This window comes from Antechinus flavipes, chromosome 3, assembly GCF_016432865.1.
Source record: "Antechinus flavipes isolate AdamAnt ecotype Samford, QLD, Australia chromosome 3, AdamAnt_v2, whole genome shotgun sequence".
Lineage (NCBI taxonomy): Eukaryota > Metazoa > Chordata > Mammalia > Dasyuromorphia > Dasyuridae > Antechinus > Antechinus flavipes.
In genome coordinates, this window is record NC_067400.1 from 209,740,432 (window position 1) to 209,812,520 (window position 72,089).

General features: G+C 34.4%; 1 protein-coding gene across 1 annotated transcript; it reads right to left on the reverse strand.

Moving 5' to 3' along the window:
* Nucleotides 1-10,250: 10,250 nt before the first annotated feature.
* Nucleotides 10,251-31,140, reverse strand: MSL3 (MSL complex subunit 3). Its single transcript, XM_051984532.1, is given in 14 exon segments — nucleotides 10,251-10,947; nucleotides 13,785-13,869; nucleotides 14,178-14,277; nucleotides 18,754-18,863; nucleotides 19,944-20,206; nucleotides 22,226-22,384; nucleotides 24,744-24,904; nucleotides 25,599-25,721; nucleotides 26,765-26,853; nucleotides 29,412-29,512; nucleotides 29,803-29,898; nucleotides 30,273-30,355; nucleotides 30,783-30,854; nucleotides 30,856-31,140. Coding segments are annotated over 14 exon segments (1,812 nt in total). The 5' UTR covers nucleotides 31,126-31,140; the 3' UTR covers nucleotides 10,251-10,847.
* Nucleotides 31,141-72,089: the final 40,949 nt, after the last annotated feature.

Genomic DNA, 72,089 nt, shown 5'->3' on the forward strand with positions numbered 1-72,089 from the left:
AGGCTGAATAAAGAGGAGATGATTCTATTCTGGCTGAAATGTAACTATCTACCACATTAGTTAATGGTTTAAGGTGATGGGTTTGGGAGCTATCCTGGTACAAATTTAATTCCACCAATTTTCTCATTTCTAAAATCTTTAAAAAATGAATGATGAGTCAATCATGGTGCCATACACCTATAATTCTAGTCATCTCTTGGATTCAAGAATTTTGAGTTGCAATGAACGAAGCAGATTGATTATCTGCCCAAAGTTCAGGATTAATATGGTTAGCCACAAAGAACCAGGTATCCACTGGTCAATCAGTAAACATTTATTAATCACCTACTATGCCCCAGATAGTAGGCCAAGCACAGGGGATACAAAAAGAGGTATAAGATATTCAAGGAGTTTATAATCTAATGGAGAGACAACATGCAAACAAATAAAAACAAAGCAAGCTATATGCAGAATAAGTAGGAAATAATTAAAAGAGGAAAGGCACTGGGATTTTAAGTAAGTCAGGAAAGTTGGTATTTAAGAATTAGATTTCATAAAGAGAGGCAAACTCTTTAGTTGGAAACAGGGCATAGTCAAAAACTTCTGTGCCGATCAGTCAGTAGTGATTTAGAGCCTATGAATAGCCATGGTGTTTCATCTAGCCATTCAAGGAGAATATAAATTTAAAGAAAACTTTGAGAGAGAGCCAACAAAACAAAATCATCCTGAAGACAGCTAAGAATGAAATTTGAAGGAAAGAAAACAGACAAAAATGGTTATATATAAAGATCATTTTAATAAATTTTTCACCAGAAGGAAATAGAGGACATCCCATTTGAATTTAATGTCATAAACCTGAAGAAGCTAAAAGAGAAAATGATACTGAAGATAAAAAAAAAAAGCAACTGGACAAGACAACATCTACACAGAAGAGTTGTGAATTAGTGTTGACATAATTCTTATGTGTTAGGGAAATCTTAAAAAGGCTAAGATAGCAAAGAAATGAGGGAGAGTACAGAAATTCTACATTATGAAATAAAGGTCTCTGAAAATATCAGTAACAACCAAGCCATAAGCCTACGATCATGTTTCTGCAAATGTTTTATAACAATAATTTACATACATATCAAGGGTATTTTTGATGGAAGTATAAGAAGGAAACAGGAAAATAATAACACAAATGTTATTGCATGTTTTTGCAGTCACATAACTGACTAAATATATAGAGTATGTAAGGCCTCCTTTTGCTCATCATTTGTTGATGACTTTTAAAAGACATATCATTTGGTAGAGTAAAATATCACCTAAAAGGCACTCTTCAAAATTATTTAAGATTCCTTGAAAAATGTAACAATGGAAATAACTTTGTTGAAGGGTCTTCTATTATGAGGGGTATGCTCATAAAAGATGCTTGCCAACTATATTCAACTAAATATAATTAATTATTCATATAAATAATTTAACCAGAATTATCTTTTCACAGTTACCAACAATCATCTCTTAATTGCAAGACTTATGGTCGTTTCCCACTATTTTCTTTCTTGACCCAGTGACTGCATTTGACACTGTTGATTAACCTCTCATTCTAGACATTTTTTCTTTTCTGGGTTTTTGTGACAGCATTTTCACTTGGTTCTCCTACCTGACTTTCCATTCTTCAGTTCCCTTTGCAGATGCAATATCTGTATCCCCTCCTTAATTGTGACTATTTTCAAAAGAATACTGTCTTACTGAGCCATCTACACCCAAAGAGAGGACTGTAGGAACTGAATATGGATCACAACATAACATTCTCACTCTTTTTGTTGCTGTTCATTTGCATTTTGTTTTCCTACTCGTTTACTTTGGGTTTTTTTATCTGATTTCTCTTGTGCAGCAAGAGAATTGTATAAATGTTTATACATATTGGATTTAACATGTTTAACATATATTGATTTGCTTGCCATCAAGGAGAGGGGGTGGAGGGAAGGAGGAGAAAATCTGAAACACAAGGCTATGCAAAGGTCAATGTTGTCAAACTATCCATGCATGTGTTTTGAAAATAAAAAGTTTTAAAAAAAAAAAAGAATACTCTTATTTCTCTCTCCCCTCCCCCAACTCTTCTTCTCTCACTTTCTGTCATGGTGACTTAATCAGTTCCCATGGGTTTAATTATCATCTCTCTGCATGACTCACAGATTTATATACCCAGTTGCATATTTTTACCTTAAGTTTTAATCCTGCAGCAATTGATTATTTGACATTTCAAACAACTTGAAGAAAATAAATTCATGATCTTTACCTTCAAACTTCTCCTTCTTCTTAAGTTACCTATTTTTGTAGAAGGCATCACCATTCTTTCAGTTTGCCAGGCTGCTATCTTCAATCCTCATTCTTCTTTACCCAACATATTCAGTTGCCAAATATTGTTATTTTTACCTTTACAACATTTCAAATTATTTCAAATTTCAAATCTCAGAGATAGCTTATTAAAATGTCCAAAACTGCATTATCTTTTCCTCAAAAACCCTCCCCTCTTTCATACTTTTTTATTTCTGTAAAAGGGATTCTACTATCCCTCCGATCTCAAGTTTGCAACCTTATCATTTTCCTTGACTGCTCACTCTCCACCTCAAATATCTCTCAGCATTTCCACCTTCCCATATCCCTTTTCACTCACATAACTACCACATTAGTTTAAGACTTCATCACTTATCATAACTACCTCCTAAATGATTTCCCCTCCACTTTCTCAACAATCCAGGTCAGATTTAAATACAGATCTGACCTTAAACATTCAACATAAATCTGACCAGATCATTCCCCTACTCATTCTATTTGTAGCTTCCTATTGTCTTTAGAATAAAATAAAAACTTTTTTCTAGTTTGTAAAAGTTGAGTGATTTTTATTAAGCAGATATAAACATAATCAGGTGGAGTCAGCCTTAAGCTGAAACTGCTCAATTTATGAAAAGCAAGGAGAGGTTTATATTATTTTTAGACAAAGGGAAGTAGAAGATGGACTGATCCAGGAAGAGAAGGGGGAGTATTTTGGGTATAAACTAAGAGAGGAAGGGTTAGAAAGTTCCAGGAACAGGGCCACTGAGTTCTTGGTGCATGGAAATAAGCACGATAATGGAGAGAGTTCAAGGTGTGAGTACAGATAACTGGATGAGCAGGATATCTTGAATGTGCAGCTTCAGGTCCAAGTTGCCCCTGAGCTGATCAAGGCTGGCTCTCCGGTTTTATAGGCATCTCCAAATTCAATCAGAGTTCATTTGAAAAGGATCATGGGTATGCCAAGCACTTCGGAGACTCAGAAATCCTTCAAAATGGCTGATTGTTGTGTTACTCCACTGTCTTGCTCCCCTGTGAAGAAGGGAAGTAATGCTATTACTATGTGTTAGAACTTCCCTCCCCTATCAATTCCGATTTTGAAATAGGAAGCACAAGGCACATATAAAGAATTCATAATAGTGTTCTCTTTGCCAAAAGGTACCTTGCAAGAAGAGGTTACAAGCAAAATGAAGAGATTAAATAGACACCAGGTGTGGTAAAAATGAAATAGATATGAGAGAGCATATAATTAACAAGGAAAGGGATTTTAACAATTAACAAGGGAAAAGATAAATTTTCTAGTAGAACTCACAGGAGAAAGAGAAACCGTGAAATGGGAGTATAAAATTGATTAGTAGGCTAAGTCCATAGAGGAGTTTACCTCCTAAAAGAGTTAGTTAGTTATAACAAGGAGAAAAACACCATGGGTCATAGGGGAGAGGGTGAGGAGAAAGATACCATGAGGCTTGGGGAGAGGGGAGGAGAAGAAAGACACCATGAGGAAGCTAATCTCAATAGAAATTCAGCAAAGATGGTGTCAGCTATGGACAGATTTATAAGGGAAGCTTAAATGAGAAGGAGAGGGAAGAGGCAGCATTGACATTATAATTTGGCTTTCTGATTGGGTACAGTAAGGTGGGGGTTTCCCAAACACTTCCACAGAGGTGGGATTGTAAGGCTGATCCCATCAGTGCCCTTCCTTTGCTTGCTTCTGGGAGTATTATAATCTTCTCAATATTTCTTTATCAACCCGTACCTCATCATTCTCACATCCTTGGAATGAATTTCCTACTAAACATCTCATAATTTTATGTTATCTCGTAATTTTACGTTACCTTCATGAAAACTTTTCTGATTACTTCAAAGACACCTAAGCTACCTTCAGTTTGTATGTGTTATATATTCATTCATCACTTTAGATTTATGCTGCATACTTATAATCAATAAACATTTATTAAACAGCAGGCACTGAGCTAAGCACTGGGGTAACAAAAGGAGACCAAAGACAGTCAGCCAGAGAAAATATTCAGAGCTAAGGTGGATGTCTTGTTTGTGGAATAGCCAAAAGGCCAGTGGTATTGGAATGAAATGATGGGGAGTAAAGAATAAAAAGACTAGAAAAGTAGGATAGGATTTTGTATTTGATCCTGGAGGCAGTAGAGAGTCACTTGTGTTTATTGGGCATGTGTGGGGAAGTGACATGTTTAGACTTAAGAGAAATTATTATTTCTTTCATATATTGATAACCAATTATGGAATTAAAATTAAAGAGTTTTCCACTTCCTCATCCAAAAATCAACCACTGTGGGTTGCCCATCTTGGGCAAGACTTACCCAGCTAGGAAGCCTAAGATCTCATCAGACAGTAAAGAAATTCTAAGTTGAGGTGAATTAGTCGATTCCTGCTTATTTTATTTACTCAGACAGGCCTGGGAAAATGTGGAGACTCCCTTTCATCAAATAGGCAATATGAATTTTTATAGTTCTTTGACCAAAACTGGGTGCTTAGTATCACATACCCAAGACTCATTGGAATAAGTCCACCTCTCATAATACTCATTCTCTCATTATTTTTTAACCAATCAGAATTGATTACCACCCTTAGATGCATCCTTTTTTCAAAAGGACTTTATAAATATTGAAAGTTCAATAGGCTCTGCCTCTTTGCTCACTAAGGGGAGCAAGAAGCCTACTTTGTTTTGCTTTCTAGATGCAGTTTTAATAAAACATTATAATTTACTCAAAGTCTGCCTCTCAGAAAATTTTAATCATTGAAAACTTATGGCGTAAGGAAAATCACTTTGGTACATTTGTGCTTTTCCTCATTAGAATGTAAACTGTACAATTGGGGATTTTTTCATTTTTCTATTTGTATCCGTAGGACCTAGCACAATGCCTGTCATATAGTAAAAAGCTTATCAATTTTCTCTCATAAAATATATCCTTTATGTAAAAAATCCAAGTTATTGAAGTAGGATTCCTTAGATTGTGAGATCCTTCATATACTCATGTTTTCAGAAGGTAATTTATGGATTGCCTCAATTTCAAGAATCCTACAACTTCCTAAATGAACCCACTCATAACCACTTGAATGAATTTGGCCAAATCCACATAGGAAAAATCAAATAGATAAAAATGGTCCCTTGTTTGGAGTAGACTATGATATAACATTCTATCAATACACATACCTAAGATAAATACTGAATTATGATTATGCAGAGGAGAATAGAGAAATACATGGTTGATATGAGCAGACTGCAATACATCACAAAGAATTATGGATATCTGTTATCAAACAAACATGCTATCAGCAAAAGAAAAACAAACAATTATGAACTAATCACATAAAAAAAAGATAAATGATGGACAATCCATTTGTTTAATTAACATCCACACAATATCAATATTCAGTGAACCCCTTGAGGTAGATTTATGAGAAGACAGAAAAGTTGCCCAGGAAGGGCAGGAACATATAAGTGACAACCTGTATCACTGAAGGAATTAAAATCACAGATCTATCAGAGTATTAGAATATTAGAGACAAATTATTGATTTACAGTTTGAAGTCTACAAGGGAATTGTAGACTTCAAACTCCCTTTTCCCCCAATCATTTTTACATGTACTTTTATCTATCTATGGCTCCTATCCTTTTCTTATATAGTTAACATTTTAATTTAAGAGTGAATTCTATCTTGTTGGATTCAGTTTATCATCATTGACTGTTTAAATACTTCTTGACACTGGCTCTGTCATTCAATATATTAGGCATCTCTTCCAGCATTGTGCCATCTGCAGATTTTATAAATATTTTCTCTAAGGGAATTCAAATAGAAAAAAAAATTGGACTAGATGTTAATCTAAACAAGGTTCAGGGAGAAAACATTCCCCCCTCACTGGGCCTCAGTTTCTTCATTTATAAAAAAGATTGGGCTAGATAAATTTTAAGATCCTTTGCAATTTTAAACTTCTATGTGTATAAGTGCAATTTAATTTCATACATAGTATTATCTACATATCTCATTGATCCATTGACAGAGCAGTGTATTCACATGTCAAATGCTAGTAAAAGTTAATAAAAAGGTTGTCAAATATTTTATTATGAATTAATCAAATTAATATGAATCAATATGCCCAATACTTTTAGTTTAGTTAATAAACTGCAACTGACCACTACAAGTTTATCAGTACCTTAGAATTCCATTATGAAATTCTCCATTGAGTTAATGTTAAAGAGATCTTGTTCATTCTAGATTCCATTACTAATGAAACAATGGGTCTATTTAAAAAAGTCAATGTAGCGGCAACTAGGTGGTTCAGTAGATATAGCACCAGCCCTGAAGTCAGTAGGACCTGAGTTCAAATTTCACTTCAGACACTTAACACTTCTTAGCTGTGTGACCTTGGACAAATCGTTTAACTTCAATTGCCTCAACAACAACAAAAAAGTCAAATCTGATTTTATAAGTGTTTTCTTGCATCTAGTATATCAAGAGATTTTGACTCTACAATCTTGTATGTTCTTAAATTTCTAGATAGTAATATACTTAACCACAAGTTATCAGTGACTAGCTTTTACTGGAAACTTCATTTTCTGAAGAGTATTTTTTTGCTTCAAAATTTGTAGCATTACAAAATTACTAGCAAATCAAAAATGCAAGTGTTTTGTCAAAAGCTTACAAGCTAAAAACTAGCTCACTTTGTAACTTCAAGTTTTAAGCAAGTGGGTTAAGGAGATCTAAGATTCAAATGATAGTTTTCCTTTTTAAAACATTCAGATAATCTGGAGGTTTGGTGATGAGCTGGGTAATGATCATTAAAGGAAACATCCATATATGATCATGGAACCACTGGACTATTGAACAATATTTCATTATATGTTTCTGCAAATCATTCTAGATTCTTGAAGGTGTTCATTTATTTCAGAATTTTGTGATATCTGTAATAGTAAATTTCACAATTTTTAGTTGATTTCTATAACTCCATAGTGTTTATTCAATTTGTCTAAATTCCTCATTTTTTGATCATTTTTGTTATTTGTCCTGAATTTTCTGGTGAATTTTTTTTAGGGGGAGGGAGCAATGGGGGACAAGGGAAATTGTTTCTTTTTTTCCATTCCATATTTTTCATTCAATCTTTTCAATTTCTTCCTAATTTGGGATTAGGATTAGATTTCTATCTCTATCATGCCTTTGCAGATAATTTCAAGTTCATGAACTATTTTCTAGTTTTACAGAAAAGGAATAAAAGCTCATGGTACAACAGTGTCATAGCCAAGACAATATACCCATTTCCTGAGTTCCAGTACAAAGCTTTATTACTCTGCCATACCACCTGCTTAGTGACACTTCCACTAAAATATCTGTTAAGCAGATTGGATGTTGTTGTATGGTTAATACTGGGTTGTTGTTTTTTCAGGCAGAGACAAGATGACAGAATAAAGATAGGAATTCACCAAGCTTCCTTCTAACCTCTCCAAATTCCTTTAAACAATGATTTTTTTTCATTTATGATTATTTAAATTAGCAATTGTCATCTACTTTCTAAGGGAGCTGAATTCACTGGAAAAGATATACTATATAGAAAAAACAAAAGCAAAACGAAGTTTTGAAAGAGATAATGAAGCAAAGAACTAGAAATAACTTGGCATCTGAATTACCATAGAACTTTCCATTCCATTCCTGTGGATGTTCAATTAGGACCATGTTAACAATTATTTCAGACCCTCATTCAAAATATTAAAAGACAAAAAATGGACATGTTTCAGTTTGTTGAGTGTGGATGCTGAAAGGAAGATAAGAAGACAGTTGCCTGCTGCTCTCTTTCTTGAATTGAGAATTTATTTCAACTAGGTATAAGCAGTAAAACCTGAATATAGCTCCAGGTCAAGGCTGGGATGTTTAGCAGGCAAGAAGCAAAAGATGTAGAAAGCTAAGTAGGTGGGTATTTTAGATGGGAGTTGAATTCATTAATTCAAACAATCTTCAAAACCCCGGGAAGTTAAGAAACAAAGTCACCCAGATAGTAGCAAATTCAGGTCTTTTGACATACAGTTCAGGGCTCCATATACTACATAATAAAATAATGTATTTGTTTAGTCATTATCACAGAAGTAACATCAGGGTTAGTCTAGAAAGAATACAGAAATACTTCTGTTGTTTAAACAGATTGCTTAATTTTGAAGTCGTTCATAAATGGAACCAACTTAAAAACTGGTTATTGTTGGATTTTTTTTTAAATAAAAAACTTGATTAGACAATCCATTTCTGTATGCCTTGGAACTTTCTGGCAATAGCAATTGAGCAACGGTATTACAAGTATTAAAATTAAATTAATCCAATAGTCCAAGATTGCCATCTAGTGATGCCCCAAGGTAGTTACATTTGCTCAGAATATTCAAGTATTTCTAGTTCGCATAAGGTTTAGAACTGAGACCATAAACATCTAGTCTAATCTTTTAATTTTATAAATTAGGAAACTGAAGGTCAAAGATATCAAATGACATATTCAATGTAATATTTCACAAACTATAATAACTGACAGAGGCATGATTTAGACAAATGCTCAACTTAAAAATCCAGGATTTTTTCACTATACCATGTATGTACAGTGATCACACTCTAAACTCTCCAATTTTATATGCAATTTCCTCAAATCATCTGCAAATGTTAGTTTGCAGTTAGGAATTACGTGTTTTTATTCTTTTATATTTTCTCACAATACCAGATGGAAGGTACTCAATTGTTAGTAGTCTATTAATGAAAACAATTAAGCAGAAAATCATTTCAACAAGAACAGGATGAAATTTAACAAATGAACAAAATTAGGCTCCATTAGTTCAATATATAAATGAAGCAATCTGGTACATCGGAAAGAATGTGTACATTTGGACAGAAGACCTAGATTTGAATTGATTCTTGCCAGCTGTCTAACCTTGGACAAATCATTTCACCTAAAGAGCTCTCATGTCATCTGTAACATGGAGTTTCAGACAGCCTGCAAATGCATGTACTGACAAATTTTATCTGTGAAAGCAACATTATTTACTTTATGAGATGGAATAGCATTTTACTTAATGTATCATTAGTCTCAAACATCATTCTGCTTTCTAAGATCTACTTTTAAGAACATTTATGAATTAACTGGGAGTAAATGATTAATTTTATTGTCAGAAAGAGTAAATGTCAGTTAATATCAAACTGGTCATTGGAGAACAAAAAGTCACAATCAGACTGAATTAATTTTATTTGGAAATATTTAACAATTATACCTTATAAGTCAAAAACTGTTTTTTCATTCACAATTTTGTTTACTTATTAAATTTCTTGAATAATTTCAAGTATATCATTGGCTCAAAAATTTAAACAACTCTTCCCTAAAGCAAGTTGGGAAAACCTTGACATAAAGATTTTAAAATGGAAAGGGTCTCCAGAGTTAAACAATTCTGAAATTAGACAACCAACATACTTTTTAATTAGCAAATACTATCCCCCTAAGAAAAAAGGCATCTAAAATGATTCTATATTACCACACGTTCACCAACCATTTTATAAAGACCTGGAATCCTTTAAAGAATAAAGTAAAATTCTCTAGTTCTTAGAATAAAATGAATTTTGTCTAAAAGATACGTATTTAATACTTACATAATATAGAAATCTATCAATTTAAACAGATTTATTATATCAATTTAACAAAAAGTGAAAGTATCTAGGGTTAGAGCCAATGTAGCTGCTAGAGGAATGAGTTGGTAGAGTGTGTCCAGTAGCTTCTCGAGCAGATATATAGTCAGAAGAACAGGATCCAAGAGAAGCAATAAGCCACGTAAATTTCCAGTAAAGTCAACACAAGGAATATAGTACTTTCAACAAGAATGGCACAAAAAAGCAGCAAGAAGTTATAAGAGGATTCTTCTTTAATACCACCCCCTCCCCTCAAGAAGCAAAATTGCAACAAAAGTCTTTTATTGGTCTGAAAACAAAGGCAATATTTTATTCAAGTAACTGAAAATGTTTTTCCAGAAATATAAACCAAAAGCTTTGATTTATGTGTTTTTCCATCCATTTGTTTTCCCTCTAAGAGCAATTATGAAATAAAATCCACAGGACATTCATTTTTCCTCATAAGAATAAACTTAGTTCCATGGCAAAAAAAATAAACCTCAACTTCACATTTTTTTTTTTTTGCTGAATCAGATTAAATTATTTACATTTTCATGAAATGTTCTACAACTAATACAGCTGCTCTTATCCCATTTTAAAAGAGAAAATATGCAATTCTAAGCATTAGATGTTGTTGTAGTTCCTTAAGTCATCTAAAAGCGATATTTATAAGAAATATTAGAGAAATTCATACTGCAGTAATTGGGCAACTCAGACAAAAAAAGAGATCCATTTCTGCCAAAGAATCCAGCTGTCTCAGTCTCTTTTTGATCTATCTAAAAAGAGAAACCATGCTGTTTCCATTGATTTTTCATCTGTTATCAATATGGCAAAGTGACAGTATAAACATCTCTATAGAGAGAATGTTTTTTATATTCTCATCAAAAAATTTAACTTTCAGTAAATTGCCCGGGGATTCTTGGTGCTGTAGTAGGCCTCACACGCAGCTACATAAGCAGATTCAGGGAAGAAATCATCATGATATTCAGCTAAAAATCTAAAATAAAAAGGAGGAAAGTGTTAAGAAATTTTTAGTTTTTGTATTTTTACTTCAACATCATAAATGATATTTTATATTCAATCTTAATATTATGTAATATGATAAATGTGACACTATATAAACTAGTTCTATATCATATATACATAATATTAGTCTTATAATTCCAATTTATATTCAATCTTACACAACTTAAGAACTCATGAGAAAAACAAACGACCCAAAATTTTATCAATATTAGAAATCAAATCCACTCCCCCAGATTCCTTAAAAAAAAAAAAAAAAAGCCTATACCACACCACTCAACATAATGATATTATTCATTCCTAGAGAATAAATAGGCTAAATATAGTTGAACAAAACATTTAAGTTCTAACCTGTTCTACAATCTACTTTTTTGGTGTAAGGGGGTAATTTTTATTTCAATACTCTTATCCTAAAGGGCAGTAAGATGGCATAAAGTCTAGGATAATAGAATGGGAATCAGGCAGACATGAATTTGAAAATTGCCTCAATTAATAATTCATCATGTGATCATGGGCAAATCACTTAAACCCTCTCAATCTTAATTTCCTTGTCTGTAAAATAGTGATAATAGGAGTATCTATTTGGCCAGGTCTTAGTGAAGATCAAGTAAGTTATCATTTGTAAAGTGCTTGCTGTTATTATTATTTCATTGTGAGAGCTGTCATGTGAATTTGTTTCATTTAAACTTTTCTAAGGTAGTCAAGTATACAAAATAAAAATTCAGAATATAAACAAAAGCACTCTTGGAAGTTCAGGGGGAGAGGGTTGAACCTCAGTTACTATTTCTTCATTCTCTTGGTTTTAATATGTTTGTGTTTTTTCAGGATAGGTCTTGTGTGACACTCTTCTACACACAAATTTTCCCTGGGCAGCACAGGGGGTTAGAGTGCTGTCCCTGGACTTAGGAAGACATAAATGTCAATTTAGCTTTAGATATTTTCTAGCTATATAACTTTGAGTGAATCACTTAAGCTCTGCTTCAGTTTGCTCATCTGTAAAGTGGGAAAGATTGTCCTAGGATTGAAGTGAAGATAAAATCAGATATCAAAAAAGCACTTTGTAATCCTCAAAGTGCTATATAAATAAATCTTAGTTATTATTATATTATGATTACAACAAATTGAGGAACAAATTTCTAAACCTGGAAAGTCCTCCACAATCTTGTTCCAATCTACCTTGCCAACTATATTTCATATCACTCCATTTTCTTCCATTATTTCTTCCATTAACAGAACCATTCTCTGTTCCCCTTTTCTCATTCACTCTTTATCTTCATGTCTTTGCTCGGGCTTTTCCCTATGCTTGCCTTATTATCTCTATCTGTCAATTCCTTCAATCCCTCAAAATCCAGCTTAAGTACTACAGTCTCCTCTAACTCTCCCCAACCCAAGATGAAAGTGATCCTTTTATCCTCTCAATTTTCTCATAGTAGTTGGCCTGGAATTTTTCTTTGCACATAAGTTTCATTTATACTTAATTCAACAAATATTAAACCATTTTGTGGAGTAAACTAGATGAGGGGAAGGGAATAAAATAGACCCTGACTTGATGAAACTTATATTTATTAGGAATATACAACAAAGTATAAACAAAATAATACAAAATAATTTTAAGAGGGAGAATGTATTAAACAAGTGAGAAGGATCAGAAAAGGCCTCTTAGGAAATGGAACCTAAGGTATGTCTTGAAAGAAGCTAAAGGTCCCAAGAGGTGGAAGAAAGAAACAAGTGAGAGACTAATTGAACAAAAAGAAAATGTTAGGGGAGATAGGATGTCAAGTATGAGCAACAAGTAGCTTGCCAGGTTGACTCAAATGGAGAGTACATGAAAGTGAATAATATGAAATAAAATTGGACATGTAAATGAGAGTCAGATTGAAGGATCTATACACTAGAGCTTGAGGATTTTGTATTCTGTCCCTGAAGCAAAACTAGCAACTAAATATTATTGTTCAAGAAAGTGACGTGGTCAGATTTGTGTTATCTTAGTTTGTGTTATTGATATTAGTAATATCACTGTGACAGAAAGATGGAAGATATGTTGAAAAGGGAAGAGAACTGAGGCAAAAACAAACAAAAAACACAATTAGGAAAAAGTCCAAATAAAAAGGTCCTAAACTAGAGTAGAGGATTATGGAAATGTAGAGAAAGGAAGTGTAAAGAAAGAAAAATGTTGTAAAGAAAAAATAAAGACGTGACACCTAAATGGATTAAGGAAGAGGCAAAAATCAAGGATGATTCCAAGTTTTTGAACCTGGATTTCTTGAAGGATGACAAACATGAGAAATGTGAAGGACAATGAAGAGAAAAATAATTTTCATTTCAAAATTGGGATTATATTTTCAATGTTGTATTTTCATAGTTACTTATATCAAATTCCTGTACAGTCTACCTAGGGTCTATCCCTATGCAAAAAGTAAAATTTATCCCTCAAGTCCCAGTCTAAAAGCCATATAATGTTGACAAAGTCCTTTATTATAGAAGATTTCCAAGTATACTAAATATACCATTAGAAATGGGATGAATTATGTAAAGAAACACAAGTCAACCACAAGATAACTAGTTACAATTGAAAGACTAAGATGATTGTGCTGATTAAATATTTTACCTGAAGAGATGTATCAATCAACTAAAATATATTAAGTACTTACTGTTAAACACCAGGCATAATAGTAATTGAGTATATAAATTTTTAAAAATGAGACACTTCTAATTCCCAATACATATTTGCTTTAAAAAATTATTAAAAGTAATATGTTCATGATATTCTAAAACAACAGCATACATTTTATACAAAAAAGAGCAAGTTACCTCAGGAAAAGCTCAAAGTGCTTAACCAGAGCCTTAAGGTTCTTATCAGAAAAGCACATCTTCCCAAGGATCTCTGGAAGTTTTACTGTGAATAAAAAAACAATCCACAATCAATAAACGAAGCCAAAGAAGTTTGATAAATACCTATTCTTACCCCACTTTTAATTTTCTCATTTTGAAGTTTGGTTTTCTTTTACTCCTATTTCTAATGAAACTGGCGTTTTTTTAAAAATGAAATCTTGGCTAGCAATAGTTTCTTAAAAAATGGTGTTGAATATTTAAAAAACAGCTTTCACTAAAGATTTACATAATACCTAATAGAAATTTCAAAATAAACCTAAAACTCTCCAAACTAGGGCAAACTTTACAAGATAAAAAACAAGAACTTCTTACCAAACATTCGCAACAAATGCTGTGACCCATAAATATATGAAGGAGGAGGAGGCTGATCACTTTGGGGATAATTTTCTGGCATAAGTTTCCAAGAGAGTACCTGAAAGTAATAATTTAATAGTTTCGTGGTTAGTTTATAAAAACAATATTTCTGTCAGTGACATTTAGGCTATGTCCAACCTACCTCTCATCTACTTTTATGCTTTTATTTCATATTACTCCCCTTAATTTATTCAATTAGCTAATCTGGTTTATTATTGTAAAATTGCCCACATTGACACATCTTCTGTCTCTTTACAAAATTGATCCCTGGTATCTAGAATGTGTTCTTTTCTTACCTCCACTCCTCCTGAAATTCTTAATATTTTTAAAGATAAAATTATTGAGTTTTACTTCCTACACTTGGCCTTTCTTGATCATTGTCCCTTCTTTAGTCATAAATGTTCTTTTTTTCTTTAAATTGCCTAATACTTTGTGTATCCTTTATATTGCTTACTTGTAAATATACAATATCCCTGTTCCCAGTAGAATAGAAGCTAATATGTTTTATAATATACTTTTATCAACTTAGGAGAATCCTGAATTTGGGAGTCAAAACTCATATAGTCAAGTTCTGATTTTTAAAATTACTAGTAATCTGACTTTCAGCAAGTCACTTAATCCTCTGAGGCTATTTCCCAATATATATTTTACAATATGTAAAAAAAGATCTACTATCAATACAAACCTTTAAGAATTAAGGAAATTAAATGATGTAACACGTGAAACCACTTTTCAACTAAAGTACTATACCCACATGAAATATTACTTGTCCTAGTTTCATGCGCAATATTCCCCCCAAAAAATAGACAAAAATCTTTCTTTTTAATATCAATATTCTTTCAACATATCTTTGAGAAATTAAAATTATAAATGACTCAAGAATGATAATGGAAAATTATAGGTCAACAAAGACAGATTATAATATGCTGCCAAAAACAACTTGGACCTGGATATAAATATTTTGACGATCAAGAATGAAATTCAGGGACAAAAAGGGGGGAAAGGGGGCTGTAGGGTAATTCCAATAAGTAAAACATTTGAACAACTAACAAATACATAATGCTTTATGATTTGAAAAGCATTTTACAAATATCTCATTTTATACTCCCCAAAATATGGCAGATGGGTATTATAATTATCTTCCTTTTACACATGAGGAAACTGAGACAGCAGTTAGGTGATGTGAAAATAAATTTCACCTGTCTTAAGGCCAGATCTGCTTTCAAGTTTTCCTGACCCCACATCTAGTGATCTATCCACTAAAGCACCAAGCTATGTCAGAAGTTAGAAGAAACCTGCTTCATTTTCATCTTTGTAGCCCCAGCACTTAGCATATTTGCTGGTCAAAGAAGACATTTAATAAATTGACACAAAAGCAGGCAAGAGAAAATGAATACAAAAATGTGGTGCTGTACGATAAAAATAGTGTCAGAGGTATTAAACCTTACAGTGATCTGGTGAGAAAAAAAGGGATTTTGTTTGTTTTGATTTCCTGTTTAAGCTATAATTTCCTTACGCTAAGAAGGGAATCAAAGAAGGAAGAGGATAGCATGGGGGGAAAAAAAAGGGTGAAAAGAACAATGAAAATGACAAAAAAAAGAAGACAAAGCTCTTCTATTTTATTTTGTTTCTGTTTTGTTTCTCTCTGCAAAAGAAAATGACCTTTGGACTGAAAAGACAGAACTAAAATAGCAAATTAGAAGTTAAGAGAAAAGATTAGTTAAGAAATAGTTTTGGTTTTTTTGTTTTTTAAAGGCCCCTAGTTTTCCTTGATAAAATTATGTCACATAATACAAATGAACTACACATCCTCAATTATTTCAAAGAAGTGGTAGGTATGAACTAGTTGGAGGGAAGGGTTTTCTCTACCCTTTTCCTACATGGAATCCCTACTTTCTGCTAAAATGGATTCCTGAACATAATTGTTTCTTTAAAGTCAGTAAACAGTTATCCCTTTTGCCACTAGATGGCAATCTCCCATTGGCAAGGTGAAAAGCCCTGTGTTAACAGTCAGCTGATCAGAACATTTTACTCCTTTAAGTGAGAAAAACAAATGAAGCAATCATGTAGAATTAAATATGGGTATTTTAGGCCCTTCAGATAAACTCTGTAGAAATTGTGGGTGAAAAAAATGTATATTTTTCCCTAATCAAATAATCTATTTCAATATTTTTCAAACCATACTACAAAGACAGTTTAAATGAACTTTACATTATGTGCTTACAGACATTAAAATAATAATTTAAGAATTTTTTACTGGAAACATTTTGCCAGTTTTTATTTAGTTTGAGGGGTCTACCACTATAGGAAAATATGAGAACCACTTTAATTCTGTAAGCCAAATTATTCTATTCACTCTATCTGAATTTGTCTCCTTGCTAAAATTAATTCTTGATGCTCTTCCACCCCATAAGAAAGCCAATTTTTAGTTCTATTTTCATATATTCTAAAGTTTTATTCCAAAGCCTTAGTGGCAAAGAAATTTACTTTAAATTATTCAAAGCTATCCTAACAAGGTACAAAATATGATAGGTGCTTCCAAGATGCAGAGATTCAAGTATGATGTGATATGTCATTCCATTTTGGTTTAGTGAGTAGAACACTGGATTTGGAATTAGGAAACCTAGGATCAAATACCAGTTCTATTACCTATGGGAGCCTCTGTTGTTCTCAGTCCTTTAGCCTATAGACTAAGGAAGTTTGATTAATGCATGGAATCATTAATTTAGAGACTGAAGGAATGTTAGAGGTCATCTTAATGCAAACCCTCCTTTTATAGTTGAGGATACTCAAGCCTGGAGAAGTGAAGTGATTTGCCCAAAGTTACAAAGACAAGATCTTTTTTAACAAGGTCATTCCCATCTCTGAATCTGTGAGAAGTTCAGAAAGTTTCATCACCAGGGGACTAACCACAATGCAATGAAGTTTTGGCCAAAGCAATCATAAAATTGTCTCTAAAAGCAAAAGAACTGCATCTGTGGTTGAAATTCTGACTCATCACAGTGCTTTATATGTACCTCCATTAAATTTTTATTCTGCTGTATTATCATGGCAGGGAATGACCAGGGATTGTTATCAAAAGCTACACTAGCAGAGAATATCCTATAGAAAGTCCTTATCAAGCTCAAAAGCATTATCTGAAGATGACCTTAACTATGCTCAAAAAAGGCTCACTCCCAGAAAGTCAGCTCCTGGGCAAAATGTAGGAGGGAAGAAAGACAATAATTGTAAAAGGGAACATACTAAGACAAGAAGCAGTTGTAATCTTTCTCTGGGAAAGCATTCACATCAATAAATCAGGGATTTCATAAAAGAACTGAAAAAAAAATTCACCAATATAGATCTTATCTACACCAATTAAATAAGCACAATGGCATTTCAGTTCTAGAACAGACTTTAGAAATTTGGTGCAGGGCACTCATTTTTAAAATGAGGGAACCACAGCACTGAGATTAAATAACTTGATCAAGCTTAAACAACTAACTGTGGCAAAGGCAGAGCCTAGGGACCTCTAACCTTCAAGGCAGTACTTTTTATATTGTATTCTGTGGTTTCTCATATGGCTTTCTTTTTTTTGCAGTATTCTTTCTCTTTAACTCCCAAACTTATTTTCCATATTCTTTTTTTCCCCTATCAGTTTTTCTCATTTTATTATCCCAGAGTGAAAGGCTTAAAGAAAGAAGAAAAGCTCTAAGATATACCGTAACCTATTCAACATGTAAAGGACTGCTTGCCATCTGGGGGAGAGGGTAGAGGGAGGGAGGGGAAAAATGGGAACAGAAGTGAATGCAAGGGATAATATTGTAAAAAATTACCCTGGCATGGGTTCTATCAATAAAAAGTTATTAAAAAAAAAAGAAGAAGAAGAAGAAGAAGAAGAAAAGCCTCTAAGAATGTGATGCTTTCTAAAGTCTGTAAGTGGGTAAAGGAGAATAACAAGGCATGAAAGATAAGTTGGAGCCAGGGGCTTTAAATGATGAACTGAGGAGTTTCTATTTGATTTTAAAGGCAAAAAGGCAGTGTTTGGAGTTTATTGAATAGCTTGGTCAGACTTGAACTTTAGGAAAATAATTTCAGCAGTCATGTGGGGAAAGGATTTGAAAGAGTTAGAAAGCCACTGCAATAATCCAGGAGAGAAAGAAGTGAAGGCCTGAACTAAGATGGTGGCAATGTAAATAGAGAATGGAAAATAATATTAACCTTACACTCCTTGATATTACTGAAGGTATAAGGAACTAGAAAAGGATGTGGCCAATTGCATATCAAAAATGAAAAAGCACCCATGTGCTATACACTCTGAACCCAACATGCTGGGTCAGCCTTCCATGGAGGACTTATAAAAAGCAAAACAGAATAAACAACAAAAAGGTGACCTTGAAGCTAGAGCTCAAGATCTGTCTCATATGTATGCTGTTTGTCTGAGCCAGAGTAAGTTAGTTAATCACTCAATAACACAGATTTGTTTTTATCTAAGACTAATATTTTTATCCTTCAACTATTATTGATGATGAATTCTAAAACATTAGTTCTTTACCTCATTTAATTCATTATTTCTTCTACCTTCAAAGCCAGCAAACACTGCATTCCCTTCTTTGCTAGGAGTCAAAGTAATAGGTGAAGATGATCCACTATGTACTGGAGTTTCTTCCAAAAGATGGGAGGGAAAAAAGATAAATTAATTCAGCTGCAAACTATACATTCTATTCAATTAAAAAGTATACATTATAAGTATCTCAATTATGTATCATGTAGTATCATGGCTAAATCTTCATAAACTATAAAAACCATAAGGAATAAATCTAAAATAGATAATTCAGTTGTTACTCAATAATCACAGTAATACATAACACAATATATTATAATCACTTTGTAGGTTTTTTAATCCACTTGTAATTTCCACCTCTATTGAGCTTTGTCCTCTGATTCTCTCCATTCCTCTTCTCCATTTTTTTGATAGCAGTGTGTCCTCTTCTAGATAGTGCTTGCTATTTTAAGCCTCTATGTCTAGAAACTCCAGATAAAAAGAACTGAATTTGGCTGAGGTGGAGTAAAAGGCTCAAGAATGCCTTTATTTAACTTTTATACAAAAATATTCATTTTCAATCTGTACATTTGCCTTAAATTCAGGATTAATACAAAAACAGCCACTGAATTCACAAATCTGGCAGGAAAAAGCAGAACTATACAGCAAAAATTAACATTTACAAAGAATTTTTAACGTTTCAAAGCATTTTCCACATTTGATCATCATAATAACGCAATAATAAATATTACTACCCTCCCATTTTACAAAGAGGGAAATAGAGGCTGAGACTTCTCCAGATCACACAAATAGCAAGTGGCAGAAATGGAGCTTTAACTCAAGAATTCCATAAAACCAAGTCAATATTCTGCCTAAATTACTCAACTGAAAAATGATTTAATTTCATTTTTCTATGTCATAATTTAGAATGGCTATGACTTATGAAATCAAATGCTTAATAGACCGGCTTTCTAACACCAAAATGAAATCAACTTTAGGAAAAGGTAAATAATCCTTAAACTAAATCTTAAACTGTTTTTATTTGTTGAAGTTTAAATCTAATGGAGTTTTAAAATATAAATTTTGTAAAAGTAGAAGAGTCTCAACAAGAAGAGCTCATGTACTGGATTAGCAAAAAAATAAAAGATTTTAAATGTTAAATTTTATGAAGAGAATAACTTAATAAAAAAGTTTTAACCTACTCTTTTCCAAATGCAGAAACAATTTTGGCATTGTGGCAGATGTGTCAAGATGCCTTCGCTTAGGCTGTGGAGAAGCACTGCTTTCAGACAGCCTATCACAGCTGGATGTGTGACGTGTAGAACGCCTTAGAGATTGTAACATCTCTGGTTCTGCTTTTCTTCGTTTGGGTGTTGCAGGCTCTCCAGTAGCAGGCTGACTGTCTGTAGACTGAGGTGTTGGTGGATTTAACAAGGGTGGACTTGGTGACAGTTCCTCCTGATTCCTAAAGAATAAAAGTAAAATCTTTAACTACATTAGCCACCAATAATAATAACAAAGGATTTTTTGCAATGGGAATATTTATTCTTTTATATCATATGCTATGAGGTACACTGACAAAAATGAAAATAATAAATGTTTTTTAGAATAGTTTAATTTGTTTTTCAGTTGTGTTCAATTCTGTAACCCCATTTGGAGTTTTCTTGGCAAAAACACAGAAGTAGTTTGCCATTTCCGTCACCAGCTCACTTCACAGATAAGGAAACAGAAGATAAACAGGATTAAATGACTTGCTCAGAGTCACACAGCTATTCAGTATCTGAAGGTAGACTTGAAACTCATCAAGATGAGTCTTCCAACTCCAGGCCCTGTGCTCTAACCACTGTTCCACTTAACTGCCTTTTTTACATTTATCTAGTATTTTATAGTTACAAAACACATATCTTACATACCTTATTTCATTTGATCTTTGCAAAAAAACCCATGAGATAGTCCAACGAGTATTATCTGTATTTTACAGGCAAGAAATCAAAAGTTACAGTAATGGAACACTAATGGAGGAATTAACTCCAAAAAGTATCCTGAGAAATATATAATCTTTGTATGACTTCCCTTATATGTATGTGTGTGTGTGTGTGTGTATATATATATATATATATATATATATATATATATATATATATATATATATACATATGTCAATTGATCAAAAAATGTGCATTTCTTACATGCACACATTTTGCTTAACAAAGAGCAAATTGCTGAAAAAAATTTCAAGCAAAAATTAATTTATTAATTCCCAATACTCCTATTAGACAAGGACTAGGATGGTCAAAATTAATGAATTTTAGAGTCACTCTCCTCTAAACTTTTAAGTATAAGAAGCTAAAAACAATAGATTGATGAGAATGCTCATTTTTAATGGTCATTTTAAAAAATCAAATTAGATCCTTAGGTGGCCTATGGGATAAACACAACATTGTTTGGTATAAGTTTTGTCTACTTGAACACATAATAATTCTTTGGTAAATCTCCAAGATGGAGATAAGCAACTTATGATATATTAAAGGAGATACATGAGGTAATTCCTATTTCCATTACCAATACGGAACATTAAGCAAAATAGTGAAATAGGTGAAATTTTTTGTTGATTATCTCCAACTACTTTTACAGGTTTCTTTTATTCTCTCCTGACAGTCCCATCCTATTACACAATAATAGAGAGACAGATGCTATAAAGACTGTCCCTATTTTACAGACAAAGAGAAACTGAGGTGGACAGAAATTAAATAACTTTCCCAGGGTCACACAACTAGTAAGTGTCTGAGGCTGATTTTGAATTCAGGTCTTCCCAATTCCAGGTCCAAGATTCTATATACTGAGAAATAAACAAACTAAGGCCCACAGAGATTAAAGGAATTGAACAAAATCACTCAGATTATAAGTAACTAAATCAGGATCTGTGATCTAATTCAGTGCTTTTATACTGAATCAAGAGGATAGGAAACAAGATAAGCTTCTGGAAGGCAAAGATTTTTTTTTTAATTTTTATTTATTTAAAGTCCTACCAGAATGCATCCACACGTAATAGTTGCTTTAATGATATCTGTTCAATTGAATTACATATCAGAAATCTCTAAAGGTTTCCAAGGTAGCATGTTTACTAGGGGAAACTAAAAAATTGCCAGAGGAATGAAAGTGATGAACACAGCAAGTACATGGTACTTTTTAGCACACCACTTTATAAAATCTATATTGTTTCAGGGAAGATTTAACCTAAATTCTCTAACTGAAAATTCACTGAAGTGACTTAGAAATATAAAAAAAGATTAATGATAATTAAGATTGCATGGCAAAATGTTCATCTTGATATCAGTCTAAAAGAATCACAACAGTGTCCATAAAAGAGCAAATACACAAGTAGCAATTTTGCTGAAGAATAAATTTTTTGAGAACATGATTTCAATTATTAAATTTCAATCATTTGGAAAAAAAAAAAAAAAAACTAATGTACATAACTTACCTGTTTGTATTTGTTGCACTTTCCTTGATTGGAAGAAAAAATTTTGATGAAGTCACCTTTTTATATTGAGCTTGTTCATATGGATAAAGCAAAATCAATGGCAGAGTGAAATCAAAGGTTATCCTTAATCCATCAACCATTTCCTTACAAAGCTCAACACTGAGATGTTAAAAGAGAGAGAAATAGTTTAAATATACTTTGTAAAATAAATGCTAAAGCTGACAGTTAAAAATTTCAAGTATATGAATAAATATCATACAAATGAAAACAGGAAAATTAAGTTTTAAATTCCCTTACTTTTATGAAGCCACAAAAAGATCCTAAAATTTTAAAATAAAATATTTTAAATTTATTAAGCTCTAGTAAATTCTAAACAATGACAATTTTATCACCAGCCTTTAGATAGTCAACCAATTCAACAAGAAGAACATAATAAATTAACTCAATTCCTTAAAGAATATGTGACTTCATACACATAGGCATTCATTAGACAACCCTTCTTAAACTTTAATTAATAATCATCATCTGTTAGTGTGGCTAAAAGAATTCATCATCTACTGGCCAATCTTCTACAGATGTAGATTGCTTTTCTAAATTTAATTATACTCAATCATTGGATCAGTCCTTTTCTGGGCTGATATTCCAAGCCTTTCTAAATAGAAACTAATACTTATACACAATTTTAAATTTGCAAAGTTATTTAACCTTTTCATCTTACTTGATTTCATAACAACCCCATAAGGTAAGTACAATGGATGTCATTATGCTCTTTTGACAAAAAGCTTATTAGAGGTTAAAAAAGGCTAATGTACAATTTTTTGAGGGGGTCGGGGCTATGGTTTCATTAATGTAAGAAACTCTCTCTACCAATACAATAGTCACTGTTCTACAACTTACATTCTCAGAGAGCCTGAACCTCTGAGAGGTCTGGGTCATAGAGGCAAGTTTTCTAGATTGCAGCAGGCAACATAGAGCCACTCTTAATAGCTCAGGAGAACCTGCAGGGCTTTCACTCCATATCATGGATTTATCCCAGAAACACTATAAGCTAAGTATTATCAAACTAAAAAAGTTCTAAATCTTGTTTTTAGAAACAAGAGCGAAACAATTCAGTTAGGTGGAAAAATGGAGAGAGCACCGGACCTGAAGTCAGGAAGATAAAGATTTGAGAGAGGAAATCTGGCTTCAGTCACTTATTAGCTGTATAACTCTAGTTAAGACACTTCACCTTTGTCTGCTTCATCATAATAGCAACTTATCTCTAAAGAACGTTGTAAAGGTAAAATGAAATTATATTTGTAAAGTGCTCTACAAATCTAAAAGGCATTATATAAATGTTATGACAAATTTGGCAAATTTTTACATCAAATTTTTGGTAGGGAAAATATGCATATTATACAATCCACAAAGTACCAAATGATAAATTACCATATTTAACACAATATATAGTAACCATCATATCTAAAACTGGCAATTAGTGTGCCGGATCCCCACATTGCTTAGAAGGATAATGGTTATTTTTGACACCACTTTTGGCTTCAATAAATGGAGTAGCAGTGGCTCTAATTGCATGGCTAAAGAGTGATGGCTGCCCACTGAAGCCAGGCATGCTAGAGAATCATCAAAGAACTTCTATCCCTCTTACTGGTTTTCACATTTCTTCATATGAAGTCACCTCAGGTTACTGAGGGCACATTCATTATAGTAATATGCTTTGCAGCAGAACCACAGAAATTATATTGAGGAACACTACACTCCCCTACCCACTCCTTTTCTGTGGTACCTTCATGGGTCAGCTGTAAATATGTATATTTTTCATCCCTGACTTGGAAAAGGATACTTCCAGCAGGTCCCTGGAGAATCAGATTCTATTTGACTTTGCTATTTTATATATGCTATCAGAAACTAGTCTGAGGTTAATCTAACCTTTTAACACAGGGCAATTCACAAACTGCTTGAAATGGGATTGAGATTCTACTTTTTATTTCTAATACATGGATTAACAATAAGGAACTTTGATGAGACTGACAAAACCAGGATATGAACAAGGAACAGTCTCCAAGAAACTTAAGAGGTAGCTAGGCAGGCAGACGTTAAAAGCAGCAGTGGAGCTCAAATATCATTAAACATCCAACAAGCCAATAATTATACCATTTAAGGCAACAACAACAACAACAACAAAAACCTATTCAGACAACTTTTAAGATTTATAAATCGTTTTCTTCACAGCTACTGTATGATAGACAAAAATACATTCTATGGATAACAAAACGGAGACTCAAAGAGGTTCCACTGTCAGGCCTGTGCCTCTCGCCTACATTCTGAGCTACTTCTCTTAGAAAACAAGCACCCCCAAGATACCTGTGATTTAAAAAAAAGCAAGAAGACAAACATCCAAGAAGGGGCAAATACAAAACAGAACTGAAAACCTGTGTTTTAACACAAGTGTCGCCCATTTGAATTCCCTTTCTGCCTTCTCTACAGAACAACTGTGTCCTTCGGATGCAGTATGACTCACTTCTTTTCTGGTGGGATGTAATGCACATTCATGTTCACATGTGGAGTGGTTTGGTGGTGACGAGATCTTTCGTTGGCCGAGAAAGCTGCATTGATGGCAAAGTGTTTCACATATGACTCCAGAATGGTTATTATGTTAGTTTGGCATGGAAGTTTCACAAGCTATAAGAAACAAGCATTTATACTGTTAATCATTCAAATAAAAACAATGGTTTCAATGACAGCAAACCACTATTACTTTCTAGCTAACAATTTTTAAAAACCTCTGACTTCAGCTATTCCAACTCAATTTCTCTACTTAAAGAAAAATAACCAATTCTAGTCCAGTACACCTTCAAAGAGAAATGCTCTTAGAAAAATATAATGAGGTAACAAAAAACAAAAAATATTTTTCCTGACATATATAGCAACTAATTAACATCTCTATGATGATTATAATATAAATGCCATAAAGTAGCTATAATGATAATTTAAATATCATTGTGATGTATGGTTATGAATCATGAAACAATATAATCTCAAAAGAATAAAAGTTAAAGGTAAAGATACAGGACTATTTGTCAGGGATGCTGTAGAAATGAGTCTTGCTTCAGATATGAGCTGGAATAAATGACCTCTAAGGTATCTTTCAAATCTGAAATATCCTAAGTCCACACAGATAATAAGAGGGGGAAAGTAAGAGTTAGTACTTTAAAATATTTTTAAATATCATTTTATTACAATAATTATTTTTAAAATTAAACTTTAAAAAATATAAATTTTATTCTCTAAAGTTTTCCTCAGGTACTGTTAAGATGAATGTAATTCAAGCAAATTTAAAATATAAGTTTCCCAATTTACATTCTCCTTTACATACACGTTTTCGCCTATTAATATAGTAGCAATCTTCTTCAAGTTTCTTCTTCAAAACTTCAGGTATTTCTATACTTATAGTTCTTTCTTCCATGTCCCTTTTTGTATGAAACTCCTGTTCTTCTTTCTGTGGTAACACAAATCCATTTTTAACAGTTTTACACAGTAACACTTAAACTGAAAAGAGGTAATAACTTCCATGGGAGATACCTGAATTTATAAATTCTTAAAACATTTCAAACCCTAATCATACAGGTAGCTCTATAATTTGTCTACTACTTGTTTAGCATTGTGGACTTAAGTTCTCAAGTAACCTGAAAAAAAAAATTTAAAGGGCCAGAAAATAGAGTATTAATGCCTCCAGAAACAATAAACAATTCTACAATCTAAACAAATGGCTGCAGGCCATATCATCATTTGTCTGATACCACTGGCTTGATCTATCTTACCTAAACCATCATCTACCACAATGAACCTGAAAAATGGATCTCTATACCTAGGCAGTCCAGAATCCATGTGCACTGTCCTTGAGAAAATTTATCTATTATCTTTGGAGCTCCCACCCCAAGACCCAATACAGTTAATCAGTAAATGAGTGTGAATAAAGCAGATTATATTGAAGGATCTTCCTACACATCAAATCATGCTTCAGCTTAACATCCCATTCAAATTATCTCCCCTCGACCCCAATTTCCACCTCTTTAGAATAAAACTTTTCTAAGCCACTCTTCCCCTCTAGGTCTAGTCTTCTCCTACACAAAAATGTGAGCTCCTAGAGGGCAAGGACTGGCTTTTCAAAAAATATTTACATCCTCAATGCTTAGCACAGTGCCTTGCAGATTGTAAACTCACTTTCTTTTATTCATTCAACCATGCAGTCAAATGTCAAAGGTGGCTTTTTTCCCCACATAATAGGGGAAAACCACTTGTATTTTAAAATTACTTAGGAAGATTTAATACTTGTACAAGTACCTTTGGAGATACAAATAAATGCAAAGAGCCAATAATATACTCAGTACAATATTGTAAATAAGGTAAATCTTTTCTATTAAGTCAAGTAAAGTTTTAAGAGAATTTTTAAAACTTATAATTAAGCCATGATTCAAATTTGAAAAATTCTGTTATGATAAAAAATATATTTTTAAAATGTCTTAAGTCTTAAATTTTTACCATTTCTGTTTTCTCTTCAATGTCACTTTCTTCACTTCTTATTTCCTCATCTGTTTCTTCACTACTATCTTCAGAAGAGCTACTTATGGCTATATAAAACAAACATAAATCACATTTTATCATTATCATCTGATATTCCACTAGCCTACTTAAAATAATGAAAATCATCTTATTCAAAAATTTTCATAAGAAACCTTTCAGTATATAATTTATCAAAAAACAAAATGATTTTAAAAATGGACCAAGTTTGAGAACATCATAGGGTCTCCTCAATGAGATTCCCACTTACTCTAAAAAGAGTAGCCAAACAATCCCCATAAGAAAACCCAAACAGATAAAATATGCTTTTTCCATCCTGTAACATATGATGGTCAATCCACTGAAGTAGCACCTCCAATAAACCTAGATGTGATAAATGCTGCAGACATAATGACCTCAGCCCAAAAGAAAAAAGATTGTGAATTTTAACATATTTGCACTGTCAAAAATCTCAAATCTCAACATGTATCCTGGTAAAAAAAAAAAAAAAAAGGCATCATTTCAATATTAATATTCTTCCAGTAATGATATAGTTGTGAACTTGTTAATAATATTACAATTACTGAAGACCTAGAAATTGTGGGAGATCTATAAGGTAATGGAAAGATTATTGGTGGGAAAAAAGTGGATTGCAATTATTTGCAATGATATCAATGTGTAAGAATCTGTATAAAGAATATGAATGAGGAGGAAATGTGTAATCATAAAAAGAAGACTGGTCATATAGCAAGAGAGTGGGATAAAAAGTGACATTTTTCTAAGAACTCTTAAATATAACAAAAAAATCTAAAAAAAAAAAAATGTTTCCAATTAAGTAAGAACTGTATAGGATTAGAAAGCTAGATAATTGAATTATGATCTGTATCAAGAGAATCTCCTATCAGTGAGATCACAGATGCATTCAAATATTTAAGAAGTAGTAAAATTGTTTTCCTTTAATTTTTCAAGTAAAACACAAAAGTGCCAAATGCTAGTCTAAAAATGTTAGATTAAAAAAAGATCCTATGGCTGAATACTTAATCAAATTTCATGAAAATACAAGCATAGAATATGCTTAAAGGAAATATATCAGAACCTCAGAAAGAAGAAAGTAAAGGAGGGAAAAGCAATGTAGAGAAGCAGGGAACTGAATAAACTGTAATAGAAAAGCACTGATTCTTAGGTAGCAGATATGTAAAATTTTAATTTTTATCCAATTAACTTAAAATGATTTCATATTCATTATCTCTTACTAATTCACAATTATTTAAGGTTTTACATAAACCATCTTATTTGAATCTCAGCAGTCCTATAGGTGGGTTTTGCAAAGGTTTTTACTCCCACTTAATGGATGAGAAAACTGTTATCTAGAGAATTTAAGTTATCTGAATTTACTTCTCTTATGTCCAATGTTCCTTACACCATGCCACAGCTCTGTGGTTAGATAAATCTTTAAAAAGTAAACTTATCTGGGAAAACATTTTTACAGTTAAAGGTTCTGATAAAGGCCTCATTTCCAAAATTATGAACTGACTCTAATTTATAAGAAATCAAGCCATTCTCCAATTGATAAGTGGTCAAAGGATATGAACAGACAATTTTCAGATATGAAATTGAAACTATTTCTATTCATATGAAAGAGTGTTCCAAATCACTATTGATCAGAAACATGCAAATTAAGACAACTCTGAGATACCACTATATACCTGTCAAGATTGGTTAAAATGATAGGCAAAGACAATGACGATTGTTGGAGAGGATGTGGGAAAACTGGGACACTGATGCATTGTTGGTGGAGTTGTGAACAGATCCAACCATTCTAGAGAGCAATTTGGAACTATGCTCAAAAAGTTATCAAACCTGGCATACCCTTTCATCCAGCAGTTTTATGTTTATATTCTGGGTTTATATTCCAAAGAGATATTAAAGAAAGGAAAGGGACCTGTATGTGCCAAAATGTTTGTAGCAGCCCTATTTGTAGTGGTTAGAAACTGAAAATTGAATGGATGCCCATCAATTGGAGAATGGCTGAGTAAATTGTGGTATATGAATGTTATGGAATATTATTGTTCTGTAAGAAATGACCAGCAGGATGAATACAGAGAGGCTTGGAAAGACTTACAGGAACTGATACTAAGTGAAATGAGCAGAACCAGGAGATCATTATACACTTCAACAACAGTACTATATGAGGATCAACTTTGATGGAAATGGTTATCTTTGGCAATGAGAAGATCCAATTCAGATCCAATTGAGCAGTGATGAACAGAACCAGCTACACCCAAGCAAAAAAAAAAAAAACACTGGAAAATGAGTGTGGACTGCTTGCATTTTTGTTTTTCTTCCCAGGTTATTTTTACCTTTCTAAACTACGATTTTCTTGTGCAACAAAATAACTACATAAATATGTATTCATATATTGGATCTAACATGTATTTCAACATATTAAACATGTATTGGACTACCTGCCAGCTAAAGGAGGGGATGGGGGAAGGGAAAATTTGGAACAAAAGGTTATGTAAGAGTCAATGTTGGAAAAATTACTTATGCATATGCTTTGTAAATAAAAAGCTTTAATTTAAAAAAAAGAAAAAAGTAAACTTATTATCTAGTAAATTAGCTAACTCACAGTTTTCATCATTTTCATCTTTTTCTTCGGCAGGAAGACTTTTTAACACAGAGTCAACACCAGGCAACCTGCAGCGTCTCTTCTTCCTTCCTTTTCTTCTCCTAAAAAAGATAAATTCAATTGAACTTCATCTATGTAAATTTACCAACTTAAATAGAAGAAATGAAAAAAAAAACAGTTAAAATTAAATAAGGTAAAATGGTTAGTATCAGTTTTTAATATCCTAATACAATCATTACAAACACTCCAACAACTGATTCAAAGTTAAATGGTTCCTTGTTCATTTAAAAATTAAGCAAATGTTCATTATTTATATTTGATTCACATGTTAAGTTTACAACACATTACTTCAAAATGTAAAAATTTACACTGACATAAATTTAACACTTACATGCGAGCTACAGCTTTTCTTGCCAATTTACGTTGTAATCTACGATTTTCATCTGTGTCCCGAAGAACATGATCTTCAGCTGCCCATCTATCCCAGCTGAGGAAACAAAAGAAGAAAAAAGTAACTTGAAATATCCAAAATTCTAAAATTACAATAAAGATACTATAAGAAAGCAGCAGGGGCAGATGGAAAAAAGGATGTCATAGAACTTCCCCCCCCCCTCAATTTTAGAAGCACATTCAAATAGCTTAAAATCAAAAAGTAGTCAAATAATTAAGAAATAAAGTATATTGAAAGATTAGGATTCCTTAACTACCCATAGATTTTCAAAACATATAGTCTGCCAAATATCATTCTTTAGAAAATGAAAACAATTATTTCTTGGTAAAAAAAAGTATTGTTAAAAGTTTTTTGTTTTTTTAATGTTTTTCATAGTCTCCTAATACATCTGTTCTGTAGTCTACACTTACCTTCTGTTCCAACCATTAAAATGGATCAGATATTCTGGGATCTTTCTGCCCTTCTCATCTTTCCCAACAATAACATCAACAATCTGAAATAAGAAAAAACAGGTGAGATATCATTTATACATTGGGAGGCATACATGAGAAATTCTGAGTCTGATCAGAGTGACCAAAAATAATTTTCAACAGATTTCTCTCATTTTTTAAATCTGTGCCGGAATGACAATTTCTTCCCAAATCTCCGTGTTTTTTTTTCTTTAGTGGATGCATCCCACTTGGAATAGGAAGTATCCACCCAGCTACCTTCTAATTGGTCTCCGTGGATTTTAGTCAGGGCTATTTTCTTCACCCCATTGGCCAGGGAACCTATCATTAAAAAAACACCAAACTATAGGCAGGACAACTTGGCCTCAGCCATGGGAAAGTCTGGGAGATGTAGTCCCCAGGACTCCACCTCTTTCAAGCTTGAGTTGGAAATTCTGAGCAGACTCTTTCAACTTTTTCTTTACTGCTTACCTCCAAGACAAGACATATAATTCCTCGTTCGCTGTCGATCACAATACAACCCCCTCCCTTAAATTGGAGAATTTTCTTTTAATACATCCTTGCCACAGGCTTCAAAGATTTGGAAGCGGAAGCTACGTGGTGACTTGGGGGCTGCATCACAGAGAACCATGCTGGGGGCGCCCATTTTAAAGTTATACAGGGCAGGCAGCCACAACGGAAGGGCCTTTGGGAGGCAGTCGAGGAGAAAAGCAAGCGAGAGACACCAGTGGCTGAGGGAGGGAAAAACACCAGGGTGATGCAGGCAAAGGAGGGCAGAGGAAGGATTGCTAAAACCATCGCAAACAACAGTCATGCCAGAAGGCTGGCGCCAGGGAGCACAACTGTGCAACCAGTGGGGGCCGAGGGAAGCTACTGAGGAACAATACTGAAGACAGACAGCAGAGAAATGTAAATTCCCAGTAATTGGAAAGGAAATGAACTTGACCTCTCCAGGGGATGTCACTTTTCTTTCCCATCTAAAACCAGTCTTCTTCTAAATCAAGACCTCAGTTCTTAACTTGGATGCTGTGAACTTGGTTTTTAATATAGAGACAGATACATAGCTAGAGAAAGACAGACAGGTAAGTAAATAATATAAATAGATGGGAGACAGATGAGAGATATAGACAGGAAGAGAAATACCTATGGAACAACAGGTAAATAATATAAATAGATGGGAGACAGATAAAAGATATAGACAGAAATAGATATATTAACAACAGACAGGTAGGTAAATAATATAGATAAGAGACAGATGAAAGATATAGACAGGAATAGAGATACCTATAGAACATACAGACAGGTAGGTAAATAATATAGATGGGAGATAGATGATAGATAAATAGGTGGGATATAGATAAGAGGTATATATAGGTATAAAAAGAAATGAAAAGATATATGTAAAGACTGATATGGATGGCTACAAATAAATTTTTCAATGTTTGGTTTCCTTTGTTATCCTGTATTTTTTATGCATTTAAAAACATTATTCTAAGAAGATGCCCCTTGGTTTCATCAAGGGGGTTCAAGAGACTAAAACAAGAATATGTAGAGGACTTTAAGGTTTGCAAAGTACTTCACAAAAACGATTTCATTTCACCTTCACAACAACCGTATGCAGTAGGTGCTATTATTATCATACCTATTTTTACAACATTAAAAACCCAGCCTGAAAGGTTGACTGGCCTAGGGTCACAAAAACCTCTGCTCTAGACAACCCGATCGCAGTGTTCCTTAATTCCTAGAATTTCTTTTTTTCACTTCAGAGAACACCCGTGAGAGACGTATAAATGTTACTCCCTTCTCGTGCACACACCACTCACGTTGGTGGGGAAAAAAAACGCAAAATAAAAAATAAAGGGGAGGAAGAACAAGTGGGTAGTAAAAATTTCCTTAACACAGGATGCTTTTCCACAGGTAGACGGGGTGCGAGAATGCACTCTACTTTACGCAGCTGCAGCGCCACCCTCTTGGGGTCTTTTGGGGATGAAGGGGGAACAAGGAGATAAAGTGTGATATTACCAGCATGGCCAAGCTCTTTGACAGCCTCGCGCTGGAGCGCGCGCGCGCAACCTCTGGAGCCGCAGCCCCTCCCACGGCCCGGCCCCTCCCCTCCGCGCGCCCCCCGCGCGCTGCCCTCCGCGCGGCGCAGGGACCTGCCGGCCGGCTCGCTTCCGCGCGCGCAGTTCCCAGCGCCAAGCGCGGTTCTCCCCAACCCTCTCACCCACCCGAGCGGTTGGCGCCCTTTCCCTGGAACCGCCTGGAAGGAGCACGTCATTTTTCTCCCCCCTCTCTCCCCGAAGCGTCGTCTTCCCATTCCCAGCCCCGGGGAAACCGCGCACCTATCTCCATCCCCTCTCCTCCCTTGCCCTCCGCTGGCGTCCCTTCCATCCCTTTTCCCCCGTTCCCCTCCTCCCTCCCGCCCGTTCGTCCCGCTCAGTGGCACCTTGGCATCATACAGGACTCGCGCCTTAGTGGGGTCGGGCTCGAAGCACAGCACTTTCTCCCCTGACTGAAATTTAAATTTCATTCCCCCGCACGAGCTCATTTGTTCATCGTGGCAGAGGGAGAAAATCCAGGTCGCGAGGAGCAGTGCGCGAGGTGGGGGTGGGGTGCGGTGGGGGGGGGGGCCGGGAAAGAAATGGGGAGGGGGAGGTGGCGCGCAATGAGCGGGGGGGTGGGGGGCGGAGAAAGAGGTAGCTCCGGCCCGGATTTTCCCCCCTCCCGCCTTAGCCCTCCCTCAGCTCCGCCTCCCGCTCAGGCTGCGCTCTTGCCTGGCCCCTCGGCCCCCCCACCCGCCCGGTCTCCCAGGCTTGTTCCTCCCTCTAGCTACCTGGCCCGCGCAAAAGCGCGGCGCGCACGCGCTCACCCACCCCTTTTTATTTTTACGCCGCCGCCACGCCGACGTCGCGGAGGTGGGGGAGGGGGGGTGAAGAGACGGACCCCTACCCCCCCATGGGAGCACAGAAGTGGTCGGAGAAGGAGATCGGCGGGTGGCCGCGGGCTACTGAGCATGCCCGATATCTAGGGCCCGGTGGGGAGGGCGGGGTAGCGAAAGGTGCGAGGCTTTGGCCGCAGCCCGGAAGAGCGCGGGGTCTGGTGGGGGAATCGTTGGGGAGGAGAAGGGGCGGGCCGTAGTACCGAAGAGATCCCGTGACGTGTCGGCGCGCCAAAGTCTTCGAGCTAGTACGCGTGCACGCGTGCCGATTGCTAAATAGGAACCCTGCTCCTTGCCACACGGTGCTTAGGGTGTTGCAAAGATGCTTCTGCGGACTTCCCCGAGCTGTAGTCCAATATAACTCTAGCTTCCTCTCCCTCTACTTTTTAAAAGGAAGTTAAACTTAAAAAATTAATGACATTTTAAGATTGAAATCGAATAAGATACTAAGGGTGGGAGGGTTTGGGAGGAAAATTTGCCATTTTCCTGCACTTTCCCACAGATGCTTATAGCAAGTATAGTCAAAGAAAGCCTAGGATACAAGGGGAACTGCATAAGATGTTTCCCTAAATCTCCGCTTGTACATATTTGATATGTAGGTATAAAAGTGCACATCTCCTGTTCAATTGTATGCTGCTCAACATTTTATCCAGACAATGCAAGCTTCTTGAGGACAGGAACTATTTTATTTGTATCCCCTACAGATAACTACATACTTAATTATATACTTGTGGCCTGGTTGTAGAGCTATTTTCATTTTCCCTTCATGTCTTTCCAGCTTAATATAGTGGGGAAAGCATGTATTTATTAGATTAGAGTCCAAGAACTTGGATTTCCAATCCAGTCCAGTAAACAACTATTAACTATATACTATATACCAGGCATTGGAATGCTTGCTAAGCAAGGGATAAGAATACAATAAAAAGAAAGACCTGCCCTCAAGGAGCTTAAAATTGAATTTGGAGAGTGGATAGCTAAGGGTATCTATGCAATGCTGAAGCTGAAATCAGGTTAAGCAGCAAATGCGAAGTGGAATGAGTTTAAAATCCATTCTCTGACCTTTATAAAGGGAGGCATTGGAAAGAGTTTGGTTCTTCATCCTCCAGCCTTCCCATTAGAGGGCAGAGGAGACTAGGAGAGAATTTGTGATGATTTTACCCTTCCTACTTTTTTATACAAGTCATTTCATCTGAGCTTTAGTGTCTTAAAATGTAAAAAGGTGATTATAATTTTTTTCAAGAGAGTTGTGAGAATCAAATGAAATAACAAGCATGAATGCACTCAAAGCCCTGTACAAATGTATGCTAAAAACAAGAATCTGGAGTATGTGCCAAACACATTTTTCCATAGGAAAAAAAAATCAATAGTTCAATATCATTTAATTCAACAAGCAGTTAGGAGCAGTGTCTGCACTGAGGATACAATGGCAAAAAAAAGAAAGCTGGCTTTTTCAAGCTTATGTAATACTGAATTAAACAACAAGTTAAAGCATTATACGGAATAGATAGAAAATGTTTTCTTGAGACAAGCTACAAATTTGAGGAACTGGAGAAGGCTTCTTAAGTGCTGAACTTTGAATAGAATAAGGAAAGACTTCCAGGTAAAGAGGGAATTGATTTCAACATAGATGTGACCAAACAAATTTATGGTATATAGTCACTGAGCAATATAGCTGCACAGAAAACAAAACAATAAACATAAAGAATTTAGAGAAAAGGGAAGATTAGGATGAATTTATGCAGAGTGAAATGAACAAAGCAAGAAGAATTTACACATTGACCGAAATTAAGAGAATCAAACAACCAACATGTATACTCCTCCTACTTGCTGGATGAGGCTAGGTGGTGAAGTAAATAAGAGTGTTAGCTCTAGAATCAGGAAGATTTATCTTACTAAGTACAAATCTGGCCTTGGACACTTAAGGGCTGTGTGACCCTGGGCAATTTATTTAACTCAGTTTCCTCATCTGTAAAATAAGTTGGAGAAGGATATAGCAAACTACTCAAGTATCTTTTGCCAAGAAAACTCCAAATGGGATTAGAAAAATGAAGGCACAACTAAACAAATACTTGAAGGACACTTCAACATGCTAGAGAAAGAGACGCAAAAAATGAAATAATCTCTAATATTTGACAGGAAACAAAGTACATATGTAAATGTACATAGAATAAATATAAAGAAAAGTCTAAGAACTAGGGCTTTTTTTTTTCTTTTCTTATATTTCCAGTACTTAAAATAGTGCTGGTACATAGTAGTCACTTAATGAATGCTTATTGGCTTGACTGGAAATAGAGAAGAGGCGGGCAAAGATGTCATGTGAAAGGAAGTGTTTGGCTGTGTCTGGAAAGACAGAGATGAGGGTTGTGTCTGTTCCAGAGCATGGGAGCAGCCAGTGAAAAGACATGGGGTTCATAGATGAATTCAATGGGTCAAGGAACAAAGCCAAGACCAATTAGTATCACAGAGTACAAGGAGGGGAGTAATGTCCAATGAGACTGAAAAGATTATTTGGGATTTGGATGTGAAGGGTCTAAAGTTAAACAAAATATTTTATCCTATGGCAATAAGGAGTTTATTGAATAGGGGAATGGCTATGAGATTGAGGAAAAATCACTCTGATAGCTTTGAGGAGGATAGATTTAAGTGATGAGAGATTTAGGGCAGGAAGTTGTTGAAATAATCTAGAAGAGAAGGACTGGAACTCAAGTGATGACTATGTGAGGAATGAGGTAGAAGTTGTCAGAGGACAACTGAGAAAAATTTGAAGGTGTTCAGAACTCATCAGTGTGGTGAGCTAAACTTCAGAATATGGAAGATGAAACAACTTCTGACTCAGCAAAAAAAAAAAAAAAGTGATACATTAGACCAAGGGACATAATGGTAAGAGTAATTTTCAGACATTGTTAATTTATTTCACTTAACTATGTCTGTCTTTTGTACATGTCTTTTCTGTCTTGTTCATCTACATAGGAGAACTAAAAAAGACAAAAATTTAGGAACCCCAAATGATCATTGCTCCTCTTAATAGGTTAGCACTCAGGAATGGAAATTCAGCACCATTAGCTAGGATGAGATCTCTGGTGGAAAGACTAGACCTACAAGATCAGGGAGAAGAGCCCAAAGAAAGAGTGAACTTGACAGTGTAATTAGCTGACAGAACTTAGCTCTTCTTCAAAAAACAAAAAAAAAATTGTTTAGATAGCAGTAGGTAAAATGCTTGACTTATGGCCAGGAAGATCTGAGCTCAGATTCAGCACATTAGCTAAGTGATCTTGGACAAATTATTAAACTTTTCTCTGCTTCAGTTTCCTCAACTATAAAATGGAGGATAATAGCACCTACCTCCTGGGATTGCTATGAGAAAGAAATAATGTTTATTATAAATCACTTAGCATAAGTACATAGAAAATAGTAGGTGCTTCATAAATGCTATCTATTATTAAAACACTTTCAACCTGCAGATGAAATTCTCCTTCTAGGAAGATGAGAAAGCATTAGTAGTAAAAATTCTGAGGAAAAAAAATGCAGGGGAGTTATAGTTTCTACTTTTTTTTTTAAAGCAAAGTATCTTAAACTGTAGGTCACAAACCTACAAGGGGTCACATAAGTGACTATGGGAATTGTGAAATTGTGATTTATTATCAGTAAATGTTTGATTTGTATATCTAGTATATACTTATATACCTGGAATCTCATAAAAGTTTCTTGGGTGGGAAAAAAAAGTTTTAGAAGCCTTGTTTTAAAAGAACAAGGAAAAACTATATGCTTCATTTAAGCTAAAAGATCATGACAGCATCTGCTCTTCTCTTGAAGAGCTAGCCAAGAATGTCAGCTATGCCAGAAGCTAGAGACTCCATGAAAGCAGTGTCTAAGAGATACTCTAAATTCAGTGGTCAAAATCCAACAGAACAGAGTCTGGCAGTGAAAACTACAAGTTCAGTAGAGCAATGTCAAGTGGTGGCCACAAGACTAGATAGGCATATATTACACCAGTAATTCCTTTCACATATAGGTGATTGCTAAATGATTGCTAAGGTCTCTAACAAATCTTAAATTCTGTGACTGATTGTATGAAGTAGGTCTGGAAGGGGCATGATTGCCCCTTCCACATGTGTACCATTGCCATATGTGTTCCCTACATGTGTATAGTGGACAAATTCCTATAGACATTCACTTTTTCCCCTAAGTCTAAGTATTTGTGCTACATTGTGATAGATTTGTAGAAGTGGTTTAATACTTCTTTTCTTCTTTTGCTATTTTTCAATAGCTTTGAACTAATTCAAGTGTCTTTGCTTTGAACTAATTGTGTCCTTTAGCTGACTGTTCCTTAAACAGTATCAGTGGAAGTTCAAGAGTTATGGTTTGAGTAATGCAGACCCACAAAATGCCTTTCTAGCCTCAGAGCTAGAAGGGAACTTAGAAGTAACCTGAAAATAACAATAAAATAGTTTTATTTATTGAAGTTGTTGATACTGGAAGAAGGAACTATGAATATTTATTAGCCTAGAATAATTCCTATTTTCTCAACTTTCCTTTTAACATCCCCAATGAATTTTAAATGCTATAGAAAATCTGTTGAGCACTAAAATAATTTACCTGCATTTCTTTACAACTTCTGTAACTGATGCTACTTACACCTGGGGCATATCAAATTAGCACTAGTATAGAGTATATGAGTATATTATTTCCATTACAACTTGTATTCACAATCACATTATCATACTATGCTTAATTCTATGGTCTATATGAGATTTAGAATTGTAATATAGACTTTAGTTCAATTAGGAAAGTTTTATTATTAAATGACAAAGGAAATTCACTGAGGAACATTGAGTTTTCATTTAAAATTGCAAAATTGTACAGCATTAGGGGCACTGTTTTTAAAAATATTTTGTTTTCAAAATCATATTAAGTTAACTTCTAGTTTTCAAACATCCAGGTCCACAAGATTTGAAACAAAAAAACAATGAAAACATTAACTAAAGTTTGTAGTAAGAATAACATGCCGATCTCTGAATGTCTGGTCCACTTGAGATTTGTCTCATATGCTGTTTTTAAGAGAGACTTATTTTCCAAGTTTGGCCTTGATGTATGTAGCATCATCAGAGTTTTTCATTGTGTTGTAAATAAATAAAATTTCTTCTATAAATTTTGTTTTATAAATTAGTATTGATCCATGACTGAAGAGTAACATTCATATGAATTGTAAATTTTGCTATTAACCACATCCGGAAAATTGTAGTTTAGACTTTTAAGTACTCACATTAAATAATGTGACCCAATAAAACAAACAAGCAGTCCTTGGATTTATCTTATTAAAAAAGATGCAGTTTATTTCCCACTATTAATTTAAAAAATCATCTAAGGAGCTTTAAAAGAATAGGTTCAAAGTGCTTTAAAAAGAAAAACTGATAAAAAAAAAAATTGGGTCACCTTAAACTACATATCAACAGATTTTACATCTTTCAGGAAACCTGAATAAGAGAATGGTGATTTTGTTTTTGTTTTTTTCTGTATTGAAAAATTAATATTCTCAGAGTACCATCTTGACACAAATTTAATTTACTATACCCTGTAATAAAAGCTAGATTGTCACATAGAGGTTGTAGATGGGGCAAAATGAATAAAAGAACATTCACAACTGAACTAAATTCCCAGGCTTAAGAAATGTCCAAAACAATCTATATTTTCTAAGCTGAGACTTCAGTAACCATCTAATGGAAGTCTCACTTCTTTAGAAAGCTCTAAGAAGTGTTTTCTTAAGTGAAATTTTCTCTTTGCAAGTTCTACAATCTATTCTGATCAATATAAAATGAACTTCCCTTCTAAAATTTGAAGATAGTTAACATATACTCCCTGAGTCTTCTCCAAGTTAAATATTCCTAGTTCCTCTAACTTTCTCATATGCCATTACCTCAAGACCTTAAGCTAAGTCAATTGCTCTCCTCTGGAAGTTCTTCAGCTCACCTTTCTTTAAAATAATGCCTTTAGCCTGGAGAGACTTACACGAATTGATGCTGAGTGAAATGAGCAGGGCCAGGAGATCATTATATACTTCAACAACAATATTATATGATGATCAATTCTGATGGACCTGGACATCTTCAGCAATGAGATGAACCAAATCAGTTCCAATGGAGCAATAATGAACTGAATCAGCTACGCCCAGCGAAAGAACTCTGGGAAACCATTACATTGAATTCCCAATCCCTATATGTAATGGGCTGAGGCTTGAGTTGATGCACTGAGGTCCCAAGCACATGAGGCTAAATAGTAATTGGACCATACTCTATGAATATATAAGCTTGGAGAAAGAATGGCCCCCGCCTACTCTTTGTGCAAGTCCTGATGTGTTGTATAGGAAATGACGATTCTGATGGGTGGAGGCAGCGGAGTGAAAAAGGAAGGGGAGGAGAGCTCAGATCTTTCGCTCTCTCTCTCTGCTAGCTGGCTTCCTGTCACAGCTGCCCATATTGCTATCGCAATCCTTCTTGCCCATATTGCTATCGCAATCTTTTTTCACCTCTTCACTTCAATAAAGACTGAAGATTTTTCCCTTAACCTGAGTTCCTGACTCCGGCTGATTTTAAATATGCGGTCATTACACCTATATTTTTGCCTGCCTGAATTTTTTATTTCCTTCACAGGCTAATTGTACAACATTTCAGAGTCTGATCTTTTTTTGTACAGCAAAATAATGGTTTGGTCATGTATACTTATTTTATACTTAATTTATACTTTAATATATTTAACATATATTGGTCAGCCTGCCATCTGGGGAGGGAGTGGGGGAAAGGAGGGGAAAAATTGGAACAAAAGGTTTGGCAATTGTCAATGATGTAAAATTACCTATGCATATAACTTGTAAATAAAAAGCTATTAAAAAATTTTAAAAAACATATTTCAAATATAGTCTAACTAGACAGCATACAGTAAAAATATCAATTCTGTTTTTGGAAATCTTGTCTGTTGATACAGCCCAAGTTCATATTTGTTTTTGTTGTTGTTTTGATTTTATATTCTTAATCACAAAAGCACTTAGGTCTTTTTTTAAAAAGACAAATTGTCTAAGCATGCCTCTATCCTATTTTTCCCTATTAAATTTCAACTTGTTAGATTCAACTCAATTTTCTAGCCTCAAGATCTTGGAATTTCTTATCCAGCATGTTAGCTCTTCCTCCTAGCTCTACTACAAATTAGTGATGTGGATCCTTTTTCCAAGTCAATGATAAAGATATTGAGCAATAAAGGGTCAAATATAGATCCCCGAGGCACTCATTTGGAACCCTTAAAAGTTTACATAGAAGGGAAGTTGATATAGTGGATAGCACACCAACTCTGAAGTCAGGAGGAATTGAGTTCAAATTTAGCCTCAAATACTTAATACTTTCTAGCTATGTGACCCTGGGCAAGTTATTCATTATAGATCATCATACTATATTGTTGTTACTGTATATAATGTTCTCCTGGTTCTGTTCATTTTACTTTGCATCAGTTCATGTAAGTCTTTTCAGGTTTTTCTGAGCATCTTGCTTATCATTTCTTAAAGTATTTCCTCACAATCATATACAACAACTTGTTTAGTCATTCCCCAATTGATGGAGATGCCCTTGATTTCCAATTCTTTGCCACCACTAAAAGAGCTACTATAAATATTTTTGTACAAGTAGGTTTTTTGGGGTTTTTTTTGGGGGGGAGGTTTGTTTTTTATCTCTTTGGGATAGGGATATAGTAGTGGCATTCTGGTCAAGAGGTATGCATGGTTTTATAGCCCTTTGGGCATAGTTCCAAATTGCTTTCCAGACAGATTGAATCAGTATACAACAATAGTACATGAATGTTTTCATTTTTCCACATCCTCTCCAACATTTGTCAATTTCCTTTTACGTCTTATTAGCCAACCCAACAGGTGTGAGATAGTAACTCAGTTGTTTTAATTTGCATTTCTCTCATAGTGATTAAAATATTTTTGTATGACTATAGATAGCTTTGATTACTTTATCTGAAAACTACCTGTTCATATCCTTTGACCATCTATCAATTGAGGAATGACTCCTATTTCTACACATTTGACTAAGTTTTATTTTTTTAATATGTTTTGTTATGCCACAGTTCTCTTTTATTGCCCTGACTCAGTTTCCCTAATTATCCTGACCCAGTCCTGCCTTGTTCTGCTTCAGTTTATAATTGTGTACTCAATTCTGCAAAACCACTCCTCTCTCTTTATCAGAATATTTGATAAGGATAAAAGATCTTATTTTTTAGAATATCAGAATGTCTCTTCCCATCCCAAGCTATCAGAATATCAGATAACATCTTATCAAGATGCCTCTCCTGATGTCTAGGGTGCCTCCCCCTATTATGTCATCCCCCTCTCCAAAGGCTCACTCCACCCTGTCAGAGTCCTGTTCCCACTCTCAGCCCCTGAACTCCGCCCCTGCCTTGCTCTACCCCCTGAGTCTGAGCCATGTGTATATATGTCATTGAGAACTCACATTGTTTGCTGGATTTTTGGAGATGATAGTCTTATTCAGCCCTGGGACCAAACCATGGATCCATTTGGTCCCAGTAAATCTCTCCCTTTTAAATAAATTATTAAATGCTCTCTAATCTCTATCTTGCCTCAGTTTCTCCAGCATTACAGTTTGAAAAGTGAAGAAACTCACTGTAAAATTTTTTTCACAGTAACGATTATCAGCTATATATTTTTCTCCATTCTATTTTCTCCATTCTCCCCCCACTCTCTCTCTCCTTTTACCCCGTCTATTCCCCCAAAGTGTTTTGCTTCTGACTTTTACCTCTTCTAAACTGAATTCCCTTCTCTCAACTCCCCCCACCTCTTCTTTTATCCCCTTTCTCTCCTTTTCTGTATGATAAGATAGATGTCTACATGCAACTGAGTTGTGTGTGTTTTTACCTCTTTGAGCCAATTCTCATGGGCAGATTCCTTCTCTGTTTCCCACATTTCCCTCTCCCTTTAAAAATCTCTTTCAGGCTTCTTTTATGTTAGATAATTTACTCCATTCTTCCTCTCTCTTTCATCTTCTCCCAGTAGACTGAGATTGAAATGTCACCAATTTTCCTCCTTGTTTTTATTAGGCAGGTACTTGTACACTGGTCAGTTAGTTGATACAGTGGATAGCATATTGGGCTTGGAGTGAAGAAGCCTCATCTTGAGTTCATTTCAGTATTCAGATATTTCCTAGTTATGTGGCCCTGGGCAAGTCACTTAACACTATTTTCTTCAGTTTATGATCTGTAAATGAGTTGGAGAAGAAAATAGCAAATCACTTTCAAATCTTTGCCAAGAAAACTCCAATGCGATCACAAAAAGTCAAACGTGACAAAAATGACTAAACAACAACAAAAAGTCAGTGGCCAGCAAGTGTCCTTTCTATTTGAGTTGAAAACCAGTGTCTTAAACTATGAGGTAGGTTAAAACTGTTCTAGCTAATACAAAAAGGCCTACCAGAGTAATTAAAAGGATATCTTTATTTAAAAAGATGAATCTTTGTTTAGGAAGAAACTTGGTGGAGGGAATCATTACAACAACAGAAAATACCTAACATCAATCTCGACTACTTTCCTCATTCTTAACTTTGGACTATAGTTTGTCTAGTCAACTATATATCATAAGGTAATAATTCTTTTGTAAGTTGATCTCTCTGATGTGGGTAATTAGACTTCCTTTAGAAACTCCATGTTATTATAAGGAATGATGCAATCAGTCCATCAATTTTTGAAGGACCAACTAGAATAACTGGAAGATTTCACCATATATTGAGAACTTTAATTCCAAATTTTTTGGAATCAGAATTCAATGTATGGAATAGGATGCTACAATGCGGCTAATAGAGGAAATCCCATACTGAATTGAAAATAGAGTAGTAGCAAGAGCATTAAATTTGAAATCATATCAATATGAGTTCAAATCCTACTTCTTCACCTGTGTGACTCTGCAAGTCATTTATGTCCCTGGGTCTCAGTTTTCTTATCTGTAAAATTTTGGGAGATAGATTGAATGACTTTCCAGATAGCTTTGAGTTCTAAATCTATCATTCTATGTTTCCATGACTATGTTTTGAGAGTTAAATTTTCTGTTTAGCACCCGTGACCTCAGGCAAGCTGTTTACCTTGGGTATTCTTAATTAGAAAATGAAAGGGTTGAAAAAAGGTGTTTTATCTAAGTTTCCCTCTATAATCCCAGATCCTATGATGTGATCTACAGCAGAGCACAATGAAAACTCGTGTTTAAATTTATAACCTTGAAGGACAATGAGATACTCTTGAGAGAGAGACACTTTCAGACAGAGAGATAAAGACAAACACAGAAAGACAGAGACAGAGAGACAGAGAGAAAACAAGAGAGAAAGAGACTGACAGAGGGAAAGAGAGACAGAGAGATGGAGAGAGAAACAGACTGAGAAAGGGAGAGAGACAGAGAGACAAAGAGAGAAATAGACAGAGAGGGAGAGAGACAGAGAGAGAGAAAGAAAGGGAGAGAAATGCACTTTACATCAATACCAGACACTGTTTATACCATTTGATGTTAGCTTATTTACCATATTCTACTTACTAAAGAATATATATGAAATAGAACATCTGAAAATGGCTTTCAACAACAAGGTCTGAATTGAAAAGACTTTTTCTAAAATATAGGTAAATAAAATAACCCCTGCACAAATATTTCTTTAATTGAAGTTTTATTGTATTTGTAAGCTGTACTTTTTTACAGAAAAGTAAATAACCAGTTGGGTTCAGTCTTCCAAACTCTCCTCTGTTTTTCAAATATTTTTCATATTCACAAGCAGTTTTTTAATGTATTGTTATAGACTTGTTGCAATATAGCAAGCCAAAAAAGATGAAATGTTGGTTCAAATACAAAAACAGGAAGATTGCATAGTGGTTATAACGTCAAAACATTATTTTTTCAACCAAGTACTAGATCTCTCTTTATGTTGTCAAATGAAAAATTATAAAGTCTAGCTTTCTTACTACCATCACTATTCTTTAATGTTTCAACTCATTAAAATCTCTTTCCCAGGACCCAGAGATATCTTTGTCCCATTTAATATAGGAAAAAGACAAAGCTGGAAAGCATGCCTTGTAATGATAGTCTTATCACCTCTCTTTGTCTGTGATGTTGTGCTGAGATGTGGAAGCTTGCTTATTTTATAAGTCTATAAAATATCCCTCTATATTGACTCATGTTTTGCTGTTTCTGACTTAGAAATCACAAGATTAGGAAAACGATTTTTTCTAATTTGTACTTAAGAAAAATACGGATCTCCAAAGACCCTGTTGACTTACCAAAGTTTCCTAACTACTTTTAAGATGATTGAGTGACATTTTTTTAAATAAAAAAAAGAGAGAGAGAGAGAGTTGTTTTTTGGTTTTTTTTTTTTTAAGCACTTAACAGGCAGTAATAAATTCTTGTTCACGTTTAGGTGAGGTATGACCTGGAATAATTTTAAACTTAATGCAAATCTGAGGACTTCATTTATGTGTACTTGTGACAGGATTTTCTTTTTCTTTTTCTTTTTTCCTCATTGAAGGGTGTTGTTTATGACAGAAGGGACACAATTGAGAGGGAACTAAAAATGCTTTTTAAAAGAAAATTTAAATTTAAAATAAAAACCAAATTTAGTAAACTCCATTCTTTTCATTTATTTCTCATGCAATAAATAGATGGGATCAAAAGACTATTTAAAATCCTCTTCAAATAAGATTGAAAAATGAATCAATTTTATCAATTAAAGAATAAAATATAGTTTTAAAATAGAATGGAATAGTATTGTGTTATGAGAAATTTTTTTTAAAAGATAATTTCAAGAAGACAGGAAAAGACTTCTGTGAATTGATACAGAATGAAATTAGGAGAATCAAAAGACTAATTTATGCCATAATATAAATATACAAAATAAACATTATATCAAATATATAGATACAATTTCTACAACAGTAATACGATAAAGGCAAACAACTTTGAAAGTCATGAGAGGTATGATTAATGTAATAGCCATCTATGATTGCAGAAGACTGATGATGAAACATCTCCCCTTAACAGAATGATAATGGACTCAGGGTACAGAATGAAATACAATCTTGGGACATGACCAGTGAAAGAATTTGTTTTGCTTAACCATGCATTTTGTTACAAAGATTTTCTTTTCTTTTTTCTAATGGGGTAGAAGTTGGTAGGAAGGATCAATTACATATTAAAAAGACAAATTTAAGTGAAAATAAACCATTACAATACTTTCTGAAAAAGAAAAATTATCATTATAAAAATAGAATTTTAGATGATGACCGGAGCTCACATTTCTCTTATTGATCTATTTTAAAGAATTCAGGGTTGAGAAATTAGGGACTAACTAATAACTTGTAAAACATTCCATAGAGGAAATTCATATTCTAGTTAGAGTTGGACAGTATTATAGATTTGGTTCCTTCCAGCTCTAGTATTCTGTGCTTCTATAATTCTGAACTCCATTTCAAATTAAACCTACTATATTCCAGCAATGAATATCAAAATCCTAATAATAAAGTGTCAAGCATTGTTCTATTTTATAAAAGTATAGACATAAAAAAGAACAAACAATGTAGAGATAACACACCTTTGGATATATGCCACTGATCACTTGTGCTTTACATTTGAATTCAAAGCAAAGACAATTGTCTCCACATGCTATCCAAGTTTCATCAAATGCCAACTGTTAGAATCCTTACAAAGTGTTAACTCGCTGGAATTGATGGAAACAATGCTTAAGTTTACCCCTTTGAGAGATTCACAGATTAGCTCATACATTAGAGTTCACAAGTTTGGGAGATTCACAAGTTACATCTCCCACAATCCCACTCTCTCAGAGGAGGATTCAACCTTTGGGTTCACATCTTTAAGAGATCATATATAAAAAAGCTCTTGGAGCCTCAGTCAGGAGTCTGTGGAGGAGATTGACAGAGCCAGATTTCATTCGGGAGAAGATTGAGAATGAAGGATTCGGAAGGAGAGGCTGAAGCTGGCAGGGGCAAAAAACTAGCAACGAGATCTCTCGAAACCAGTGAAAGGCTACTGGGCTATTTTGGAAGAGACAATAAAGCATCTGAACTTTTAACAGCTGGCTGCATTTGAGGTGATTATTGATCTGAACTGAAACTAAGGCTGTCTCCAGCAGCACTCCAAGAAACCTGCACCCAGAGAACCATCATATATTAGAAAAGAAGAAAACACTACAGGCAACTCTACAAGCTAACATGTTATGTTATAGCAAAGGGGTTCTTTTTCTACAGCAGACCCCTAAAACAGGTGTGTAATGAAGCAAACACAAGCTTTTCTGGATTAATCCTGACATAAATTCACATAAGCTTACAATGGACAAAAAAAGCACTTGAGAATTCAGAACAAAAGACTTGTACATTTTAATTCCTCGTAGTGTTTTTACAGTGATAAGAAAAAAAGTTCTAGGCAAATGAATCCAGTATAAATATTTTAAAGCTATGTTTTATATATAATTAGGAGAGAGAGAGAGAAAGAGAGAGAGAGAAGAGAGAGAGAGAGAGAGAGAGAGAGAGAGAGAGAGAGAGAGAGAGAGAGAGAGAGAGAGAGAGAGAGAGAGAGTATGTGTTTGAGAGCTTAACAAAGCTTAACAGAATGCTACAGGAAAATATTCACTTATAGTCATATTTCTCAGCAGCATTCTCACAGAATTAATAATAACAAATTCAATAAACACCTTTAAGTGTGCCACTTAAAAATATAACAGAAAACCCAAAGGAATTGACAGAATAGTTTGGTTGTATATCTTGTGGAAACAAGAGATATTATTTCGTTGGAATATTAGATTTGGAATCAGAAAGAATTGGATGCAAATCTTTTCTTAGACACTAGTTCTGTGATTCTGGGCAAATTATAAAATTTCTTTATGGCTCAATTTCTTCACCTGCAAAATGAGCAGATCGGAAAAGTCCCTTTCAACTCTAAATCTATGATCTCATGTATGTTATAAAGGAGATATGAATTTTAAAATGGTCTATAAGTGTAATCATAGACTTACCTAGGATGTGGTAACTGAAGCTTTTTGTCAGGGATTGAAATTTAGTGGCATTAATGATAATTAAAATCCTTCAACAACAAGGGGAAAAATTGAAATCGTACCTAAATAACAAGAATAATTAGTTAGAATTTTAAAAATTGGATAATGTACTTCAGGTAACCATTCTCAAGTTAATTCCTTTTGTTCCCCTCTGACCACCTTTCCCTGATCACCCCTTTCCCCTACCCACTCAGCTCTGAATCATGCTATTTTTGAAGTTTCAGTTAACAAAAGTCAATATCTTTGTCCCAGGTACAAAAATACTGATTATTGCTTGGTCGCTATGTCTTGCTCTAGGAATTGAAAAGTAATATAAGATATAGTAACTACTTTCAGGAGTTTATATAAATCTCAGTGAGATACAAGACTAACATATAAAGAGCAAAATTTGAAGAGCAAAATTTCAAATGCTGGAATGTATGATCCAGGAAAAAAAGTAAGCACTGAAATACAAAACTTAAGAATAACTTACATTTGCTGACATTAGCATTGTCATGAGGTAATAAGCCTTAGAGGCTTATTAATAAGGTCAAAGATGTCCATAGTCATGGCATCCAATATGTAACTTCCCCATTCTCTCTTACGAGTAAGGTATCTTCCTTCCATGTGTCATGAAAGTGACTATGTACTCTTAAAGCTTTGCCAAAAAAGTTTAAATTAAGCCACATTCTACTACAATGGAGAAGCTTTACATATTTCCTCAATAACAGACTGAATTTATTTAAAAGGCTCCACTTAATTTGCAACTATAATAAGGCATATCACCAGGGTGCTGACCACCTAGTGAACAGCAAGGTGGCACAGTGGATAGAGCACTGGACCTAAAATTAGGAAGACCTGAGTTCAAATGTGACTTCAGACATTTAAGAGCTGTGTAATTCTGGGCAAGTCATTTTGTCTCTGTTTTTCTCTTTTGTAAAATGTGGGTGATAAGAGCACCTACCTCTGAAGGTTATTATGAGAATCAAATGAGGTAATAATTGTAAAGCTCCTAGCACAGCACAGAGTTAGCACTATATAAATGTTAGCTATTATAATTAATTTTTATCTTGGCAATTCAGGACCCCAAGAAAAATGTAAAAACCATACAGTTCTGTTTGGTCATTTCCCTTTCTTCTGTGAGGATGCTGATGTCATCCTTTTAAAGGGTCACTCTTTCACTTTAAGAATCATAATTTTTGGAAAACCAATATATTTTAATTTGACTTGTTGACACTAAATGTGTTGGAATATTCCTAGAGGAGCTAAATTCTATCAATCTTGATATTCTTTCTGTAAAACAAACTAAAAGAAAGTAGAAAATGTCAGCTAAATGTAAAGATAAGTAATAGGTACTCCTTGGAGAAGCAAAGCAAAGAATTGGCAGAATAGTTTGGTTGTATATCTTGTGGAAACAAGAGACGTTATTTCATTTGAATATTTGATTTTCATATGTTTCAATACTAATAATAAGAATTTGCAAATTCTTACATATGAAAATAATTCTAGTTTATGTATTAGCAGTGGTTGTAGGGAATGAAGTGATAGAGAAATTTTATGAAAAATTTGATAAGATCCTCAAAACTCAACCAACATAATTTTTATATTTTGTGACTTTAGTGTGGAAAAAGTAAAAATAAAAGCATAATATAGTAAGAAGGAATAAAAGCAACTAAAGGCAAATAGTATTTCTTGCTTCTATATCATGAACACCTTTTTTGAGAAAAGAATTAAGTAAATGCTAGAAATTGGTAGGTGGGCACCAAACAATGCCATAAAGAATAGAAATAGAATAGTTTATCACATGATCAATAAATGCACATTTATTAAGCAACTGCTACATGTCATGTTGTTGCTTTTCACACATGCCTGACTTTTTGTGATTCTATTTGTTATTTTGTTTTTGTTTGCAGAGATATGGTATGGTTTGCCATTTCCTTCTCCAGCTCATTTTATAGATGAGGAAACTAAGATAAACAAAGTTAAGTGACTTGCTCAGGGTCACCTAGCTAGTAAGTAGCTGAGAACTTAAGATGAGTCTTGGGGCAGCTAAGTGGTACAGTGGATAGAGCACCGTTCCTGAAGTTAAGAGTACCTGAATTCAAATGTGATCTCAGACACAGCATTATCTATGTGACCTTGGGCAAGTCACTTAACCCCAATTGCCTCAGCAAAAAAAAAAAAAAAAGGTGATGAGTCTTACTGACTACAAATCTAGTACTCTCCAGTGTGTCACCACTGGCTACGCACTAAGAATAGCAAAAGTAGGCAAAAGACATTCCCTGCTCTCAAAGAATTTACAATTGAATAGGGGAAGAAAACATGCAGACAAATATATGCAAAACAAAATATATACAGAATACATATGAAATAATTAAAGGAAGAAAGGAATTGGAATTAAGAAGGACTGATGGGGGAAAAAAAGACATTTTTGTAGGAGTTATTCTAAATCAGCTGTTTTCAGTCAGACCACAAATTCTTCAGAGCTAAAATCAGAATTTGTTTTGTTTTTTTTTTTTAAAGAAAGAATACTAAGAAATATATGTGGCATAAAACTGAAACCACTAACCTGAACTATTTAAATAACTAATTAAAAATTCTAGAATGGGAAATGGACAACAGAAATGACATTGACTATCATGCGATTTATCCAGAAATTTAACCAATTTCAATTAATGGCCATAACAAATCATTTTAGGCAATAAATGTCTGATTTATTTGTCAACTGGAGAGAGATAAATACCAAAAGCATCACAAAGTTAACATAAAAATTCATTTGGAAAATCTTTTGAAGGATTATGAGTTATTATGAACTGCATTGTCATAAAATAGAAAGAAGCAGTGAAGAATAAAAACAGTTTAAGGAAAGCTTGGGAAAATATCAAAACAAGAACCTCATTCAAAGGGCACTCAAAAATGAACTTGGAAAGAATATTGCAAACAAAAAAGAAATTGAAGCAGGTTGGGGTCCCTTTAAGAAACTGTATTTCCTATTGATTTGTGATTCCTTTCAGATTCCCAGCCTCTTCTGACTGAGACAAATCAATTCAGGATGCCAGAGCCTTTGATTCACAAATCCTAGTCAAAAGCATCCCTTTGAATTCCAATTGGAGATCTAGGATTGTCCCAGCCCCCATTGGATCTGAGCCAACTTGGGCTCTCCCAGCCCCCACTGGTTCTGATCTGCTCCGGTTTTCCCAGCCCGCATTCTGACTTGCTTGGGTTGTCCAGCCCCGACTGGTTCTGATCTGCTCAGGTTTCCTAGCCCCTACCAAGACCAATATAATGAGCTTCCATCAACTAAGATCTTTGCAAATGGACCTCGGCAGCTCAGTCAGCTGCCAGAACTTTTTGTCCACTGAGAACTGCATTCTTAGTGCAAAATTCTATTTTCCATAGATCTGCTACTATAGAAGTCAGTCTCTGGTTAAACTGATTTCTATTTAACAATAAACTTTCATTTTGCAACTAATATTCGGGAATGAATGAATTATTTTACTCCTAGAACCTGGGGCTGATTTAATGGGGATTCTTAATAACTCTCTTATAGCCACTAACCTCTAGACCACCAGGTATCTAGACCACTCAACTAGCATCATATTGATTTGTCCAAATCATTTAAATAAATTTTTCTCTCCATCAAGGTTAGCAGAAACATTATACTTGTATCCTAACATTATAGTTTCAGTGTTTATTGAGGAGGTAGCAATGAGATTAAAGAAAACAAAGACAGGAAAAGCAGTTAAATTGCACCAGGAATACATAGAGAAGATCTGTGGTGGAAGTAATGCAACTGCAAGCAGATTGAGAGACTAATATACAAACTATCCAAAGGAAGAAAAAATGCCAAAGGCATGGATAAGGTTCTACTCATTATTAAAACTGAAGGAAAAAAAAAAAAAAAACACTGACAGAGATAACATCAATAACTATAAAATCTTTTTGAGAGTTATCTATTCATGGACATGACTTGCATGAGATGTTACAATTTGCATTATTAGAGTAATTTCCTGAATTATTGAGATCATAAATCCTATTAAGAGAGTAAGGTCTGAGTATACATATGAAGATTATACACACATAATCAATCATGGGTACAAAGTGTAATTATGAAGTACAACTCTCTCCAGCTTAAGAGATATCCTTGTGTATTCCTTAATTCTATATCCCTTTAAACAGTTCAACTCACTTCTGACCCACATGTTTTCCTTCCTAGTTACCCAAGAGGTTTTCCAAGAAGTCAGGTTATGCTTTTATCTTCAACCATAACAAGCCTTTCTTAAATTCTCTTTACCTCAGAGAAATCAAGTTCTTTCTGCTATCTAATTTATCAAATTCCAATCCGTAATTGAGAAAAGACATATCAGACCTTATTCTGAAATTTGGGATCATGGATCTGACCTTAGTGAACTCTGTAAAATTTGTATAAAATAATCACTGAAAATGACCCTAGTGAACTCTGTAAAAATTGTATAAAATCACAAAAATAATGTCCCCTTTGCTCTGCAAAAACCCAGGCTCCAAATGGTCTCACATCTTCATTCAAGAGCAAATTAAACTCCTATTGATCTTTTAGGAAGTCTCATCCTAAGAAAAAACTTCACATTCAATTGAGAAATCCCGGTCTAAGTATCAAACCTCTCCCAGACGTATCCATAAAATAGATCTTTTGCTAACCATTCTTTGCAGATTTTCTCCATTAAGAAAATAGGTCCACTAAGGGAAAAACCTCTTAGTGAAAAATAAAACCTCCTATTTTTGTCACAGACAAAGTTTAGAGAATCTTTCGCTTCTGAACCTGCCTCTCCAAGCAGAATGGATCTCATTCATTCAATCAGATAAAATTCTGAAGCAAGTATCCCTTGAATTAATTACCAGTCCCAAGAAATTAAAACCAGGATGTCTTAGGATAATTAATTTCTATTAAAGTAGTGTCAGCATAGATCTGATGATGATTGAATGAATGAATGAGATCCCTTGGAGAGGCAGGTTCAATCAGAATTTTTTTCTCCTTCCACTAGGAAGTTTTAAGCTTCCACTTAAAGCATATATCTCCTAACTTTTATGCCCCTTATTTTTCCTTCTTTCTGTCTTGCTCTCTGTGTCTGTCTTTGTCTGTCTCTGTCTCTCTTGTAATGCTGGAGAAACTGAGCAAGACAGAGATTAGAGACCAATTTAATAGTTTATTAAACGGAGAAATTTACTGGGATCAAATGGATCTTAGTCCCAGGGCTAGACGAGACTATCATCTCAAAGAATCCAGCCTTGAGCATTAGACACCAAGACTCTTTTATAGGATAACAAGAACAATGACATAATGGGGGAGGTACCTGGATGGGGATAACCTAATGTGGGGAGGCACCTAGGATGACACAATGGAGGGAGATACTGGAGAGGTTACTGATATTCTAATGACATCTAAAGTGGATAGACCTTTATCCTGTCAAACATTAAGAAGGAATGATTATAACCTAAAGATATAAAACCTTTATCTCATCAACCATTTAAGAGGGAATGATTATAGCCTGGGATTTTGGGGCAGAGCAACTGAGTTAGATCTTTATCTCATCAAACATTAAGAGGGAAAGGTTATAACCTGAGGCAGAGTAACTAAATAGGCTAATTAGGGAAACTAGGTCAGGACATCAAAAGGGAACTATGGCACAACATAGTTGTCTCTGTCTGTCTCTGTCTCTGTCTCTCTGTCTCTGTCTCTCTGTCTCTGTCTCTTTCTCCTTTTCCTTCCCTCCCTCCTTTCCTTCCTGCCCTCCGTCTCTTCCTTCCTTCTTTCTTTCCCTTCTTTTCCTTTCTCCTTCCTTCCTTTGCAATGCTGGAGAAACTGAGGCAAGATAGAGATTAGAGAGTATTTAATAATTTATTTAAAAGGGAGAGATTAACTGGGGCCAAATGGATCCATGGTTTGGACCCAGGGCTAAATGAGACTATGCTCTCCAAGAATCCAGTAAACAATGTGAGTTCCCAATGACATATATACACATGGATCAGACTCAGGGGGTAAACTGAGGCAGGGACAGAGTCAGGATGCTGAGAGTGGGAACAGGACTCTGACAGGGTGGAATGAGCCTCTGGAGAGGGGGATGACATAATAGGGGGAGGCACCCTGGACATCAGGAGAGGCATCTTGATAAGATGTTATCTGATATTCTGATAGCTTGGGATGGGGAGAGACATTCTGATATTCTAAAACATAAGCTCTTTTATCCTTATCAAATATTCTGATAAAGAGGGAGAATGTTATGCCACAATTCTCTAACTGTCCTGACTCAGTTTCCTTGTACAAGTTTCCCTTGTCTCAGTCTCCCTAATTACTCCCCTAAGCTGTAAATCTCCCTCTGGTCCATGAAGGCTGAGGACCAATTAGTGTAAGGTTATAAACTGTTAGCCCAAGCAAGATAAACAAGAGAGTAGACCTCCTGATTATCTTCTGTCCTCAAGAATTTATTATATCCCTCTAAAATATTTCAAGATATTTCACTGACATCTTTATCTCTGGGTATTCAGACATCCTGTCTCTGGGTTTTTTTTTGGTTTATAGCCTTTTCCACCTGGATAGGGACTTTCCCGCTCTTTTCCTCTTCTTTGTCTCCAAAGGTATTTAAGAAGTTGGGGTTCCTCCATTCATGGGCTGAAGGATGGTGGCTGGCAGCTGGCTGGATGCTGGATGCTGGATTCTTTGGGATGACAGTCTCCTCCAGACCTGGGACCAACATGGATTCCTTGGTCCCAGTATATCTTTATCTTTGTCTGACCGGATAATTTGAGACGAGAGAACTGTCCAGTCAATCTTACTCTCTCATTAATAAAATATTAAAAACTCTCTGATCTCTCTCCTGCCTCAGTTTCTCCGGCATTACAAGGGGAGGTTTTACAGGACAATTATAAACTGAGGCAGAACACTTAGAGAAACTGAGTCAGGACTGGGTCAGGATTATTAGGGAAACTGAATCAGGACAATAAAAGAGAACTATGCCATAACATTCCTTTAAATCTTTTTCTTCTTAATAGATGAAATGGTTAAGGAATAGCCCAGAGGACTTAAATCCCTATTCTGGATAACAACTTATCCTAGGTATATTTTACAAATGTAATTTGTATTATTTTACAAACTTCTGTAGAATTTAAAACATTAGACCTTCAAAACGATTTGATAAAAACAAAAGTAAAGTATATTTTTCTGAGCTTTCTTTGAAAAATGAGGATGAATACAATGAATATTTACATACTTATTAAATTGTTGTTTAATTTTCTAAAGTCTAATAAAACCTGTATTTATTTTTCTTACACTAGATTTTTAAGGTCTCCACAAGAGAGAATGTGATCCTTAACTCACTATTGGCCCATACAGATAATTATATAATAAATGTTTTTTTAAAATTATTTTAATAATAATGATGGTGATTTTTTTTGCAACTAGTGGAAAGGAAATAATGGTTGTCTTTTTTGGCATTAGCCTCTCTCCCTCCTTTGAGAAACCCTAAAATTCTTTCTAATTCATTTGTTTTTATATGTAATTAGGAGGTGATAATTCATATCATTCATCAGCTTTATACATATTCAATAAAAATGAATCAAGCGCTCCTATTAAGTTCTAAGTTCAATAACTCATTGTGACATGGAGTGGCCATGATTTCTCAAAAACTATGTCAGCTGACTACATTATCTGATAGGTCCTACTAGCAAGAAACAGCAGCTAGAAGCCCAGCCAGAAAATATCTGTTATCTGTGTTTAGAAAGGCTCAATATCAAAATGTTGGTCACAAGTGATCATTTTTTTCAGCTAAAGATAAACATGAAGACAGACCATCAGTTAAAGCATAGAGAGTTGGTGATCTATATTGGTAAAGAGTCTTCCCAAAGCAATAAACTCATCATGAACCCTCCAAACAACCAGATGCAGATAAAAAATCTGCTAGGTGAATAACCTGTGTTCTAAGGTGGTGCTTTGGTAGATGCTCCAGTTAAAGTCAACTCTGTCTCTATAATTTAGATTTAGTGCTACCTAAATCAATATATTTTATTAAGATGACCTCATGAGGAATACAACTTATATATTTTAGGGACTATTAATAGGTCTCTATCAACTTAACTTCAACACTTTAAGTGTTATCATCTTTTTCTGACAGATTTATTAAAAATTTTCCCTTATACTGTGCTGAAAATTAGATTACACAAATTTTTTTGTACATGTCCAAAATATGTCTATATCTTACCCCTTCATTTTCATACTCCTTATTCCTAACTTCTCTGTTCCTACTGATGAGGTACAAATAATTACGTTAGTGGTAGTGAAGAGGTGCAAGAATTGGAGTGGGGAATCCCCTCTGATCAGCGCAGGTCCAATGCAAAAGAATTTGCAAACCTGAAATGGCAAAAGAGGAATTTTATTGTTTCACTAAGAAGGAAGCTTTCTTAGCAGGCAAAGCTCCTCATTGGAGTTTGGCAAAGGTGGGTTAACAGACCCGTGATTATATGGGTAAATGTTGGCCTGGGGCTGGGAGTTGTCTGGGCTAATCAGTAGAGGACCATTAGACAGAGATGTCCAATGGAATAAAATCACTTAACTGGGAGTTTGAAGGCTTTTCCCAGGGTCTAGGAACTCCCTGAAGGAGGCACAGTTTCTGGGGCCCCTCAAAAGATCTCAGTTTATCAATGGGGGAGGGGGGATGATTGATCAAGATCTCCGATTGAATGAAACCACTTTACTTGAGAAGGGCTTGTCTGGAAAAGGTATGCTTTTCCCAGGGTTTGAGAATCTCCCCAAAAGATCTTAGTTTATGTCATCCCCCCTTGGACCTCTCCAGAGAACAGTTTGGACAGTTTCAGGGTTCATTCCTATCACTACTAAAACCACCACAACTTCCTGGGTATTCAGGCTCCATACCTTACTATTCTCACTTCCTTTCTCTTACTTCATTTATCCAATTAATTTCACCAAATCTTGTCTTTTCTACCTTTACAACATCTCTTATACTTTCTTTTTTCTCTCTATTCATAAGCCTCTAACCAATAACCCATCCCTTCTCACCTGGATTATTGGGTATGTACTACCTCTCCATTTCCTTTTTCCATGCCTTTGCACTGGCTGTCCCTGATTTCTAAAATGCTCTGCCCCTCACAATTTCTTAAGGTTGTGTTTTACTCCTGTTCCTTTCCTTATTAGTTATATGTTGCAGTCTGCTCACACTTACTTCACACCTTTCCACTGCCCTTTAAGTCACATTCATTTTTAATTTTTTAGAAACACTTGTATTCTAGGTTTTGCTACCAAATAGAAATAGCTTTGGTTTCTTGGGACACTTTGGGCTGATAAAAGATCTTTGAAGTTTCTTGAAGACAATCCAACCTGCTCTGTTTCTCTAAAATGTGTGATTCATTAATCACCACTCTTTGAAATTGGCTGTTTAAAGTGGTGCTGAAGGGCAAAAGGGAAGAGAACAAGCAGCTGTTATGTACCAGGCACTATGATAAGTACTTTACAAATATTATGCCATTTGAACCCAACTAACTGTGCTATCTTTTAGTTCATATCTATCCAATTTCTTCCTAAGGTTGTCTGTAATGAGACTGTACTAAGAACCTTTTGGAAAGCCAAATATATTTTGTCATTAGCATCTCTCTAACTTAGTTGTATCCTTAACAATAATTTGTCAAATTAGTCGATATGCTTGGTCTATTTTTCTGTCTGTTTTTTATGTATTTTTTTTTCTGTACTTTTCTCTGCTTTGGACTAAAAGATCTAGACAGAGGAACTTGACTTTGGCCTGAATAATGACTCAAATTTTGGGGAAAATTTGCCTGGCTATAGCTATTACCTGAGATTATCTGCCTATATTGAAGTAAGCAGAACATCAAGTCAATTCTGAGTTCATAGATGTCAACAAATGCAGAGGGCTAGGAAAGAATAATTAAAGAAGTCTTGAAGCTTTTGATCAGGCCAGTGAGGAAGAGGTATCAACGAGCTAATCTGGTGACTCTATGGAGGGAATAGCTCAAGACAATTTAATATTGATTTATCTCCGTCCAAGCCAAAATTCTTTAATGATGATGGTGTTTTTAATTGTGTCTTTTCTCACTCAGCTTCATCAGTGTCATCATGGGCCTAGAATTCACTTTGTTTCTTGGTACCTCTCATTGTATGCCTTTCAACATATTGTTCTTTGGGGCAATTTCCTGCTACAGTAAAAATTTTGTTCCCCAATTTGAAGCAATGACTGAGCACAGCTGCAATAAACAACTCCATCAGGCCACATGTTTATATTACTTTATTATTATTATTAAATTATTTATATTAGTATATTATTATAAAACATGTGGCCTGATTGAGCTATCTATCACAGCTTTCTTTTTACCTTTTACCTTTTCCTATTAAATGAACTACTTCTAAAGTTTTAAATAAATAGATAAGTACATGAAATTCTAACAGAAAATATTTTACTATAGTGTCTTGAGACCTAGTAATATGGCAAACAGGTCTGACAATAGGGGCAAGAAGACATAAATAGAAGATTTTCAAATGATTTGGTCAGGGATGATGAAATTTAGGCAAGTCACCTAATCTTTCTAAGACTCAGGTTTCAGCATCTGTAAAACGGAGACAATAAATGCTTACACTGTTATCTCCACAGAGTGAATAAAATGCACAAGAGTAGAAAGAGATCTGTAGAGGCAGAGGAAGGAAAACAGAAGCTTTTAAAACCTGACCATTAAATAGGTAGAATTGAAGCGAACGAAGAGTTGCTAACTATATAATAATTATATTCAGTTAGAAACTCTAAGGACATATTATAATAAACAAAATATACTTGATACTTTAATGCATGAGAATGACATTACCAAGATGTGATGGGAAAAAATAAATGACTGAATTGTGATAGTGGAAGGACATGCTTTATTGAAAAATAAATGTTAAGCTATTGTAGAAGATCACAGACAGTGGGGAAACTCTGGGTAAGGTATGAGACCTTCAGCCCAGAGGAAACCTGCTGACAATGTCTGGTTTGGCTCCCCATCTCCCCTAAGGGCTCTTGGCCTTCCTGAGAAGTCAGGGGAGGGGAGGGTGATTGAAGCAGAATGATACCAGATGGCAAATTACATACAATAGCAAGTTGTTTCTGTGGTCCCATATGCACAGTGTTGTTTTTGTTACATTATATAAAGGGGAAGGTCCTTGAAATAAATGAACTCCATTTTTCCACCATCCTGGGAAGTCTTGCCACATCACTTCTTCACTAGGAAGGTATAGTTTAATCCCCACCATGGGGGCTCTAGAAAGCAATGGTACATTTTGTCACCTCAACTTAGGGGCTCTAGAAAGCAAGCCACAGCAGCTTATCTCCATAGAAAGCTCAGATCTTAAAAACTCATGTATTTGGAAAGAGAAGCACATAACAAAGAACAAAAAAGAGTGTTACTGAATTGTAAGACTAGCATGTACATGTCTAACCTATAGCAAGTTACTTGCCTTCTCAACAAAAGAAGAGGGGCGAAAAGGAATGGAACGAGAAAATATGGAACTCAAAATTTTAAAAAACAAATGTTAAAAATCATTTTTTCATATAATTGGAAAAATTTACATACTTTTTACTTAGAAAAAGACTAGTGTCAAAAAGGATAAAACTCAAAATAAAGAGGAAGTTTGTATAAAAGATAAATAATATTTAAAATGAGTTTTAGGCATGTTTAGAACAGCAATAAAAAGAAAAGGCCCTTGACAGGACCTCCATTTGAAGCAAATTATTCAATGCTAAAAAATTAAAAAGAGAAAGCAGAACATCTCAAATCCCAATTTTCTTTCATCTTCCAAAAAGGAATGATTTTCAATTCAATTCAATTCAAAATTGAATGCGATTATTTCTCTTGGGAGTTGTCTGGGAAGGGTGTACTCCTTCTACAAGCTGGGAGGGTTTGAGAGTCAAGAGTACCCTTCCCCCCAAAGGGGACACAGTTTACATCAGGCATCCCCACAAAGATTAAAGGGGACACAATTTATATCATATGGAGACTGAATGTGGATCACAACATTGTATTTTCATCTTTTTTTGATTGGTATTGTTTGCTTGCTTGTTTTTCTCTTTCTCATTTTTTTCCTTATTGAATTGATTTTTCTTGTACAGCATGATAAATATGGGAATATGTTTAGAAGAATTGCAAAAAAAAAAAAAAGATTCAATATGAGAAATACATTTTTGTACATGACCAAAGTGAGAATTTGTTTTGCTTAACTAACCATATTTGTTATTTTTTTTAAAAAAAAGGAAATCTTTCTCCACATGGACATTCTTTTTCTGAAGTCATAGATTAGATGTTCAAAACTGAAAAAGTTCTTAGAAGCTACCTCATACATCATTTTATAGATGAGGATTAATATCCAGAGAGGCTTGGTAACTTTAATATCCCCCAAAAGGGGAGGGCATAGGACTCTGTAACCCCAAAGCCAGTGAGAAACAGAAAAAAAATCAGAGCCCAAAGTCTCATTCAGTTTCCTTTTAGACCTTCAATTCTTGTTGATTCCTGGGAAGAGTGCTATCTCTATATTGAGAGTTAAACTATATGTGACATCAAGTTTAATTATTTAGTCTGATAGATATTATAGAGGTTGAAGACCTAACAAAGGAAGGGGGAAACATTTTTTAAATTTAGTTTGGCCTATATTGATGTAATTCTAATTATAGCCACTGATATAAATTGCTAAATATTTAGGATTAATTATTCTGAAGATCAACAATAATTATGTCTATCATTAAATATGCCATTAACTTTAATGTAAATTTTATTTGATTACAATACTAAACACTGTTCATGTGCACAGTCTACTGTCATATGCTCAACTGTTCACACATTAAAAATAATTAGAAGGCATGTTGACTTCACTTAGAATAATAGAAATCTTAATGTAAGTTTTTTCACTTTTGTAGAGTCTATGGAATAAGATGCCATACAAAACAGAAAATTTCAAGATTGGAATTTAGAGAATGATTAAAAATATATTTGTTTTAATAAATGAATAACTTATTTTGAACTTCAGTTCATCTTAATCCAATTTTTAATTCAATTGTACCTGCTTTTAGTAGTACATTAATAAATACATGTATTTATTAGCACATTAATAAAGAAATCTAATAAATAAATTTATTAATACATTAACAGAGAAATGCAATAATTACATTTATCATATTTTGGTACATTAATAAATAAATTTATTTATTAGACAGCATAGTAGATAGAATGTTGGTCTTGAAGTCAGGAAAATTTGAGTTAAAATCCTCCCTCAGACAGTTATTAGATATGTGATCCTGAGCTAGTTACTCAATCTCTGATAGCTTCAATATTCTCACAAGTAAAAAGGGGATAATATTAGCATTTACCTGACAGAGTTGTGAAGGTAAGGGGAGGGAGGATAACTATGTAAAATGCTTTTGAAACCTTAAAGCATGATATAAATGGTTAATACGGAACTATGTTTTATATTACTTCACATATATAATCTGTATCAAATTGCCTGCCTTGTTGGGATAGGAAAGAGAAGAAATATATATATATATATATATATATATATATTTAAGTCATAAGTGTAATGTTTGGGCTAACTTTCTGAAGGGCCTCAGAATCAGCCCAAGTCTTTGGTCTTTAAGTAGAGAAGTAAAGGAGGCAGGACAGCCATCAGGAGGCTGATCAAAGATAGAATGTCCTTCTTCGCTCTTATATACCTTATTGTAATGACATCATTATAGCATACTAATTATGTGTGAACTTAGAGAACTATTACATCACCATGCTAAGTACTAAGTATATATGTGAACTAGAGAACCATTGTCTCATCAGTTCCACTGAGTTAACATCTTGTTTCAAGTTCCAGCCCTCTACGATAAGTAATGTGCTGCCTCTAGTAAGTAAGATTACACTACTAAATAACTGCTAATAGTACAGGTTCTATGGATATTTTTTATTCGTTGATGATAATAAATTTTAATACTCTGACTTTGTCTTCCTTAAATCCCTCTTTCAATCAATGACACTTTAAGAATAAATGAGGGAAGAGGGAGTTTGAGGAGTGGTACACAGTCAGTTAGTGGTGAGGGAATTTTCACAGTTCAGCTGTCTCATAATATCTCCTTGACAGTACTGACAATTCAGGTATTTTGGCATTGTGAAGACAGAGAGTTTCAGTTTTTTGTTTGTTTTTTGCTGAGACAATTAGGGTTCAGTGCCTTGCCCAGGGTCACACAACTAGGAAGTGTTAAGTGTCTGAGGCCAGATTTGAATTCAGGTCCATCTGACTTCAGAGCTGGTGCTCCATCCACTGCACCACCTAGCTGCCCCAAGAGAGTTTCAGTATTAAATAGAAAGATTAGCAAGCCTCACTGATCTTTTAACATCATTTGCAGAAGAAATTAGATAATGGTAACATATGGAAAAGGGTTCATCTCAATTTTTAGGAAACCTTTGATATCATTCCATTTAACTCACAACTTAAAAGTGCAGACAGCAGGAATCTTTATTGAAACCTAAGAGATGGAGCAGGAAGACTGGGAAAAGAAATCATCTATACTAAAACAAAACAAGAAACAGAGTGAAATATAATGGAAAACAGAAAAAAAGATGAAATTGAATCTTAAGTGGAAGGGAAAGAAAAAGAATGAATGTTGGTAATTATAGTTATTTTATTAATAATATAAAATAGGGAGTATTCAAGTATTCGAGACAAATTCATGATTGATGCAAATGTACATTTAGTGACATGAAGATTAAATGATAGTGTTTAAAAATGCAAAGAACAGCAAATGAAACTAGAAAATCTGTTAAAGAATTTTGGAAACAACATAAGGTTGGCTTGCTTTGAAAGATAAGCAGTCATCCAGCTGCAATGCTAACATTTTCAATAGAAAAATTCTCTTGTTCAAAGTAAACCAGATTCAGATAACTGTGTAATCTTATACTTGAATCACCATGGAGACAAGAGATGCTTCTCCAGAATCTGATTTTTGTATATTATAGTGCTGTTTCATGGAGAATTCTGAAATAAAGATGCCAGAAAGAAGAAAAATAACAAGGCAACTTCAAAGTACACGTGGTATCCTCCATTTTGGTACCACATATGGAGACACTGGACATCCAGTTCCTCCTCTGATGACCTGCTATATCGATGTAGTTAAGGTTCTTGAGAATGTCTCTGTGCTGACAAAGACAATAATAATTGATGAGCTAAAAGACATTATTATTATTATCCCTTGACTACAAGTTGGGAACAGACAATATTCATAGAAATAAGTAATTTTTTTGAGGTCTATTTCTATGCCATTAGATTGTAAGCCCCTTCCTTGTAAATTCCTTTAGGGGGAAGAGTATTCCTAGCACTTAGAACAGTACCCTGGAACACAGTAGGCATTTAATAAATATTTATTGATTGATCATTTTCATTGGGGGGAGTAAACTAAGCAGAATAGTTGTTTTTCAGTCTGATGATCAGAATTCTATCAGTGCTGATGCTGCAAATCCAATGAAAGTTATTTTTCACCCTTTTGCTCTCACACCTATTTATCTTTATTGAAAATAAATTAGGGGTCATATTCTAGTTGCATAATCAATGCTAGCCTCTCACAAATAGAAGTTGGAGAAACTGCTTAGTCTAGGAAAATTGAGAGATGCATCTAGCTTCTGGCAAGAAGCACATGGGAAAGCAGATGAATGATTTTTCTCTGACATGAATATCATAAATCTTCTTTGGTCACTCTGTGATTAAATTCATTAATCAGTTTGAAAAAGGTTTACAGGAGATAACATAGAGAGATAAATAAGCCACAATTAATTTTTTAAGAATTCCCTAGAAAGGAAAATAAGCCCCTTGTGATGCCAGACTAGGACAAAAGGAAGGATGGGGAGTGTGTTGCATAGATATGCCCCTTCTAGATCTGTTGTTATTGCTTACCTAAGACTCTTGATATTTCCTCTTCCAGCAGCTTAAGGAGTAAAAGACTTTCCTTAGTAACCTCATCCATGAATTCTACACTCTACACCAGTTTTTACACACACACACACACACACACACACACACACACACACACGTAAGCTACCTTCCATAGATTCATTAGTAGTCTCTTGCAAGAAATAAGTCATTCAAAACTTACATGAAAAAGACCAGGGGAATGTTGAACCATATTTATACTCCATTCAATTTTACATTGGTATTCTTTAACCATGAAGAAATATTTGTGAATTAGTAAATTAGTAAATAACTGACTCACTAAAATACTCTCTCAACCTGAGGATGTCTTAGGAGGGGATGAGTAGATACTTTCTAATCAATTTAGTTCCTCAAGAGATGATTGCCTGAATTTTAATTTATTCATGACTCTGAGACAATTGAATGATATCATAAAACTGGTACTAAAATCTAGGCAGAAATGAGAGGACCAAAAAAAAAAAAAAAAAAAGAAGAAGAAGAAAGAAAAAGAAAAAAGAAAACCCTGAGAATAGGAAATAAAAGGAGAGAACTGAGAACAAAAACTTTAAAAACATTTTGTGAGCTAGCTCATGTATCAGACCCTCTAATTAACTAGAAGTGAATTGGTCTGTGGTGCTTTCTATATGATTTCCAATATTTTATTAGGATCAGTCTAAATAATGATTCATACCTGGTTCACAGATGTTTCAAATTGATATGTGCTAGCTAATCCTATGAACTTTTTGGTTTTTTCAGAGTAAAAATTACATTGGATATAAAAACATGAATGACAAATATTCTATACATTGGATATGAAAACATGAATGACAAATATTCTAAAGAAAATAATTTTCTTGTATTTTATAGTTCTATGGAATTCCTAATTTTTTCATCATTTTGTGAAGCATAGATCAGAAAAGGATACAAACCCAGATTTACAATTTTTGTTTGTTTTTAAGTCCAAATTTCAAAATAATTGTCCTGAGCAAAAAAAGCAAAAATACTTTGAAAACTTTGCATTATAAGTCAATGAAGTATGCAAATAGTATGAGTGATTTGAGGAGATATTCTACAACTCAAAAACAACAACCACCTATTATTTTCTACTGAAATTTTCTTCCTCTAAATTTTTTTAGCTTACATCAAATCCTGATTCTATTATTATATAAATATCACCAAAAGGTATGTATTTTGATATACCTTAATAATTTGTCAACTAACTTATAAAGAATTAGCAGGATTGAGATATAGAATTCAGACTATAGGTTTGTTAGGAAAAAGAGAATTAAAAAAATAAAAAGGTAAAGTGGGAGGACAGGGAATATAAATTTCTATGATTCATAATTTTGTCAATCTCTAGATATGAAGTTTCCAACCTTCTTCAATTGAGATTCTTAACAAAGTACAAAAGAGATGCTTCACTTTAGTAAAAGCAAATGGAAACATACTGGGATGAGAGAATAATTGTCAAAAATGACAAATTTTATTAACAACAACAATAATAGTAATTGTCGTATATAGCCTTTTAAAGTTTGTAATTTCCTTCTTGTATATGAGGACCAATTAAAGCAGGTGTGGGTAACACCCAGCCCGCAGACAATGATGAGCTGGTACAACCAACTTCCACTGCTTAAGTCCTACAAGTTGATAATTTTGTGTGGCCCATGAATGATGTCATAAATATCTAATTGGCCCTTGGCAGAAAAAAAATTCACCACCCTTGAATTTAAAAAATGAAGATGTTTAAATGGATAAAAGAAGAGTAGCATTTACAGAGTAGCAGATTCTGATTTAACATGAGGAAAAACAACCTACTAGTTAGAGGTATCCAGAAGCAGTAGGTTCATCACTGTAGGATGCCTTCAACCAGAAGATAGATGACTGACATTCATGAGCAATGTTATAGATATGACGTGAGGTCACATCTTGAGTTCTTGTCTAATTGAGAGTCTCTGATTACCATTTGTATAGCTCTGTGAACTGTTTTGAGGATCATAAATCTATGATATAGTCATCTGACCAAATACTATCAAATGGAAAGGACTATCAAATCTTAATTGATCAATAATCATTTGTTATGCATCTATTATATGCCAAACACTTTGGTAAATTCTGGTAATACAAAGATGGTTTGAGTTCAATTTGGATTAGTTAACTTTGTTTTACTGAAAATCCTTTTTTTAGATATTATAGGAAACTGAACAACAAAGATTTATGTAAACCTATCTCTACTATAGAAACACAACTCTAAGTGAGTTGTTTTTCTAGTATGGCCCTCTTGACAAGATTAGTGGCAATCATTATCTTTGTATGAAATATTAAAACATTGCATGCTATATTGACATATAAACTGAGACATCCACAGTACCATTTCTTACTCCCACTGAAAATTCTCCCTTCAGTATTCACTTCTAAGAAATGAATGGTGATTTTTTAATGCCATTGCCTAGAGCACTCCTGGTGTGTTTCTTCCTTAAGATTATCAGTTGAGAATCTAAGCAGTTTTAAGTAATTTTTAGAAAAGTTTATTTATTAAAGTGGTACATTAAGAACTTTTGTCACAACATATTCCCCCAGGTATTTGTGCCCCATTCTGCAACAGAGTTACTCCTATGGCCCCAAGAAAATTTGATTCATAGTATGAATCATAACATGGCAGTGTTCGAAGAACCCCAGGTCTTCCAGTGTGAGGGCTAGTTGGAGTAAGCAAGTCAGCCCTGGAAGTGGAACTTGGTGGGGGGAAGGGGTCATCAGTATAATGGGTATACTGGAGGGTCATTATTTTTGATACATCAGAATGTACTTTGAGTTGGCAGGGACCTACTGAAGTTATTTTTCATATAACATTTTCTGAATACTCTCATGTCACAGAGATCTTCTAGAAGAAAACAAAAATGACTTTTTTAAAAATAGTTTTTTCCAGTACATTTTTCTGATTACAAATCAAATAATTTTCTTTAACATAATTTTGATTATTTGAATATTTATTAATTAGTATCTATTGATTTACTATGTATTAAGTATAGACATTAATACGAGTAATCCTACATAATATGTGTAAGATGCTGATACTTAGCTACATAAAGAGGGGACACAGAAAATTCTTAATGATAATTCACATAAAAAAAATAAAGACATTGGGACATTTTTCTATTGAAAATTTGAGGAAATATGAAGGAATTAGTTTGAGATTAGTGCTGAGGTTTCTTCTTACTCTAATATTGTATGATTCTATGAGCTAGGGGAGGAAATAAGATAAAATTAAGGAGAAATTCAGCCTAATGTCTCATTGCAATTTGATTCAAAGGGTTAGCAAGAGTTCGAGCTGGTTTTGGTTTCAACCAAACCAGTTCACCTATCTCTAATTGCAGTTGGTGACTTCATCTTTAGAATGTTTTTCATTAATGTTTAAGAAAAAAAAATCCACTGGTTGATTTTTTTTGTTTGTTTTTTAAGCAGGGAAGCCATATTAATTTACAAAAGGGAGTGAGTAATGGAAATAGGCATTGAAAGTTTAGATCAAAGTATAAATATTTATCAAGTTACAGTGGGACAGGAAGGATTGGAAAACCTTTCCTGTTAGCCAAACAAGCTTTTCAAATGATTTATCATGAGAATGAGAGGAAACAAGGCTTAAAAAAAGAGAAAATAAAATGAGAAACTGCATATAACCCTGATAAACTACTTGATGATCAAAGCCAGCTATTTATTTTTATTTTAAATTTCTCTCACAGGGATGGGTATGTGATATAAACATCTTATTTCCAAAAGGTCCCAGGGAGCTAAATCCAAGACAAGATTAAAAAGAAATTATCTATGCTCATGTGAAGGAGCAACATTTCCAACCAAAATTGGAAAGTCCAAATATAGAACAATAAAAACAGTTCCTTAGTAATATTTTGGAATATTTCATTTTTTCCCCAATTACATATAAAAATAATTTTGACATTCATTTTAAAAGATCTTGAGCTCCAAATTTTCTCCCTCTCCTCTTTTTTCTCCAAGATAGTTAGCTCTTTGATATAGGCTATACATTGGCAATCACGCAAGACATTTTTCCATATTAATCATATTGTGAAAAAAAGAAAAACACACAGACCAAAAAAAAAAAAAAAACCATAAAAAAGAAAGTGAAAAACAGCATACTTTGATTTGTATTCAGACTCCATTAGTGCTTTCAATGAAGGTGGATAACATTTTTCTTTCTTTCTTTCTTTCTTTTTTTTTTAATAGCTTTTTATTTACAAGATATATGTATGGGTAATTTTTCAGCATTGACAATTGCAAAATCTTTTGTTCCAGTTTTTCCCCTCCTTCCCCTCATCCCCTCCCCCAGATGGCAGGATGGCAATACATGTTAAATATGTTAAAGTATAAGTTAAATGCAATATATTTATACATGTCCATACAGTTATTTTGCTGTACAAAAAGAATTGGATTTTGAAATAGTGTACAATTAACATGTGAAGGAAATCAAAAATGCAGGCAGACAAAAATAAGAGGGATTGGGAATTCTATGTAGTGGTTCATACTCATTTCCCAGAGTTCTTTCCCTGGGTATAGCTGGTTCAATTCATTACTGCTTTATTGGAATTGATTTGGTTCGTCTCATTGTTGAAGAGGGCCACATCCATCAGAATTGATCATCAATTGTTGTTGTATTGTTGTTGTTGTTGAAGTATATAATGATTTCCTGGTCGTGCTCATTTCACTCAGTATCAGTATCAGAACCAGGCCTTTCTGAAATCACCTTGCTGGTCATTTCTTACAGAACAATAATATTCCATAATATTCATATACCATAATTTATTCAACCATATTCCAATTCATGGGCATCCACTCAATTTCCAGTTTCTGGTCACTACAAACAGGGCTGCCACAAACATTCTTGCACATACAGGTCCCTTTCCCTTCTTTAAAATCTCTTTGGGATATAAGCCCAGTAGAAACACTGCTGGATCAAAGAGTATGCATAGTTTGATAACTTTTTGAGCATAGTTCCAAATTGCTCTCCAGACTATCTGGATATATTCACAATTCCACCAACAATGTATCGGTGTCCCAGTTTTCCTACAGTGGATAGCATTTTTCACCATGAATTCTTTGTAATTGTCTTGGTTCATTATGTTGTTTCAGCAAAATTTTAACATACATTTTTAGTTGCATTGAGGAGTATGAGAGTGATTTACTGCTAAGCTGGAAGAAAAAAAGTTTTATAATAAAACTCAGAGAATAGAAATCTAGATCTAAATCTAGATAGTTAACTGAGATTCTCATCTAAAATGCTAAACTTCAGGCCAGACTTCTCTGTGTATGTTTGTCCAAACTTTATGGCAAAGAAGTTAATAATACCTTATTTATTCAGAAAAGCCCATATAGGAATATGTAAGATTTATTGCAAAGTACTTGGAAAGTACAAACTTTGTGGTTTTGACATTATAATTGTCCATAAGTAGAAGGATCTGTTTCAGGAAGAGAAGGGTTCCTTCTCCTAGAAGATCTTCAAGCTGAAACTGGATGAGCACTTGAAAATTATTTTAATAGACATTTTTTGGATTGTTTGAGTGAAAAATGACAGAATTAATTAATTTTTATAAACCATTGTGTACCAATGCAGTGCTAAGTGCTAGATATATAAATTCCAAAGTAAGACAGTCCCCTACCTCAGAGAATCTATGTTCCAATAATAGAAGACAACATACATAAAGGAATGGTAATCAAATTCTGAGATAAGTCAATTGAAAGCAATAGTAATATCAATTTGATCACCATGCCCAGAACAAGATTATTTTTTAAAACTAAAAAAAATTAATATAAAGCTTTTTATTTTCAAAACACATGCATGGATAATTTGACAACATTGACCCTTGCATAACCTTATGTTTCAGATTTTCTCCTCCCTCCTCCCACCTACTCCCCTAGATAGCAAGAAATTCAATATATGTTAAACATGTTAAAATATATGTTAAATCCAATATTATGCAATTCTTTTGTTGCACAAGAGAAACCAGATCAAAAAGGAAAGTAAATGAGTAAGAAAACAAAATGCAAGTGAAGAACAAAAAGAATGTTATGTTGTGATCGACATTTAGTTCCCACAGTACTCCCTCTGGGTGTAGATGGCTCTCTTCATCACAAGATCATTGGAACTAGCATCAATCATCTCATTGTTAGAGTCACATTCATCAGAATTGATCATTGTATAAAATTGATGTCATGTATAATGATCTTCTGGTTCTGCTCATTTCACTTAGCATCAGGTCATGTAAGTCTCTCCAGGGCTTTCTAAAATCATCCTGCTGATCATTTCTTAGAGAACAATAATATCCTATATCATTCATATACCATAACTTATTCGGCCATTCTCCAAGCTATGGGCATACACTCAGTTTCCAGCAAAACAAGGTTATTAAGAGAGGATGTATGATGGCAAGATGAGTGGAGTGGATAAGTTGTTAAATATGAGTTGGGCTAGATGACTGCTAAGTTTGGTACTAATTCTAAAATTTTGTGATTCTGCATTTGTATTTGCTTTTCACACTTGCTCCTTTTACTGTCATTTTCCTTGCCAAATATGTCCCACTGTCTTAACTTATACATTCAACAATTTAGTAGATGAGAACACTTTGTTCCAACTGCCATGAATGAGGTTGGAGCTTGGTTAGACATCAGAGATGCCAAAGTCATTCTTTGCATCCTGGGTCATCAACTTGAATTTTATCTTGCCACTGGAATTTGGTGACTCTTCCAGAGAGAGAGAGAGAGAGCCTGATGATTTAATGCTTCTCTACCTTACTTAAATCTAATTCATGGGCAAGTCAAGATATCATCCCACAATATCACTTATCCTCCTTGAAAACTAATAATGAACAATAAACAACCATGTGATTATCTCCTTTGTCATCAAAGCTATTATAAATTTATCTGATACAATTTGTCCCTTTTTGAGTCAATTCTCAATATCACTGATAGCTATCTGTTATTTGTTCCATGCCAGCACTGTGATTAGCGGCTTTAAAGGCTTTCTTCAATACTAAAGAAGGGAAAGGCACTTGTATGTACCAAAATGCTTGTGGCAGCCCTGTTTGTAGTGGCTAGAAGCTGGAAATTGAATGGATGCCCATCAATTAGAGAATGGTTGGGTAAATTGTGGCATATGAATGTTATGGAATATTATTGTTCTGTAAGAAATGACCAGCAGGATGAATACAGAGAGGACTGGGGAGACTTACATGAACTGATGCTAAGTGAAATGAGCAGAACCAGGAGATAATTATACACTTCAACAATGATACTGTATGAGGATGTATTCTCATGGAAGGGGATATCTTCAACAAAGAGACCTAACTCAGCTTCAATTGATAAATGATGGACAGAAGCAGCTACACCCATAGAAGGAACACTGGGAAATGAGTGTAAGCTGTTTGCATTTTTGTTTTTCTTTCCCTTCTAAATCCATTTCTCCATGTTCAACAAGAGAACTGTTTGGTTCTGCACATATATATTGTATCTAGGATATACTATAACATATTTAACATGTATAAGACTGCTTGCCATCTAGGGGAGGGTATAGAAGGAGGGAAGGGAAAAGTTGGAACAGAAGTGAGTGCAAGGGATAATGTTGTAAAAAATTACCCAGGCATATGTTCTGTCAATAAAAAGTTATAATTAAAAAAATATTCAAGAAAAAAAAAAAGAAAAATCACATCAGAAAGGGGAAAAATGAGAAAGTAAACAAAAAGCAAACAAGCAATAATAAAAAGATGAAAATACTATGTTGTGATACACACAAAAAAATACTTTCTTCAAATGAAAGAATAGTTATAAAGTACTTTGAAATCCTTAAAGTGTTTGTTATTATTATAAAATAGTACATTACTTCAAACCATTATTTTCTCCTCCACATGACAATAGTTCAGAGCAAAATTATTTTATTACTTTTTTATCCATCCTCATTTTTTTCCTGCAATCTCAGAGTTTACCAAACTGTAAAATGCTACTGCCTGGAATGGAATGAGAGGTGGGCTAAAGAAAGAATGCCTTTCCTGCACTAGAGAACTAATATAGGATGTGAATCAGAAAGAATCTTGGAAATTAATCTAATTTAACCTATTCAGTTTAAAAATGAGAAAATTAAGATTCAGAAAGATTAAAAGAATTAGATATAAAGAAATAAAATGTTCTTAATCATTTAGTATGTATAGGCATTGTGTTATGCTGGGGACAAGTAAAAGCATGCTAGAAAGTCCCTGCCTCCAAAAGACATATTCTAATAGAGGAAAACAACATATCTAAAAGTGATGTAAATTGAGATCTTTGGGGGGAAATGATGTAAATTGTGTACCCTTTAACCTGGGGGGGGGGGCTGAAACTCTGTCCCCTTTAATCTGCGGGGAAAGGATGATTCGAGGTCTCAAACCCTCCCAGACCTCTAGAAGAGGAACACTCTTCAGTCCATAAGGGCAACTCCCAGTGAAGTAATCTCATTTAATTGGAAATCATAGTCAACACTGAGTGGCTCAAACTCCCAGTTAAGTGATCTCATTCAATTAGAGATCTCTCCTGAGGCAGAGTCAATAGTCCTCTATAGAGTGGCTCAAACTACTCCCCAGCCCCTAGGCCAAGATATACCCAATATAACCAAGGGTTGGCCAACTTATCTTCACAGAAGTCCTAATAGGACCTTGCCCATTGCTGAAAATATTTTCTTCTTAATGTAACCGACCTTTGCTATATTCCTTGCCCACTAAGAAGGCTGACTGACTTCCTAGCAAACTGTCTTCACCATGTAAATAAATCCCTTTTGC